We start from the raw sequence: 72,089 nt of genomic DNA on the forward strand, positions 1-72,089 counted from the left end.
AACCTAATCCTCACCCTCACCCTCAACCTCACTCTCACCCTAAACTTAACACTAACCCTAACCATCACCCTAACTCTCATCCTAAACCTAACCCTAAACCTCACCCTATCCCTCTTCCTAAGGCTAACGCTCACCCTAATCCTAACCCTAAACCTAAACCTCACCCTCACCCTCACCCTAACCCTACACCTCACCCTAACCCTAACCCTAAAGCTAACCCTAATACTATCCCTCACCTTAAACCTCACCCTAATCCTAAGCCAAACCATAACCCTCACCCTCAACCTAACCCTCACCCTAACATTTACCCTCACCCTAACCCTAACCCTAACCCTAACACTCACACTAAGCCTAACCCTCACCCTCACCCTCAGCCTCACCATAACCATCACCCGAACCTTAACCCTAAACCTTACACTAACCCAACACTCACCCGAAACCTCAACCTCACCCTAACTCTCACCCTCACCCTAAACATCACCCTAACCCTAACCATCAATCTAACCCTAACCCTCATCCTAACACTAACCCTCACCCTCATCCTAATCTTCACCCTAACCCTAACAATAAACCTTACCTAACCCATACCATCACCCTCACCCTGATCCTCAACCTCACCCTAACCCTCACCCTTACCCGAGGTCCCAAAATAATCGTAATCCTAACCCTAACCCTTACACTAACCCTCACCCTCACCCTAACACTCATCCTCAGCCTTAACCTAACCCTAAACCTATTCATAACCCTTACCCTCACCCTCAACCTCACACTAACCCTAACCCTAACCCTGACTGTCACCCTAACCCTAAAACTCACCCTAAACATCACCCTAACCCTAACCATCACCCTAGCCCTCACACTAACCCTAACCTTAACCCAAAGCCTAACCCTAACACTCACCCTCACCATAATCCTCACCCTAACACTTACCCTAACCCATACCTAACCCAAAACCTCACCGTCACACTCACCCACACCCTAACCCTCACCCTCAACCTCAGCCTAAAGCCAAACCTAACCCTCACACTCAGCGTCATACTAACCCTAAACCTAAACCTCACCCTCACCCTAACCCTAACCCTCACCCTTACTCTCACCCTAACCCTAACTCAAACCCTCACCCTCACCCTAACCCTAACCCTAACCATAACCCTAACCCTAACTCTCACCCTCACCCTAAACCTCACCATTATCCTAAACCTAGCCCTAACCCTAAACCTAACCCTCACATTTAGCCTCACCATAACCCTAACCCTAACCCTAACCCTCACCCTAACCCTAACCCTCACCCTAACCCTATCACTACCCATAACCTAAATCTCACCATCACCCTCACCTAAACTGTACCCCTCACTCTCGCCCTAACCCTCACCCTAACCTTAACCCTCAACTTCAAACTCACCCTAACCCTCACCCTCTCCCTCACCATAAACCTAAACCTAACCGTAACCCTCACCCTCACCCTAAACCTAAAGATAACCCTAACCCTCACCCTCACCCTCAACCTTACCCTTACCCTTACTCTAAACCTAACCCTCACCCTAACCGTAACCCTAAACCTTGCCTAAATCAAAAACTGACCCTCACTTGCACCCTCACCCTCACCCTTACTCTCACTCTCACCCTAACACTCACCCTAACCCTAACCCTATCCCATACCATAAACCTAACCCTCACTCTCACACTCAACCCCAGCCTAAACCTCAACCTAAACCTAACCCTAATGCTAACACTAACCCTAACAATCACCCTAACCCTAACTCTCACCCTAAACCTAACCCTCACCCTAACCCTAACACTAAACCTTACCCTCAACATAACCCCAACCCTAACACTAACCCTCACAGTAACCCTAAAACTCATCCTAAACCTAACCCTACGCCTCACCATAACTCTCACTATAACCCGAACCTGAACACTCACACTAAACCTAACCCTCATCCTAACCCTCACCCTAAACCTAAACATCACCTTAAAGCTAACCATCACCTTAACCCTCACCCTCACCCTAGTCCTCACCCTAACCCTCACCCTAACAATTACCTATCCCAAAACCTCACCCTCACCCTCACCCTCACCCTAAAATCACCCTCAACCTAGGCCTCACCCAAACCCTAAAGATAACCCTAACTCTGACACTAACCCTCACCCTCACCCCACCCTAACCCTAATCCTAACACTAACCCTCACCCTAAACCTAAAACTAACCCTAACACTCACCCTAACCCAAAAACCTCAACCTAACCCTAACCCTCACCCTCACCCTAACCTTCACAAAATCCCTAACCCTAACCCTCAAGCTAACCCTTACACTCATTCTAAACCTAACCCTAACCCTAACACTAACACTAAACCTAACCCTCAACCCTAACCCTCACCCTCACCCTAACGATAACCCTCTCCCTAACCTCACGTTAACCCTTACACTAAACCTTACCCTCAAAATAACTCTAAACCTAAACCTAACCCGAAACCTAACCCTAACCATCACCCTCACCCTCACCCTAATTTACACCCTAAACCTAACCCTAGCAATTACCTATCCCAAACCCTCATCATAAACCTCACCCACACCCTAAACCTCACCCTCACCCTAGGCCACACCGTGACCCTAAGCATACCCGTAAATCTAACAATAACCCTCTCCCTCACCCTCACTCTCAGCCTAAACCTAACCCTAGCCCTTACCCTAACCCTCACCATCACACTAACCTTCACCCAAACCTTACCCTCACCCTAACCCTCAACCTAACCCTAAACCTCACCCTAACCCTAACTCTCACCCTAACACTCACCCTCACCCTCACCCTAATCCTCAACCTATCCATAATCCTAAACCTAAACCTAACCATTACCCTAACCCTCACCCTCACCCTAACCCTTATCCTCACCCTAACCCTAACCGTAAACCTACCCATCACACTAACACTAACCCTAACCCTAAAGCTCACCCTCACTCTAACCATAACCCTAACCCTAACCCTAACCCTCATCCTAACCCTAAAACTCACCCTAACCCTAAACCTAACCCTCAACCTTTCCCTAACCCTAACCCTCACCCTCAACCTAAACATAACCTTAACCATCACCCTCACCCTCACCCTAAACCTAACCCTAACCCTCACCCTAACCCTCATCCTAACTCTAACCTTAACTCTAACCCTAACCCAAACCCTAGCCCTAACCCTCACACTAAATCTAACCCTCACCCTAAACCAAAACCTAACCCTCACCCTCACCCTCACCCTAACCCTAAACCTAAGCCTAACCCTAACCCTAACCCCAATCTTAACCCGAATGTTCACCCTAACAATCACCCTAAACCTAACACTAACACTAACACTAATCCTAAACCTCACCCTTACCTTAACCCTCACCCAAAACTTTCCCTCACCATAACCCTAACCCTAACCCGAACCCTCAAACTAACCCTAACCTTCACCCTTACCCTAACCATACCCCTCACCATAACCCTCACCCTAACAATCACACTAACGCTAACCCTCACCCGAACGATCACCCAGACCCTAACCCTCATGCTAACCGTAAACCTAACCTTTACCTAACCCAAAACCTCACCGTCACCCTCACCCTAACCCTCACCCTCACCCTCACCCTCAACCTCAGCCTAAAACTAACCCTAACTCTCACACTCACCCTCACCCTAACACTATACCTAGCCCTCACCCTAACCCTAATCCTCAACCTAACCCTAACACTAACGCTAAAACTCACCCTATCCCTCACCTTAACCCTTACCCTAAACTTAACCCTAACCCTAACAGTAATCCTAACCATCACCTTCACAATAACCCTAACTCTAATACTAACCCTCAACCTAACTCTCACCCTCACCCTCTCTCTAAGCCTAAACTTAACCCTCACCCTCACCCTAACCCTAACATTATCCCTCACCATTATCCTAAACCTAAACCTAACCCTAACTCTCACCCTTACCCTCAACCTCACCTTAACCCTAACCCAAACGCTAAACCTCATCCTAACTCTAACCCTGATGCTAAACCTAACACTAACCCTAACCTAAACCTCACCCTCACCCTTACCCTAACTCTGCCACGCACCTTCACCCTAACCCTCACACTAACATCAAACCTCACCCTTACCCTCACACTAACCCTCACCCTCACCCTCAACATAAACCCAAATCTAATTCTAAACCTCACCCTCACCTTTAACCTAACGATAACCCTAAACCTCACTCTCACCCTCACCCTAACGCTTACCCTTACTCTAACCCTAACCCAAATCCTAACCCTAACCCTCACAATCATCCTAACCCTCACCCTAAACCAAAACCTAACCCTCACTATCACCCTAAACCTAACCCTAAACCTAACCGTCACCCTCAACCTAACCCTAACCCTATCCCAAAACCGAAACTTACACTAACCCTAACCCTAACCCTAACCCTCACACTAACCCTAACTCTCACCCTAACCCTAACCTTCACCCAAAACCTAACCATCACCCGAACTCTAACCCTAAACCTTACAATAACCATAACCCTAGCCCTAAAGCTAAACCTCACCCTAACCCTAAACATCACACTGTCCCTTACCTTCACCATAAACTCTCAACATAACCCTAAACCTAACCCTAACTCACACAGTAACCCTAACACTCACCCTAACCCTAACCCTACCCCTCACCATAACCCTCACCCTAACCCTAACCTGAACCGTCACACTAACCCTAACCCTCACCTGAAACCTAACCTTCACCCTAAACCTCACCCTCAACCTAAACATCACCCTAACCCTAAGCATTAAAATAACCTTAACCCTGACCCTCACCCTAAAGCTAACCCTCACCTTAACCCTCACCCTCAACCTAATCCTCACCCTAAACCTCACCCTAAAAATTACCTATCCCAAAACCTCACCATCACCCTCACCCTCACCCTAAACCTCACCCTCATTCTAGAACTCACCGTAACCCTAACGATAACCCTAACTCTAACACGAACCCTCACCCTCACCATTAGCTTAACCTAAACCTAACCCTAATCCTAACCATAACACTCACTCTCACCACCATAACCCTAACCCTAACCCTCACCCTAACCCTAACCCTCAACCTAACCCTAAAACTCACCCTCGCCCTAACACTCACCCAAACCCTAAACCTAACCCTAACCCTAACACTAACACTAACCCTCACCATTAGCCTAAACCTGACCCTTACCCTAACCCTCATCCTAACCCTAACCTTAACTCTAACCCTCACCATCACCCTAACCCTAACCCTAACCCTAACCCTAGCCCTTACATTCACACTAACTCTAACCCTGACCCTAACCCTAACACTCACCCTCACCCTAACCCTAACCTTTATCTAACCCTCACCCTCACCCTAACACTAGCAAAAACCCTAAACCTCACCCTAACCCTAACACTCACACTAACCCTCACCGTAAACCTAACACTAATCCAAAACCTAACCCTCACTCTCACCTTCAGCCTCACCCTAACCCTAACCCTAACCCTCACCCTAACCTAACCCACACCCTAACCCTAACACTAACCCTAACACTCAAGCTAACCCTTACACTCACGCTAAACCTAACCCTAACCCTATTCATAACCCTAACACTAACCCTAACCCTCACCATAACCCTAACCCTCACCCTAACCCTAACCCTATACCTCACCCTAAACCTAACCCTAACCCTCAACTTAACCCTCACCTTAAACCTTATCCTAAACCTTACCCTCACCATAACTCTAACCCTAAACCTAACCTTAACCCTAACCCTAACAATCAACCTCACCCTCACACTAAACCTCACCCGAACCCTAACCCTAACAATTCCCTATCCCAAACCCTCATCGTAACCCTCACCCCCACCCTAAACCTCACCATCACCCTAGGCCAAACCCTAACCCTAACCATAACCCTAACTCTAACAGTAAACCACAGCCTCACGCTCACCCTCAGCCTAAACCTAACACTAACCATAAGACTAACCCACACCATCACTCTAAACCTCACCCTAACCCTAAACCTCCACCTAACCCTAACCTTCACCCTCACCCTAACACTCACCCAAACCCTAACCCTAACACTAACCCTAACCCTAAACCTCACCCTCACCCTTACCCTAAGCCTGACCCTTACCCTAACCCTCAACTTAACCCTCATCTTAACCCTAACCCTAACCCTAACCCTCACCCTCACCCTCTACCCTAACCAATACCCCAACCCTAGCCCTTACCACACAATAACTCTAACCCTCACCATAACCCTAACCCTCACCCTAACCCTAACCCTCACCCTAACCCTAACCCTATACATCACCGTAAACCTAACCCTAACCCTCAACTTAAACCTCACCTTAACCCTTACCCTAAACCTTACCCTCACCATAACTCTATCCCTAAACCTAACCCTAATCTTAACCCTAACAATCACCCTCACCCTCACACTAAACCTCACCCTAAGCCTAACCCTAACAATTCCCTATCCCAAACCCTCATCGTAACCCTCACCCTCACCCTAAACCTCACCCTCACCCTAGGCCAAACCCTAACCATGACCATAACCCTAACTATAACAGTAACCCTCACCCTCACCCTCACCGTCAGCCTAAACCTAACACTAACCATAAGACTAACAAACACCATCGCTCTAAACTTCACCCTAAACCTCACCCTAACCCTAAACCTCACCCTAACCCTAAACCTCACCCTAACCCTAAACCTCAACCTAACCCTCACCCTCACCCTAACACTCACCCAAACCCTAACCCTAACACTAACCCTAACCCTAAACCTCACCCTCACCCTTACCCTGAGCCTGACCATTACCCTAACCCTCACCCTAACCGTCATCTTAACCCTAAACCTAATCCTAACCCTCACCCTCACCCTAACCCTAACCCTAACCCTAAACCTAGCCCTTACCCTCACACTAACTCTAACCCTCACCATAACCCTAACCCGCACCCTCACCCTAACCCTAACCCTAAACCTAAGCCTCACCCTCACCCTCACCCTAACCCTAACCATAACACTAAACCTAATCCTAACCCTAACCCTCACACTAAACCTCACCCTAAACATCACACTAACCCAAATCCTAATCCTCACTCTCACCCTCAGCCTCACCCTAACCCTAACCCTCACCCTAACTCTAACTCTCACACTAACCCTAACACTTACCCTACCACTCAAGCAAAGCTTTACACTCACGCTAAACCAACCCGAACCCTAATCCTAACCCTCACCCTAACCCTAACCCTCACACTAACCCTAACCCTATACCTCACCCTAACCCTAACACTAACACTCACCCTAACCCTCACCCTAACCCTTACCCTAAACCTTACCCTCACAATAACTCTAACCCTAAACCTAACCCTAACCCTAACCATCACCCTCACCCTCACCTTAATCCTCACCCTAACCCTAACCCTAACAATTACCTATCCCAAACCCTCATTGTAACCCTCACCCTCACCCTAAACCTCACACTCACCCTAGTCCTCACCATAACCCTAACCATAACCCTAACTCTACCAGTAACCCTCACCTTCACCCTCTGCATAAACCTAACACTAACCCTAACCCTAACCGACACCATCACACGAAGCCTCACCCTAAACCTTACCATCACCATAACTGTAAACCTAACCCTAAATCCCACACTAAGCCTAAACCTCACCCTAACCCTAACCCTACCCCTCACCATAACCCACAACCTAACCCTAACCCTAACCCTCACACTAACCCTAACCCTCACCTGAAAACTCACCGTCACCCTAACCCTCACCCTCACCCTCAACATCACCCTAACCCTAACCCCTAAACCTCACCATAACCCTAAACCTAATCCTCACCCTAACCTTCAACCTAATGCTAAACCTCACTCACACTGTAACGCTCACCCTCACCCGAACACTCACTCTCACCCTATCCCTCACCCTCACCCTAAACATCACACTAAACCTAAGCATAAACCTAACCCTAAACCTCACCTTAAACCGAACTCTCACCCTCACCCTACTCACCCTCACCCTAATCCTCAACCTAACCATAACCCTAAACCTAAACTTACCCATAACACTAACCCTCAATCTCCCCGTTACCCTCACCCTAACACTTACCCTTACCCTAACCATACCCCTAACCCTAACCCTCACACTAACACTAACCCTAACCCTAAAGCTCACCCTCCCTCTCACCCTAACCGTAACCCTAACCCAACCCTCATCCTAACCCTAACCCTCACCCTAAACCTAAACCTAACCCTCACCCTAACCCTAACCATAAACCTAAAGCTCACCCTCACCCTCACCATAACCCTAAACCTAATCCTAACCCTAACCCTCACTCTCACCCTCAGCCTCACCCTAACCATAACCCTAACCCTAACCCTCACCCTAACCCTAACACTAACACTAACACTCAAGCTAACCCTTACATTCACTTTAAACCTAACCTTAACCCTAATCCTAACCCTAACACTAACCCAAACACTAACCCTAACCCTCACCATAACCCTAACCCTCACACTAACCCTAACCGTCACCCTAAACCTAACCCTTTACCTAACCCTAACCCTAACCCTCAACCTAACCCTCACCCTAACCCTTACCCTAAACCTTACCCTCACCATAACTCTAACCATCACCCTCACCATCACCCTAATCCTCACCCTAAACCTAACCCTAACAATTACCTATCCCAAACCCTCATCGTAACCCTCAACCTCACCCTAAACCTAACCCTCACCCTAGGTCTCAACATAACCCTAACCATAACCCTAACTCTAACAGTAAACCACACCCTCAACCTCAGCCTTAACCTAACACTAACCCTAACCCTAAAACTCACCATCATACTAACCCTCACCCTAAACTTTACCCTCACCATAACCCTAAACCTAACACTAAACCTCACACTAAGCCTAAACCTCACCCTAACCCTAACCCTACCCCTCACCATAACCCTCACCCTATCCCTAACCGTAACACTCACACTAACCCTAACCCTCACCCAAAATCTCACCGTCACCCTAACCCTCACCCTCACCCTCAACATCACCGTATCCCTAACCCTCACCATAACCCTAAACCTAACCATCACTCTAACCCTCACCCTCACCCGAACACTCACTCTCACCCTAAACATCACACTAAAACTAACCGTAAACCCAACCCTAAACATCACCCTAACCCTAACTCACACCCTAACCCTAACCCTCACACTAAACCTAACCCTACCCCTCACCCTCACCCTAACCTTAACCCTAACCCTCACCCTCATATTCACCTTAATCCTAAACCTAACCCTCACCCTAAACCTCATTCTAACCCTAACTCTAACCCTGACCCTCACCCTCATCCTCAACATCACCCTAACCCTAACCCTCACCCTAACTCTCAACTTAACCCTAAACCTCTCCCACACTCTAACCCTCACCCTCACCCAAACCCTCACTCTCACTCTATCGCTCACCCTCACCCTAAACATCACCCTAAATCTAACCATAAACCTAAACCTAAACCTCACCCTAACCCTAACTCTCACACTAACTAACACCCTCACCCTCACCCTAATCCGCAACCGAACTAAAACCCTAACCCTAACCATAATCATAACCATAACTCTCACCCTCCCCGTTACCCTCACCCTAAGCCTTACACTCACCCTAACCCTAACCCTAACCCAAACTGTCACATTAACACTAACTCTAACCCTAAAGCTCACCCTAACCCTCACCCTAACCCTAACCCTAGTCTTAACCCTCATCCTAACCCTAACCCTCAACCTAACCCTATATCTAACCCTCACCCTAAACCTAAATATAAACCTAAAGCTCACCCTCACCCTCACCCTAACCCTAAACCGAACCCTAACCATAATCCTAAACCTAACCCTCACCCTCACCCTAATCCTAACCGTCAACCTAACCCTAACCCTGACCCTAAACCTAACCCTCATCGTAATCCTCACGCTAAACCTAACCCTAACACTTACCTAACCCAAAACCTCACCGTCAACCTCACCCTCACCCTAACCCTCACCCTCAGCCTAAAACTAACCCTAACCCTCACACTCACCATAACCCTAACCCTAAACCTAACCCTCACCCTAACCCTAATCTTCACGCTAAAACTAACCCTAACGCTAAAACTCACCCTAACCCTCACCCTAACACTTACCCTAACCCTAACCCTAAACCTAAACCTCACCCTAACTCTCACCCTAACCCTAACCCTAATCATAACCCTGAAACTAATCCTAACCCTAACCCTCACACTAACCCTCACCCTAAACCTAACACTAACCCAAACCCTAACGCTCACTCTCACCCTCATCTTCACCCTAACCATAACCCTAACCCTCACCCTAACCCTAACCCTCACCCTAACCCTAACACTAACCCTAACACTCAAGCTAAAACTAACACTCACGGTAACCCTAACCCTCATGCTCACCCTAATCCTAAACCTAACCCTCACCTTCACCCAAACCCTAACCCTAACTCTAACCCTAACCCTAACCCTCACCCTAAACCTAACCCTAACCCTAATCCTAGCCCTTACCCTCACACTAACTCTAACCCTCACCCTAACCCTAATCCTCACCCTCACCCTAACCCTAACCCTAAACCTAACCCTCACCCTCACCCTAACCCTAACCATAAATGTAAACCTAAGCCTAACCCTAACCCTCACATTAACCCTCACCCTACACCTAACACTAACCCAAACCCTAAACCTCACGCTCATCATCAGCCTCACCCTCACCCACACGCTAACCTTCAACATTAATGTAACCCTCACCCTGAACCTAAACCTAACCCTAACCCTAACACTCACACTAACCCTAAACCTCAACCTAAACCTAACCCTAACCCTCATGCTCACCCTAACCCTAATTCTAACCCTAACCCTCACACTAAGCCACACTCTAAACCTAAATCTAACCCAAACCTTAACCCTCACCCTCACCCTCAGCCTCACCCTAAACCTAACCTTAACCCTAACCCTCACCCTAACCCTAACCCTAAACATCAACCTAAACCTAACACTCACCCTTTCCCTAAATCTAACCCTCACACTCACCTTCACCCTAACCCTAATCCTATCCCTAGTCCTAAACCTACCCCTCACCCTCACCCTTACCCAAACCCTAAATCTAACCCTAAACCACAACCACACTCTCACCCTCACCCTAACCCTAACCGTAACCCTAACTGTGACTCTAACTCTAACCCTACCACTCACCCTAAACCTCACCCTCACCCTAACCCTAAACCTAACCCTTAACTAACCCAAAAACTCACCCTCACCCTCACCCTCACCCTTACCTTCACTCTCACCCTAGCCCTCACCCTAACCCTAACCCTATCCCCTACCATAACCCTAACCCTCACCCTCAACCTCAACCTCAGCATAAACCTAAACCTAACACTAACCCTAACCCTCACACTAACCCTAACTCTCACCCTAACCCTAACCCTCACCCTAAACCTAAACCTCACTCTAACCCTAACCCTAAACCTTACCCTCACCATAATCCTAACCCTAAAGCTAACCCTCACCCTAACCCTAACCCTCACACTTACCCTAATGCTCACCCTAAACCTTACCCTCAACATAACCCTAAACCTATCCCTAACCATCACAGTAATCCTAACACTCACCCTAACCCTAACCCTAACCCTCACCATAACCTTCACCCTAACCCTAACCCGAACCATCACACTAACCCTAACCCCCACCCACCCTAACCCTCACCCTCAACCTAAACATCACCCTAAACCTAACCATTACAATAACCCTAACCCTAACCCTCATCCTAAAGCTAACCCTCACCTTAAACCTCACTCTCACCCTAATCCTCATCCTAACCCTCCCCCTAACAATTACCTAACCCAAAACCTCACACTCACCCTCACCCTCAACCTAAACCTCACCCTCACCCTTGGCCTCACTCTAAACCTAACGATAACCCTAACTCTAACACTAATCCTCACCCTCACCATCAGCCTAACCTAAACCTTACCCTAACCCTAACCCTAACCCTAACCCTCACCATCACCATAACCGTAAACCTAATCCTAATCCTAACAGTCACATTAAACCTCACCTTAAATCTAACACGAACCCAAATCCTAACCCTAACTCTCACCCTCAGCCTCACCCTAACCCTAACCTTCAGCCTAACCCTAACCCTCACCCTAACCCTAACACTGACCCTAACACTCTAGTTAACCCTTACACTCACGCTAAACCTAAACCTAACCCTAATTCTAACCCTAACACTAACCCTAACCCTCACCCTAACCCTAACTCTCACCCTAACCCTAAAACTATACGTCACCCTAAACCTAACCCTAACCCTCACCTTCACCCTAAACCTTTCCCTCACCCTCATCATAACCCTAACCATAACCCTAAACCTAATAATAACCCTAACCCTCACACTAAACCTCACCCTAAACCTAACACTGACCAAAACCCTAACCCTAACTCTCACCCTCAGCCTCAACCTAACCCTAACCCTCACCCTAACCCTAACCCTCACCGTAACCCTAACACTGACCCTAACACTCTAGTTAACACTTACACTCACGCTAAACCTAACCCTAACCCTAATTCTAACCCTAACACTAACCCTAACCCTCACCATCACCCTAACCCTCACCCTAACCCTAAACCTATACCTCCCCCTAACCCTAACCCTAACCCTCAACCTAAACCTTACCCTAACCATCAACCTCACCCTCAACCTAATGCTCACCCTAACCCTAACCCTAAGAATTACCTATCCCAAACCCTCATCGTAACCCTCACCCTCACCCTAAACCTCACCTTCACCCTAGGCCTCACCATAACCCTAACTATAACCCTAACTCTAACAGTAACCCTCACCCTCACCCTCAGCATAAACCTAACACTAACCCTAACTCTAACCCACACAATCACAATAACCCTCACCCTGAACCTTACCCTCACCATAACCCTAAACCTTACACTAAGCCTAACCCTCACCCTAACCCTAACACTACCATTCACCATAATACTCACCCTAACCCTAACCCTCACCCTCACACTAACCGTAACCCTCACCCAAAAACTCACCGTCACCCTAACCCTCACCCTCACCCTCAACATCACCGTAACCCTAACACTCACCATAACCCTAAACCAAACCCCCACCCTAACCCTCATCTTATCCCTAAACCTCACCCACATTCTAACCCTCACCCACACCTGAACACTCACTCTAAACCTACCCCTCACACTCACCCTAAACAACACACTTTACCTAACCATAAACCTAACACTAAACCTCACCCTAAACATAACCCGAACCCTAACCATAACCCTAAACCTAACCCTCACCCTCACCCTAACCCTATCCATAACCCTAAAACTAATCCTAACCCTAACCCTCACACTAAACCTCACCCTAAACCTAACACTAACCCAAACCCTAACCCTCACTCTCACCCTCAGCCTCACCCTAACCCTAACCCTCACCCTAAACCTAACACTGACCCTAACACTCAAGCTAACCCTTACACTCATGCTAAACCTAACCCTAACCCTAATCCTAACCCTAACCCTAACCCTAACCCTAACCCTATACCTCACTCTAACCCTAACCCTAACCATCACCCACACACTGACCCTAATGCTCACCCGAACTCTCACCCTCCACCCAAATTTCACCCTCACCGAAAACATCACCCTAAAACTAACCCTCACCCTAAACCTAACCCTAACCCTCACCCTCACCAACTCCCTGAACCTCAGCCTAATCCTAACCCTAACTCTAGGCCTAACCCTAAGGCTCACCCTCACAGTAACCCTAAGCCTAACCCTACCCCTCACCCTAACCCTAAGCCTAACCCTAACCCTCAACCTCACCCTAACCCTCACCCTCACCCTAACCCTAACCCTCACCCTCACCCTAACCCTAACCCTAATCCTACCCTCAACTTCCCCCTGACCCTCAGCCTAATCCTAACCCTAACCCTAATCTTAACACTAACCGTCACCCTCACCCTAACCCTAGGACTAACCCTAACCCTAACCCTCACCCTCACCCTAACCCCAACCCTAAACCTAACCCTCACCCTAACCCTAACCCGAACCCGAACCCTAACCCTCACCCTCACCCTCACACTAACTCTAATCCTAATCTTAACACTAACCCTCATGCTCTCCCTCAACCTAACCTAACCCTATCCCTAAACCTAACCCTCAACCTCACTCTGACCCTAACCCTAAATCTTAACCTCACCTTAACCCTCACCGTCACCCTAACCCTAAACCTAACCCTAAACCTCACCCACTCCCTAACGTTTACACAAACACGAAACCTCACCCTAGACCTAACCCTCAACCTCACCCTTACCATCACCCTAACTTTAACCCTAAACATAACCCTAACCCTCACCCTCACCCTCATCCTCACCCTAACCCTAAACCTAACCCTAACCTAACCCTAACCCTAACCCTCACCCTCACCCCCAACCTAACCCTTACCCTCACCTCACCCTAACCCTCACCATCACCCTAACTTTCAACTTAACTCTAAAGCTCACCCACACCCTAACCCACACCGGAACCCTCACCCTCACCCTCACCCTAACCTTCAGCCTATCCCTAAACATCACACTAACCTAACCCTAAACCTAACCCTAACCCTCACCCTAACCCGAATTCTCACCCTTACCCTCACCCTAACCCTAACCCTCACGCTAAACCTAACAGTAACCCTAACCCTAACACTCACACTCACCCTAACCCTAACCTTCACCCTCACACTAACCTTAAGCTAACCCTAATCCTCACACTAACCCTAACCCTCACTCTAACCCTCAACCTCACTCTAACCTTTACCCTAATCCTTACCTAACCCAATCCCTCACCCTCACCTTCATCCTAACCATCCCGCTGCCCCTAGACCTCAACCTAACCCTAATCCTCCACTCCCCCTCCCCCTAACCCTAAAACTAACCCTAACCATCACCCTCACCCTCAAAGTAAACCTAACCCTAACCCTCACCCTAACACTCACCCTCCCCTAAACCTCACCCTAAAGCTAAACCTAAACCTAATCCTCACCCTAACCCTCACCCTCACCTTTATACTCATGCTAACCCTAACCCTGACACTAACCCTAACCATCACCCTAACCCTAAACCTCACCCTAACCCTAACCCTCACCCTCACCCTAACCCTAACACTAACCCTCACCCTAACCCTAACCCTCACCCTCACCCTAAACAAACCCTAAACCCAACCCTCACCCTAACCGAAACCCTCACCCAAGCCCTAACATTCACTCTCACCCTAACCCTAACCCTAAACCTAACCCTCACCCTCCTGCTCACACTAACCCTCACCCTAACCCTAAACCTAATCCTAACCCTAAACCCACACCCTAATCCTCAACCTAAACCTAAATCATACCCTAACTCTAACCCTCACCCTCACCCTCAGTCTCACCCTAACCCTTACCCTAACCATAAACCTCACCCTAACCTTCACCCTCACCCTCACCCTAAACCTAACCCTCACCTAACCCTCACTGTCACTCTCACCCTCACACTCACACTCACCCTAAGGCTCACCATCACCCTAGGCCTCACCTTAACACTAACAATAATCCTAACTCTAACACTAACCTACATCCTCAACCTCACCCTCAGTCTAAACCTAATCCTAAACCTAATCCTAACCCTAACTCTCAACCTCACCCTCACGCTCAGCCTAACCCTAACCCTCACGCTAACCCTAACCTTCAACCTCACCCTAACCCTCATCCTCACCCTAAACCTAACCCTAAACCTAACCCTCATCCTAACTCTCACCATAACCCTGACCCTAACCCTAACCCTCACCATAACTGTCATCCTAACTCTAACCCTAACCTTAACCCTAAACCCTAACCCTCAATCTAACCCTAACACTAACCCTAACCCTCACCCTAACCCTTACATTCACGCTAACCCTCACCTAACCCTAACCCTAATCCTCACCCTAACCCTAACCCTCAACCTAAACCTAACCCTCACCCTAATCCTAACCATAAACCTCACCCTAACCCTAAAACTAACATTAACCCTCACCCTAACCCTAACCCTAAACCTTACGCTCACCATAACCCTAACCCTAAACCTACCCCTAACCCTAAACCTAATCCTCACCATCACCCTATCCCTCACCCTATACCTTACGCAGACCATAACCCTAAACTTAACCCTAACCTCACACTAAACCTAACCCTCACCCTAACCCTACCCCTCACCAATCCCCTCACCCTAACACTAATCCTAACCCTTATACTAACCCTAAACCTCACAGGAAATCTCACCCTCACCCTAACCGTAACCCTCAACCTAAAAATCACCCTAACCCTATCCATCACACTAACCCTAACCCTGACCTTCACCCTAACCCTAACCCTCACCCTAACCCTCACCCTCACCCTAATCCTCACCCTAAACCTAGCCTTCACCCTCACTGAACCCTAAGCCTAACCCTAATCCTAACCTTAACACTCACCCTAAACCTCACCATAAAACTAGCCCTAACCTTAACCCTAAACCTCACCCTCACTCTCAGCCTCACCCTAACCCTAACCCTAAACCTCAACCTAACCCTTAACCTCACCCTAACCCTAACCCTAACCCTAACCCTAACCTTCACGCTAACCCTAACCCACACCCTAACCTTCACCCTCACCCTCACACGAACCCTCAACCTCACCGAAACCCTCACACTCACCCTAACCACACCCTTCCCCTCGAGCTCACCCTAACCCTAACCCTGACCCTAACCCTAAACCTAACCCTCACCCTCACCCTCACCCTAACCCTAACCCTAACCCCAACCCTCACCCTAACCCTCACCCTCACCCTAACCCTCACCCTCACCCTAACCCTAACCCTAACACTAACCCAACCCTCACCCTAATCCTAACACTAAAACTAACCCTCACACTAACCCTAACCCTCATCTTAACCCTAACCCTACCCCTCACCATAACCCTCATCCTAACCCTAACCCTGACCCTAACACTCATGCTAAAGGTAACCCTAATCCTCACCGTCAGCCTAAAACTCACCGTCACCCTAACCCTCACCCTAAACCTAATCCTCACCCACACCTAACCCTCAACCTCACCTGAACACTAGCCCTCACCCTAACCCACACCCTCACCCAAAACATTACCCAAAACCTAACCCTCACCCAATCCCTAACCCAACCCTCGCCCTAACCCTAACCCTCACACTAAACCTCATCCTCCACCTAATCCACACCCTAGCAATAAAGTTAACCCTTACCTAACTGAAACCCTCCCCTTCCCCCACTTCCTCACCCTATCACTCACCCTCACCCTACTCCTCACCCTAACCCTAACCTTAAACCGATCCGTCAACCCCGTTCACCTCCCCCTCAGCCTATTCCTAACCCTAATCCTAATCCTAACCCTAACCCTTACCCCCACACTCACCCTAACACTAACCCTAAACCTAATGCTAACCCTCACCCTCACCCTCAACCTAACCCTAACCCTAGCAGTAACAATACCCCTAATCCTAAACTATTCCTAATCCTAAAACTAACCCTCACCCTAACCCTAATCTTAATCCTAAAACTCACCCTAACCCTAATCCCAACCGCAACCCTCACCCTCACCTTCACCTTGACCCTAACCCCTCAAGCTCACCATCATCCTAACCCTCACACTAACACTAACCCTCACCCCAAACCTAAACCTAACCCTCACCCTCACACTCACCCTCAGCCCAACCTAAACCCTAACCTTAATCCTAAACATCACCCTCACCCTAACCCTCACCCTCAGCCTCAGCCTCACCCTAAACATCACCCAAACCCTAACACTCACCCTAACCCTTACCCTAACCCTCACCCTAACCCTAAACCTCAGCCTAAAACTCAACCTAACCCTATCGCTAAACCTAACCCTCACCCTCATCCTAACCCTCACCCTAACTCTTATCCTTACACTAACAATAATCATAACCCTAACCCTAACCCTCACACTAAACCTAACCCTCACCCTAACCCTAACACTACCCCTCACCCTCACTCTCACCCTAAACATAACCCTAACCCTCACTCTAACCCTAATCCTAACCCTAACCCTCACCCTCACCCTAACCCTCATGGTCACTCTAACCCTCACCCTAAACATCACCGTAACCTGATCCCTCACCCTAACCCTAACCCTAAACTTCACCCTAACCCTAAACCTCACCCTAACCCTAAACCTCATCCTAACCCTCACCTTAACCCTTATCCTCACACTAATCCTAAACCTAAATCTAACCCTAATCCTTACCCTAACTCTCACCCACACCCTAACCCTTGCTCTCACCGGAAACCTCACCCTCACCAGAACCCTCACACTCACCCTAACCCTAAACCTCACCCTAACCCTTAACCGTCAACCTAACTCTCACCCTCACCCTAATCCTCACCCACAACCTAACCCTAACCCTTACCTACCGGAAAACCCTCACCCTCACCCTCACCCCAACAATCACCCTCACCCTAGCACTAACCTAAACTTAACCCTCACCCTAACCCTAACACTAAACCTCAACCTCCCCCTCAAGCAAACCCTAACCCTAACCCTAAACTTCACACTTACCCTCACGCTAAGCCTAAACCTAACACTAACCTTAAACCTCACCATTACGGTTCCCCCACCCTAACCCTAACCCTCACCCTCACGCTAACCCTCACTCTAACCCTAACCCTCACCCTAACCCTCACCCTAACTGTAACCCTCACCCTAACCCTCACACTCAATCTCACCATAACCTTCACCCTAACCCTTATCCTCACACTAACCCTAAACCTAACCCTAAACCTAACCCTCACCCTCACCCTCACCCAATCCCAATCCCAACCCCTAAACCTAATCCTAACCCTAACCCTCAACCTCAAGCTCACCCTAACTCTAACGCTAATCCTAACCCTAACCGTCACCCTCAATGCCACCCTAACTCAAATACTAACCCTAGTCCTAACACTAACTTTAATCCTAACCCTAAACATAACCGTAACCCTCACACCATGGTTCTATCACAGGCAACAGCCATCTGCATCCTAGCAGGCCTTGAAGCCAGTTACACTGTCCACAGTAACAATTCCAAATATTTTCCTTGCAATTCACGGTGGGCTGACCAGAGTTAGATTGCTCAGGATGTAAACGACAAGATAGAGCACTGAGAATTTGGGGAACTTAAAACAAAATTGTTTTATGGCGCCAAGGTTCTGAATGCTCTATACCTTTGAAAAAGAAAAGACCAGCCCCCGAAGAGAAATAGACAATATCGTTAGGTTCCTAGTAGCCCCTGGGTGCATCCAGGCATGGTACAAATCCCCTCTTGGTGTCACCATCCGCAGGTCAATCTTTTTTCCTTGCAATTTTTGGAGAGCTGTGGAGGGTTTGGGAGCACAGGATGCAAACAAGAGAGATTTCCCAGAATTTGGGGACCATAAAGAAAATTGTTTTAAGGTCTTCAAGTTCTGAGTGCTCTCAACTTTTCCCATTAGCGAGACAAGCCACTTAGGAGAAATAGAAAGCATTGTTCTGTCCCAGGTAACTGTGCTCTGAATCTTAGCAGGGCTTAATGACCCTGGCACTATCCACAGTAAACAGTCCAAACTTTGTTCTTCCAATTCTGGGAGAAGTGACCAGTGTTAGGGAGCCCAGGTACAAATGATAAGATAGAGCATTCAGAATATGAGGACCCTAGAACAGTCTTAAGGCCCCCTAGGAAGGAGGGGTCTACACCTTCCCCAAGGAAGAGACACCACTCCAATGAGAAATTCACAACACCCATCTTTCCCAAGAAGCTCTGCTCTGCATCCTAGCAATATTGAAATTGCCTCATTCTGTCTAAAATAACAGGTGACAGTTTTATTCCTTCTAATACTGATTACTGTCAAAAGTGTTTAGGAACTCAGGATGCAAAGAACAAGATAGAGCACTCAGAACCTCGGCGATTTAAAACATCATTGTTTTACAGTGACCAGGTTCTAAATGCTCTACACATTCCTCAAAGGAAAGACTGGGCACTAAATAGAGTTAGACAGTATGGGTCTATCCCAGGCCTCTTCCGTCTGCATCCTCGCAGGGCTTAAGCTCCTCACACTGTCCACATTAACCAGTCCCAATCTTTTCCTTGCAATTCTGGGATTGCTGAGCAGTGTTAGGGAGCTCAGGATGAAAACAACAAGATAGAGCTCTGAGAACTTGGGTACCTTAAAACAGAACTGTTTTTTGGCTCCTCAGCTGTGAATTCTCTCCACCTTCCATAATGAAGAGACAAGCCACCAAAGAGAAATAGAGAGCATATTTCGGTCTCTAGTAGCTCCTAGGTGAACCCTGGCATGGTTCACAACCACTCATGGTATAACAAGCCATAGGTCCAAAGTTACCTTTGAAATATTGGTAGAGCTGAGGAGGTTTGGGGTGCACAGGTTGCAAATAACAAGAAAGAGCACTCACAACTTGGGGACCTTAAAAGAATTGTTTTAAGGTCCCCAAGTTTTGAGTGTTCTACACCTTCCCCAAAGGAGAGAAAAGCCACTAAATAGAAATAGACAGCATTTTTCTCACCCAGGTAACTTTGGTATGCCTCCATCAGGGCTTAATGCCCTCACACTGTTCACAGAGCCCAGTCCAATTTGTTTCTTCCAATTCTGGGAGAGCTGACCTGTAGTAGCGAGGTCAGGATGCAATAGACAAGATGGAGCACTCAGAAATTGGTGACCTTAAAACAAATTTATGGTCCCAAAGTGAGGAGGCTCTACTCCTTTCCCAATGGAGAGACAAGCCTCCAAAGATATATGGAGAACACTGACCTTTCCCAGTAAGCCCTAATCTACATCATAAGGACACTGAAAGTTCCATATACTGTCAACAATAACAGGTCCAATTATATTCCTTGCAATTCTGGGAGAACAGAAATGTGTTTGGAAGCACAGGATGCAAACGACAAGATAGAGCAACACAGAAATTAGGCACCTTAAAACAAAACAGTTTTTCAGGGCTCAAATTCTCAATGATCTCCACCTTCCCCAAAGGAGAGACAAGCCTCTAAATAGAAATAGACCGCATCTTTCTACCCAGGTTACTCCGGTCTGCATCTTAGCATGGCTGAAAGCCCCTTATACTGTCCATCCACAGTAACCAGTCCAATTATTTTATTCCAATTCTGGGAGAGCTGACAAGTGTTAGCGAGTTCAGCATGCAAACGAAAGTTTGAGTAAAGCAGAGAAAGTCAGATAATGTGATGTTAATGAAATGAACCCTAAGATATGTATTCAAATGTTTTTTATTTGCTTTCAAGCGATTGTTTATGACACATTCATAAGGTCATTTCTTTTTTACTTTGTAAGACCCTCCCCCATTTCAGAACCACTGCTTTAACTGTATTTCATGTCGGTATAATGTGTGGAGGGGAAGGGGAATAACAATTCGTTTAAATAAGGCTAAAAGTGGACGCATTGCAAAAATGTCATGTACAAGACGTTATGTCCAAAACGAACTTTAAAACTTTGGTTTGTGTGTGGTGAGGGGTATGGGAGCGGGGAGGACTGTGGGGGAGGGAAGGAGGAGGATCGGAAAAGATGGGAAGGGGAAACAAAGGAGGAGGTTACAATACTTTATAGAAAATATACTCATTATCTTCTACATGTAATTGTAACCCCTCTCTACATTGTTTTCACAAAAAAATAAACTAACAAATAAATAAATTAATAAATTTAAAAACAAGAAAAGATGGAGCACTCAGAACATGGGGAACTTGAAACTGTTTTAAGGCTCCCAAGAAATGAGGGTTTACTCCTTTCTCAAAGAGGGAAACGCCTCCAAAAAGAAATTGACACCACCAATCTTCCCAAGAAGCTCTGGTCTGCATCCTAGCAAGACAGGGAGTGTCTCATCCTGTCTACAATCACAGGTTCTGTTTTTGTTCTTACCACTGGGAGGGCTGAAAAGTTTTTGAGATCTCAGCATGTAAACGACAAGATAGAGCACTCATAACATCGGTGAGGTAAACAATATTGTATGGTGCCCAAGTTCTGAAGGCTTTACAATTACTCCAGGGAGATAGAAGCCACTAAAGAGAAATAGACAGCATGGTTCTATCACAGGCAACAGCAGTCTGCATCCTAGCAGGGCTTGAAGCCTTTTACACTGTCCACAGTATCAAGTCCAAAATTTTTCCTTGCAATTCACCGTGGGCTGAACACTGTTAGGATGCTCGGGTTGAAAACGACAAGATGGAGCACTGAGATTGTGGGGAAATTAAAACGAAATTGTTTTATGGCACCAAGGTTCTGAATGCTCTATACATTTGCAAAAGAAAAGACCAACCCCCGAAGAGAAATAGACAACATCGTTCGGTTTCTAGCAGCCCCATTGTGCACCCTGGCATGATTCAAAGACCCTCTTGGTGTCAACATCCGCAAGACAATCTTTTTTCTTTGCAATTCTTGAAGAGATTTAGAGGGATTGGGAGCACAGGATGCAAACAACAAGAGAGATTTCTCAGAATTTGGGGACCATAAAGAAAATTGTTTTAGTGTCTCCAAGTTCTGAGTGCTCTCAACTTTTCCCATTAGCGAGAAAAGCCACTTAGGAGAAATAGAAAGCATTGTTCTGTCCCAGGCAACTGTGCTCTGAATCTTAGCAGGGCTTAATGACCCTGGCACTATCCACAGTAAACAGTCCAAATTTTGATCTTCCAATTCTGGGAGAAGTGACCAGTGTTAGGGAGCCCAGGTACAAACGATAAGATAGAGTATTCAGAATATGGGGACCCTAGAACAGTCATAAGGCCCCCAAGCAAGGAGGGCTCTACACCTTCCCAAGGAAGAGACACCACTCCAAGGAGGAATTCACAGCACCCATCTTTCCCAAGAAGCTCTGCTCTGCATCCCAGCAATAATGAAAGTGCCTCATTCTATCTACAATAACAGGTGACATTTTTATTCCTTTTAATACTGATTAAGGCCAAAAGTGTTTAGGAACTCAGGATGCAAAGAACAAGATAGAGTACTCAAAACCTCGGCGATTTAAAACATTATTTTTTTTTACGGTGACCACGTTCTAAAAGCTCTATGCATTCCCCAAAGGAAAGACAGGGCACTAAGGAGAGTTAGACAGCATCGGTCTATCCCAGGCATCTTTGGTCTGCATACTAGCAGGGCTTAAACCTCCTCACACTGTCCCCATTAACCAGTCCCAATCTTTTCCTTACAATTCTGGGATTGCTTAGCAGTGTTAGGGAGCTCAGGATGAAAACGAGAAGATAGAGCCCTTAGAACATGGGTACCTTAAAACAGAACTGTTTTTTGGCGCCTCAGCTGTGAATACTCTCCACCTTCCATAATGAAGAGACAAGCCACCAAAGAGAAATAGACAGCATATTTCGGTCTCTAGTAGGAGACAAAAGCCGCTAAATAGAAATCGACAGCGTTTTTCTCACCCAGGTAACTCTGGTCTGCATCCATCAGGGCTTAATGCCCCTCACACTGTCCACAGAGCCCAGACCAATTTGTTTCATCCAATTCTGGGAGAGCTGACCTGTGGTAGCGATCTCAGGATTCAAACGACCAGATAGAGCACTCACAAATTGGTGACCTTAAAACAGTTTTAAGGTCCCAAAGTGAGGAGGATCTACACCTTCCCCAATGGAGAGAGAAGCCTCCAAAGATATATGGACAGCACCGACCTTTCTCACTAAGCCTTAATCTACATCCTAACAAGACTGAAAGTTCCATATACTGTCAACAATAACAGGTCCAAATACATTCCTTGCAATTCTGGGAGAGCTGAAATGTGTTTGGAAGCCCAGGATGCAAACGACAAGATAGAGCAACACAGAAATTCGGCCCCTTAAAACAAAATAGTTTTTCAGGGCTCAAATTCTCAATGATCTCCACCTTCCCCAAAGGAGAGACAAGCCTCTAAATAGAAATAGACCGCATCTTTCTAACCCAGGTTACTCCGGTCTGCATCCTAGCATGGCTGAACGCCCCTTATACTGTCCATCCACAGTAACCAATTTCTTCCAATTGTGGGAGAGCTGACCAGTGTTAGCGAGTTCAGCATGCAAACGAAAGTTTGAGTAAAGCAGAGAAAGTCAGATAAGGTGATGATAATGAAATGAACCCTAAGATATGTATTCAAATGCTTTTTACTTGCTTTCAATCGATTGTTTATGACACATTCATGAGATCATTTCTTCTTTACAGTGTAAGTGCCTCCCCCATTGTAGAACCACTGTTTTCACTGTATTTCATGTTGGTATAATTTGTGAAGGGGAAAGGGAAAAACAATTCGTTTAAATAGGGCTACACGTGGACCCATTGCAAAAATGCGATGTATAAGTGGTATGTCAAAAACGAACTTCACAACTTTGGATTGTGAGTGGTAGGGAGTTTGGGAGGGGGGAGGACTGTGGGGGAAGGCAGGAGGAGGATGGGAAAAGGTGGGAAGGGAAACAAAGAGGAGGTTACAATACTTTATAAAAAATGTACTCATCATCTTGCACATGTAATTGTAACCCCGCTGTACATTGTTTTCACAAAAAAATAAATGAACAAATAAATAAATAAATAAATTTAAAAACAAAAAAATATGGAGCATTCAGAACTTGGGGATTTTGAAATAGTTTTAAGGCCGCCAACCAATGAGAGTTTACACCTTACCCAAAGGAGGGACACGCATCCTTTGAGAAATTGACAGCACCAATCTTCCCAAGAAGCTCTGGTCTGCATCCTAGCAGGAACGAAAGTGTCACATCCTTTCTAAAATCACAGGTTCCGTTTGCTTTTCTTACCACTGGGAGCGCTGAAATGTTTTTTAAGATCTCAGGATGTAAACGCCAAGATAGAGCACTCAGACCTTCGGTGAGGTAAACAATATTGTATGGTGTCCAAGTTCTGCAGGCTGTACAATTCCTCAAAGGAGATACAAGACACTAAAGAGAAATAGACTGCATCGTTTTATAAACGGCAACAGTGGTCTGCATCGTAGCAGGGCTAGGAGCCACTTACACTATCCACAGTAACAAGTCCGAATTTTTTCCTTGCAATTCATGGTGGGCTGACAAGAATAAGGATGCTGAAGATGTAAACGACAAGATAGAGCCATGAGAATGTGGGGAACCTAAAACAAAATTGATTTATGGCGCCAAGGTTCTGAATGCTCTATACCTTCGAAAAAGAAAAGACCAGCCCCCGAAGAGAAATAGACAACATTGTTCAGTTTCTAGCAGCCCCTGTGTGCATCCTGGCATGATTCAAATCCCCTCATGGTGTCAACATCCGCAGGTCAATCTTTTTTTCCTTGCAATTTTTTGAGAGCTGTGGAGTGTTTGGGAGCACAGGATGCAAACAATAAGAAAGAGTTCTCAGAATTTGGGGACCATAAAGAAAATTGTTTTAAGGTCTCCAAGTTCTGAGTGCTCTCAACTTTTCCCATTAGCGAGACAAGCCACTTAGGAGAAATAGAAAGCATTGTTCTGTCCCAGGCAACTGTGCTCTGAATCTTAGCAGGGCTTAATGACCCTCGCACTATCCACAGTAAACAGTCCAAACTTTGTTCTTCCAATTCTTGGAGAAGTGACCAGTGTTAGGGAGCTCAGGTACAAACGATAAGATAGAGTACTCAGAATATGGGGACCCTAGAACCGTCTGAAGGCCCCCAAGGAAGGAGGGCTCTACACCTTTCTCAAGGAAGAGACACCGCTCCAATGAGAAATTCACAGCACCCATCTTTCCCAAGAAGCTCTGCTCTGCATCCTAGCAATATGGAAAGTGCCTCATTCTGTCTACAATAACAGTTGACATTTTTTTCCTTTTAATTCTGAGAAAGGTCAAAAGTGTTTAGGAACTCAGGATGCAAAGAACAAGATAGAGCACTCAGAACCTCGGCGATATAAAACATTATTGTTTTACGGTGACCAGCTTCTAAATGCTCTACAAATTCCCCAAAGCTTGAAAGTGATGGCACTGAGGAGAGTTAGAAAGCATAGGTCTATCTCTGGCATCTTCGGTCTTGTCCTAGCAGGGCTTAAACCTCCTTTCACTGTCCCCATTAACAAGTCCCAATTTTTTCCTTGCAATTCTGGGATTACAGAGCAGTGTTAGGGAGCTCAGGATGAAAATGATAAGACAAAGTCCTGAGAACCTGGGTACCTTAAAACAAACGTATTTTTTCGCACCTCAGTAGTGAATACTCTCCACCTTCCTTAATGTAGTGAAAAGCTACCAAAGAGTAATAGCATATTTCGGTCTCTAGTAGCTCTTATGTGCATCCTGGCATGATTCACATCCCTTTTCGGTATCAGCAGCCATAGGTGAAACTTTTCTTTGAAATTTTGGAAGAGCTGAGGAGGTTTTGGGAGCACAGGATGCAAATAACAAGAAAGAGCACTCACAACTTGTAGACCTTAAAACAATTGCTTTAAGGTCCCCAAGTTGTGAGTGCTCTACACCTTCCCAAAAGGAGAGGGAAGCCGCTAAATCGAAATAGATTGCATTTTTCTCGCCCAGGCAAAGCTGGTCTGCATCCATCAGGGCTTAATGCCCCTCACACTGTCCACGGAGCCCAGTCCAATTTGTTTCATCCAAATCTGGTAGAGCTGACTTGTGTTACTGTGCTTACGATACAAACGACAAGACAGAACACTGAGTAATTGGTGACCTAAAAGCAGATTTAAGGTCCCAAAGTGAGGAGGCTCTACTCCTTCCCCAATGGAGAGAGAAGCCTCCAAAGATATATGGAAAGCATCGATCTTTCCCACTAAGCCCTTTTTTACAGCCTAGCAAGACGAGAAGTTCCATACACTGTCAACAATAACAGGTCCAATTATATTCCTTGCAATTCTGGGAGAGCTGAAATGTGTTTGGAAGCACAGGATGCAAATGACAATTTAGAGTAACACAGAAATTCGGCGCATTAAAACAAAATTGTTTTTCAGGGCTCAAATTCTCAATGATCTACATCTTCCCCAAAGGAGATACAAGCCTCTAAATAGAAATAGATCGCATCTTTCTAACCCAGGTTTCTCCGGTCTGCATCTTAGCATGGCTGAACGCCCCTTATACTGTCCATCCACAGTAACCTGTCCAATTATTTTCTTCCAATTCTGGGAGAGCTGACCAGTGTTAGCGAGTTCTGCATGCAAACGAAAGTTTGAGTAAAGCAGAGAAAGTCAGATAATGTGATGTTAATGAAATGAACCCTAAGATATGTATTCAAATGTTTTTTTATTTGCTTTCAAGCGATTGTTTATGACATATTCATGAGGTCATTTCTTTTTTACTTTGTAATTCCCTCCCCCATTATATAACCACTGCTTTCACTATATTCCATATCGGTATAGTTTGTGGAGAGGATGGGGAAAACATTCTTTTAAATAGGGATACAGGTGGACCCATTGCAAAAACGCGATGTACAAGGCGTTATGTCCAAATCGAACATTACAAGTTTGGTTTGTGAGTGGTGGGGGGTATGGGAGCGGGGAGGATTGTTGGGGAAGGCAGGAGGAGAATGGGAAAAGATGGGAAGGGGAAACAAAGAAGGACGATAGGATACATTGTAAAACATGAACGCATTATCTTGCACATTTAATTGTAAACCCTCTGTTAATTTTTTTCACAAAAAAATAAATGAACAAATAAATAAATAAATGAACTTAAAACCAAGAAAATATGGAGCACTCAGAACTTGTGGTCATTGAAAGAGTTTGAAGGCCCCAAGCAATGAGGGTTTACTCCTTCCCCAAAGGAGGGACACGCCTCCATAGAGAAATCTACCCAAGAAGCTCTGCTCTGCTTTCTAGCAAGACAGAAAGTGTCTCATCCTGTCTACAATCACAGGTTCCGTTTTTTTCCTTACCACTGGGATGGCTGAAATGTTTTTGAGATCTCACGATGTAAACGACAAGATAGAACACTCAGGCCTTGGGTGAGGTAAACAATATTGTATGGTGCCCAAGTTCTGAAGGCTCTACAATTCCTCAAAGGAGATACAAGCCACTAAAGAGAGTTAGACAGCATGGTTCTATCACAGGCAACAGTGTTCTGCATCCTAGCAGGGCTTGAAACCCCTTAAACTGTCCACAGTAACAAGTCCGAATTTTTTCCTTGCCATTCAGGATGGGCTGACCAGTGTTAGGATGCTCAGGATGAAAACGACACGATAGAGCACTGAGAATGTGGGGAACTTAAACAAAATTGTTTTATGGCGCCAAGTTTCGGAATGCTCTATATCTTCGAAAAAGAAAAGACCAGCCCTCAAATTGAAATAGACAGCATTTCACAAAAAAAGTAAATGAACAAATAAATAAATTAATACATTTTAAAACAAGGAAATATGGAGCACTCAGAACTTGGAGACCTTGAAACAGTTTTAAGGCCCCCAAGCAATGAGGGTTTACTCCTTCCCCAAAGGAAGGAAACGTCTCCATAGACCAATTGACAGCACCAATCTTACGAGGAAGCTCTGGTCTGCATCCTAGCAAGAGAGAATGTGTCTCATCCTGTCTACAATCACAGGTTCTGTTTTTTTCCTTACCACTGGGAGGGCTGAAAATTTTTTGTCATCTCAGGATGTAAAGGACATATAGAGCACTCAGACCTTTGATGACTAAACAATATTGTGTGGTGCCCAAATTCTGAAGGCTCTGCAATTCCTCAAAGGAGATACAAGCCACTAAAGAGAAATAGACAGCATATTTCTTCACAGACAACAACGGTCTGCATCCTAGCAGGGCTTGAAGCCCCTTACACTGTCCACTGTAACAAGTCCGAATTTTTTACTTGCAATTCAGGGTGGGCTGACCAGAGTTAATATGCTGAGGATGAAAAAGATAAGATAGAGTACTAAGAATGTGGGAACATAAAAGAAAATTATTTTATGGCGCCTGGGCTCTGAATGCTCTATACCTTCAGAAAAGAAAAGACCAGCCCCCGAAAAGAAATAGACAACATCGTTTGGTTTCTAGCAGCCCCTGTGTGCATCCTGGCATGGTTCAAAGCCCCTCTTGGTGTCACCATCCGCAGGTCAATCTTTTTTCCTTGCAATTTTGGGAGAGCTGTGGAGGGTTTGGGAGCACAGAATGCAAACAACAAGAGCGAGTTCTCAGAATTTGGGGACCATAAAGAAATGTTTTTAAAGTCTACAAGTTCTAAGTCTTCTCAACTTTTCCCAAAAGCGAGACAAGCCACTTTGGAGAAATAGAAAACATTGTTCTGTCCCAGGAAATTGTGCTCTGAATTTTAGCAGGTCTTAATGACCCTTGCACTATCCACAGTAAACATTCCAAACTTTGTGCTTCCAATTCTGGGAGAAGTGACCAGTGTTAGGGAGCCCAGGTACAAACGATAAGATAGGGTACTCAGAATATGGGGACCCTAGAACAGTCTTAATTCTCCCAGGGAAGGAGAGTTCTACAACTTCCCCAAGGAAGAGACACCCCTCCCTAGAGAAATTCACAGCACCCATTTTTCCCAAGAAGCTCTGCTCTGCATCCAAGCAATATTGAAAGTGCCTAATTCTGTCTACAATAACATGTGAATTTTTATCCTTTTAATTCTGAGAGAGGTCAAAAGTGTTTAGGAACTCAGGATGCAAAGAACAAGATAGAGCACTCAGAAACTCCGTGATTTAAATCATTATTTTTTACGGTGACCAGGTTCTAAATGCTCTACACATTCCCCAAAGGAAAGACAGGGCACTAAGGAGAGTTAGATAGCATCGGTCTATCCCAGGCATATTCGGACTCTACACCTTCCCCAAAGGAAAGAGAGGGCACTAAGGAGAGTTAGAAACCATCGATCTATCCCAGGCATCTTCGGACTCTACACCTTCCCCAAAGGAGAGAAAAGCAGATAAATAGAAATAGACTGCATTTCTCTCACCGAGGCAACTCTGGTCTTCATCCATCAGGGCTTAATGCCCCTCACACTTTCCACAGATCACAGTCCAATTCGTTTCATCCAATTTTGGGAGAGCTGATCTGTGTTAGCGAGCTTAGGATGCAAACGACAAGATAGAACACTCAGAATTTGGGGACCTTAAAACATTTTTAAGGCCCCAAAGTGAGGAGGCTCTACTCCTTCCCCAATGGAGAGACAAGCCTCCAAAGATATATGGACAGCACCGATCTTTCCCAATGAGCCCTAATCTGCATCCTAGCAAGACTGAAAGTTCCATATACTGTCAAAAATAACAGGTCCAATTATACTCCTTGCAATTCTGGGAGAGCTGAATAGTGTTTGGAAGCACACGTTGCAAACGACATATCTTGTCATATGTTGCTCTACCTGAGCAACACAGAAATTCGGTGCCTTAAAAAAATTGATTTTCAGGGCTTAAATTCTCAATGATATACACCTTCCCCAAAGTCAAGACAAAACTCTTAATTGAAATAGACCCCATTTTTCTAACCCAGGATACTCCGGTCTGCATCCTCACATGACTGAAAGCCACTTATACTTTCAATCCACAGTAACCAGTCCAATTTTTTTTTCCAATTCTGGGAGAACTGACCAGTGTTTGCGAGTTCAGCATGCAAACGAAAGTTTGAGTAAAGCAGAGAAAGTCAGATAAGGTGATATTAATGAAATGAACCCTAAGATATGTATTCAAAAGCTTTTATTTGCTTTCAAGAGACAATTTATGACACATTCATAAGATCATTTCTTTTTTACTTTGTAGGTCCCTCCCCCATTGTATAACCACTGCTTTCTCTGTACTCCATGTTGGTAAAATTTGTGGAGGGGACGAGAAAACAATTGGTTTAAATAGGGACACAGTTGGAACCATACAAAAATGCGATGTACAAGTACTTATTTCCAAAACGAACTTTACAACTTTGGTTTGTGAGTGGTGGGGGGTATGGGAGCAGGGAGGACTGTGGAGGAGGGCAGGAAGAGGATGGGAAAAGATAGGAAAGGGAAACAAAGGAGGATGGTACAGAGCAAAAAAATGTACTCATTATCTTGCCCATGTAATTGTAACCGCTTTGTACACAGTTTTACAAAGAAAATACATGAACAAATGAATAAATAAATAAATTTAAAAACAAGAAAAGATAGAGCACTCAGAACTTGGGGACCTTGAAACAGTTTGAAGGCCCCCAAGCAATGAGGGTTTACTCCTTCCCCAAAGGAGGGACATGCCTCCATAGAGAAATTGACAGTATATTTTAGATATGAGACCCTTGTCCGTTGTATGGCTAGTAAAGATCTTCTCCCAATCGGTGGGCTTTCTATTGATCTTGCCAGCTATGTCATTTGCCCTGCAGAAGCTCTTCAATCTTATGCAATCCCATTTGTCCAACCTTTCTTTGATTTGTTGTGCTTCCGGGTCTCTATTCAGAAAATTTCGACCTGAGCCAAGGAGACCTAGGGTTTCTCCTATTCCATCCTGTAATGTTTTAAGAGTGTCTGCTTTGAATTCAAGGTCTTTGATCAGTTTGGAGTTGATTCTGGTGCAGGGTGATATATAAGGATCTAGCTTTAGTTTTCTACATGTAGTTAACCAATTTTGCCAGCACCATTTACTGAAGAGGCTGTCTTTCTTCCATTCTATTGTTTTAGCTTCCTTATCGAAGATTAGATGGCTATAGGTCTGTAGGTTCATTTCTGGGATTTCAATTCTATTCCATTGGTCCTGAGGTCTGTTCTTATGCCAATACCAAGCTGTTTTGATTACTATGGCTTTGTAGTAGAGTTTGAAATTTGGTATTGATATTCCTCCAGCAGTGTTCTTTCCGTTGAGGAGCATTTTTGCTATTCGGGGTCTTTTATTGTTCCATATGAATTTTTGGATTGCCTCCTCTATTTCCTTGAAGAATGAGGGTGGAATTTTGATAGGTATTGCGTTGAATTTGTAGATAGCCTTGGGAAGTATTGCCATTTTCACGATGTTAATCTTGCCAATCCAGGAGCATGGGAGGTTTTGCCATTTTTTAAGTTCTGTGTTGATTTCTTTTTTCAAGATTTTAAAGTTTTCATCATAGAGGTCCTTCACTTCTTTGGTTAAGTTAATTCCTAGGTATTTTATTTTTTGTGGGGCTATTACAAATGGAGTTGCTTTCCTAATTTCAGCCACACTTTTCTCATTGTTGGCATATAGAAAAGCCATTGATTTTTGGGGGTTAATTTTATAACCTGCTACTTTGCCAAAGTTTTGAATCAGCTTGAGTAATTTGGGAGTGGAGTCTATAGGATTCTTTAAATACAAGATCATGTCATCTGCAAAGAGGGAGAGTTTTATTTCTTCTTTCCCTATTTGGATCCCCTTTATGTCTGCATCTTGTCTTATTGCTGTAGCTAGGCATTCTAATACTAGATTGAAGAGAAGTGGAGAGAGTGGGCATCCTTGTCTTGTTCCTGAGTTAAGAGGAAATGGCTTTAGTTTTGGAACTCAAAAAATTAAACCACCCAACAACAAATCCTCAAAGAAACAACTGCCCAATAAATAAGTGGGCGAAAGACTTAAAGAGAAGCTTCTCTGAAGAAGAAAGAAGGATGGCCAATAGACACATGAAGAAATGTTCAACATCCCTAGCCATAAAAGAAATGCAAATCAAAATAACATTGAGATATCACCTCACTCCAGTTAGAACAGCAAAAATCAAGAACTCTAACAACAACAGATGCTGGAGGGGATGTGGACAGAAAGGAACCTTACTTCATTGTTGGTGGGAATGTAAACTTGTTCAACCACTTTGGAAAGTAGTATGGAGGTTCCTCAAAAGACTTCACATAGATCTCCCCTATGATCCAGCAATCCCACTTTTGGGCATTTACCCAAATGTTTCCAAACAAGACCACACTAAAGCTACCAGCACAACTATGTTTATTGCAGCATTATTTACCATAGCTAAGACATGGAACCAACCCAGATGCCCCTCAGTAGATGAATGGATCAAGAAAATGTGGTATATATACACAATGGAATTCTATGCCTCCATCAGAAATAATGACATTTCCCCATTTGTTAGGAAATGGAAAGGTTTGGAAAAAATTATATTAAGTGAAGTAAGCCAGGCCCAAAGAAGCATAGGTCCCATGGTTTCCCTTATTTGCAATATAAAGTATAGGTATGAGTCAAGCGGAAAAGGTCAGATAATGTGATGTTAGGAAAACGAACCCTTAAATATGTATTTTAATGTTTTCGTTTCTTTCATGCATGTGTTTCTAACGCATTTATAAGATTATTTCTTTGTTGCTTTGTATGTCCCTCCCCCACAGTGTAACCACCGCTTTCACTATATTTGATGTCAGTATAACATGTGGAGGAGATGGGGACAAACAAGTCGTTTAAGGATTCAGGTGGACCTGTTGCAACAATGAGAAGTACAAAATGTCATGTCAAAACCAGCTTTACAATGTCGGTGTGGGGGGGGAGGGGGGTATAATTGGGTGGGTGAGGGGGAAGGCAGGGAAGGGAGGTGAAGGGTAAACAAAGGAGGAGGCTGCAATGCTTGGTAAGAAATGTATGCATTATCCTGCCCATGTAATTGTAGCCCCTCTGTACAGTGTGTTCTCAAATAAAATAAAATAAAATTTAAAAAAAAAGAAATTGACAACACTAATCTTACGAAGAAGCTTTGGTCTGCATTCTAGCAAGTCAGAAATTGTCACATCATGTCTACAATCACAGGTTCATTTTTTTTCCTTACCAATGGGAGGGCTGAAAAAATTTTCAGATCTCAGGATTTAAACGACAAGATGGAGCACTCAGAACTTCGGTGAGGTAAACAATATTGTATGGTGCCCAAGTTCTAAAGGCTCTACAATTCCTCAAAGGAGATACGAGCAACTAAGAGAAATAGAGAGCATGGTTCTATCACAGGCAACAGGGTCTGCATCCTAGCAGAGCTTGAAGCCCCTTACACTGTCCACAGTGAAAAGTCTGAATTTTTTCTTTGCAATTTAGGGTGGGCTGACCAGTGTTAGGATGCTCAGAATGAAAACGACAAGATAGAGCAATGAGAATGTGGGGACCTTAAAACAAAACTGTTTCATGGTGCCTGGGTTCTGAATGCTCTATACCTTCGAAAAAGAAAAGACCAGCCCCCGAAAAGAAATAGACCACATCGTTCGGTTTCTAGCAGCCTCTGAGTGCATCCTGGAATGGTTCAAAGCCCTCCTTGGTGTCACCATCCGCAAGACAATCTTTTTTCCTTGCAATTTTGGGAGAGCTGTGGAGGGTTTGGGAGCACAGCAAGCAAACAACAAGAGAGAGTTCTCACAATTTGGGGACCATAAAGAAAATTGTTTTAAGGTCTTCAAGTTCTGAGTGCTCTCAACTTTTCCCAAAAGCGAGACAAGCCACTTAGGAGAAATAGAAAGCATTGTTCTGTCCCAGGCAACTGTGCTCTGAATCTTAGCAGGGCTTAATGAACCTGGCACTATCCACAGTAAACAGTCCAAATTTTGTTCTTCCAATTCTGGGAGAAGTGACCAGTGTTAGGGAGCCCAGGTACAAACGATAAGATAGAGTATTCAGAATATGGGGACCCTAAAACAGTCGTAAGGTCCCCAAGGAAGGAGGGGTCTACACTTTCCCCAAGGAAGAGACACTACTCCAAGGAGGAATTCACAGCACCCATCTTTCCCAACAAGCTCTGCTCTGCATCCCAGCAATAATGAAAGTGCCTCATTCTATCTACAATAACAGGTGACATTTTTATTCCTTTTAATACTGATTAAGGCCAAAAGTGTTTAGGAACTCAGGATGCAAAGAACAAGATAGAGTACTCAAAACCTCGGCGATTTAAAACATTATTTTTTTTTACGGTGACCACGTTCTAAAAGCTCTACGCATTCCCCAAAGGAAAGACAGGGCACTAAGGAGAGTTAGACAGCATCGGTCTATCCCAGGCATCTTCGATCTGCATCCTAGCAGGGCTTAAACCTCCTCACACTGTCTCCATTTACCAGTCCCAATTTTTTCCTTGCAATTCTGGGATTGCTGAGCAGTGTTAGGGAGCTCAGGAAGAAAAGGACAAGATAGAGCCCTGAGAACTTGGGTACCTTAAAACAGAACTGTTTTTTGGCGCCTCAGTTATGAATACTCTCCACCTTCCATAATGAAGAGATAAGCCACCAAAGAGAAATAGACAGCATATTTCAGTCTCTAGTAGCTCCAATGTGCATCCTGGCATGGTTCACAGCCCCTCTCGGTATCACCAGACATAGGTCAAATTTTTGTTTGAAATACTGGGAGAGCTGAGGAGCTTTTGGGAGGACAGGATAAAAATAACAAGAAAGAGCATTCACAAAAATTTTGAGTTCTCTACAAATTCCCAAAAGGAGAGAAAAGCCACTAAATAGAAACAGAATGCATTTATCTCACTCAGCGAACTCTGATCTGCATCCATCAGCGCTTAATGCCCCTCACACTGTCCACAGAGCCCAGTCCAATTTGTTTCATCCAATTCTGGGAGAGCTGCCTGTGTTAGCGAGCTCAGGATGCAAATACAAGATAGAGCACTCAGTAATTGGTGATCTAAAAACAGATTAAAGGATTCCAAAGTGTGGAGGCTCCTTCCCCAATGGAGAGACAAGCCTCCAAAGATATATGGACAGCAACGACCTTTCACACTAAGCCCTAATTTACATCCTACCAAGACTGAAAGTTCCATATACTGTCAACAATAACAGGTCCAATTATATTCCTTGCAATTCTGGGAGAGCTGAAATGTGTTTGGAAGCCCAGGATGCAAACGACTAGATAGAGCAACACAGAAATTCGGCGCCTTAAAACAAAATATTTTTCGGGGCTCAAATTCTCAATTATCTACACCTTCCCCAAAGAAGAGACAAGATTCTAAATAGAAATAGACCGCATCTTTCTAACGCAGGTTACTCCGGTGTGCATCCTAGCATGGCTGAAAGCACATTATACTGTCCATCCACAGTAACCAGTCCAATTTTTTTCTTCCAATTGTGGGAGAGCTGACCAGTGTTAGCGAGTTCAGCATGCAAACGAAAGTTTGAATAAGCAGAGAAAGTCAGATACGGTGATGTTAATGAAATGAACCCTAAGATATCTATTCAAAAGATTTTATTTGCTTTCAAGTGATTGTTTATGACACATTCATAAGATCATTTCTATTTTACTTTGTAAGTCCCTCCTCCATTGTATAACCACTGCTTTCACTGTCTTTCATGTCGGTATAATTTGTGGAAGGGAAGGGGAAAAACAATACGTTTAAATAGGGGTACAGGTGGAGCCATTGCAAAAATGTGATGTACAAGTCATTATGTCCAAACGAACTTTACAACTTTTGTTTGTGAGTGGTGGAGGTATGGGAGCGGGGAGGACAGTGGGGGATGACAGGAGGAGGATGGGTAAAGATGGGAAGGGGAAACAAAGGCAGACGTTACAATATTTTATAAAAAATGTACTCATTATCGTGCACATGTAATTGTAATCCCTCTCTACATTGTTTTCACAAAAAATAAATGAACAAATAACTAAATAAATAAATTTAAAAACAAGAAAAGATGCAGCACTCAGAACTTGGGGACCTTGAAACAATTTGAAGGCCGTCAAGCAATGAGGGTTCACTCCCTCCTGAAAGGAAGGACACGCCTCCACAGAGAAATTGACAGCACTAATCTTCCCAAGATGCTCTGCTCTGCATCCTAGCAATATTGAAAGTGCCTCATTCTGTCTACAATAACAGATGACATTTTTTTCCTCTTAATTCTGAGAGAGTTCAAAAGCATTTAGGAACTCAGGATGCAAAGAATAAGATAGACCACTCAGAACCTCGGCGATTTAAAACATTATTGTTTCACGGTGACAAGGTTCTAAATGCGCTACAAATTCCCCAAAGGAAATTCAGGAAACTAAGGGGAGTTAGTCAGCATTGGTCTATCCCAGGCATCTTCGGTCTGCATCCTAGCAGGGCTTAAACCTCCTCACAGTCCTCATTAACCAGTCCCAATTTTTTCTTTCAATTCTGGGATTGCTGTGAAGTGTTAGGGAGATCAGGATGAAAATGACAAGATAGAGCCCTGAGAACTTGGGTACCTTAAAACAGAAGTGTTTTTTGGCACCTCAATTGTGAATACTCTCCACCTTCCATATTGTAGAGACAAGCCACCAATGAGAAATAGACCGCATATTTCTGTCTCTAGTAGCTCCTATGTGCATGCTGGCATGGATCCCAGCCCCTCTGGTATCACCAGCCATAGGTCAAAAGTTTTCTTTGAAATATTGGGAGAGTTAAGGAGGTTTTGTGAGCACAGGATGCAAATAACAAGAAAGAGCTTCAAGAGCTTTAAGGTACCCTAGTTGTGAATGCTCTACACCTTCCCCAAAGGAGAGAGAAAAGCCGCTAAATAGAAATAGACTGAATTTTTCTTGCTCAGGCAACTCTGGTCTACATCCATGAGGGCTTAGTGCCCCTCACACTGTCCACAGAGCCCAGTCCAATTTGTTTCATCCAATTCTGGGAGGGCTGACCTGTCTTAGCGAGGTCAGGATTCAAATGACAAGATAGAGCACTCAGAAATTGGTGACCTTAAAACAGTTTTAATGTCCCAAAATATGGAGGCTCTACTCTTTCCCCAATGGAGAGACAAGCCTTCAAAGGTATATGGACAACACCGACCTTTCCCACATAGCCCAAATCTACATCCTAGCAAGACTGAAAGTTCCATATACTGTCAACAATAACAGGTCCAATTATATTTCTTGCAATTCTGGGAGAGCTGAAAAGTCTTTGGAAGCACAGGATGCAAACGACAAGATAGAGCAACACAGAAATTCCGTGCCTTAAAACAAACTTGTGTTTCAGGCCTCAAATTCTCAATGATCTACACCTTCCCCAAAGGGGAGACAAGCCTTGAAATAGAAATAGAACACATCTTTCTAACCCAGGTTACTCTGATCTGCATCCTAGCATGGTTGAATCCCTTTATACTGTCCATCCACAGTAAGTAGTCCGTTTTTTTTTCTTCCAATTCTGGGAGAGCTGACCAGTGTTAGCGAGTTCAGCATGCAAACGAAAGTTTGAGTAAAGCAGAAAAAGTCAGATGAAGTGATGTTAATGAAATGAACCCTAAGATATGTATTCAAAAGTTTTTTATATTCTTTCAAGCGATTGTTTATGACACATTCATAAGATCATTTCTTTTTTACTTTGTAAGTCCCTCTCCCACTGTGTATTCACTGCTTTCACTGTATTTCATGCCTATATAATTTGTGGAGTGGAAGGGGAAAAACAATTCTTTTAAATAGGGATACAGGTGGATCCATTGCAAAATGTGATGTACAAGTCGTTATGTCCAAAATGAACTTTACAACTTTGGTTTGTGCATGGTGGGGGGTATGGGAGCACGGAGGTCTGTGGGGTAGTGCAGGAGGAGGATGGGTAAAGATGGGAAGGGGAAACAAAAGAGGACGTTACAATACTTTATAAAAAATGTACTCATTAATTTGCACAGGTAATTGCAACCCCTCCGTACATGGTTTCCACAAAAAAAAATGACCAAATAAGTAAATAATTAAATTTGAAAACAAGAAAAGATGGAGCACTCAGAACTTGGGGACCTTTATGCAGTTTGAAGGCCCCCAAGCAATGTGGGTTTACTCTTTCCCCAAAGGATGGACACCCCTGTATAGAGAAATTGACAGGTCCAATCTTCCCAAGAACCTCTGGTCTGCATCCTAGCAATACAGAAAGTGTCTCATCCTGTCTACAATCACAAGTTCCATTTCTTTTTCCTTACCACTGGGAGGGATGAAATGTTTTTGAGGTCTCAGGATGTAAACGACAAGATAGAGCACTCAGACCGTTGGTGAGGTAAACAATAAAGTATGGTGCCCAAGTTCTGAAGGCTCTACAATTACTCAAAGGAGATACAAGCCACTAAAGAGAAAGAGACAGCATGCTTCTATCACAGGCAACAGCGGTCTGCATCCTCGCAGGGTTTGAAGCCCCTTACATGGTCCACAGTAACAAGTCCGAATTTTTTCCTTGCAATTCAGGGTGGGCTGACTAGTGTTCGGATGCTCAGGATGAAAACGACAAGATAGAGCACTGAGAATGTGGGGAACTTAAAACAAAATTGTTTAATGGCGCCAAGATTCTGAATGCTCTATACCTTCGAAAAAGAAAAGACCAGCCCCCGAAGAGAAATAGACAACATCGTTCGGTTTCTAGCAGCCGCTGTGTGCATTTTGGCATGGTTTAAAGCCCCTCTTGGTGTCACCATTTGCAGGTCAAACTTTTTCCCTTGCAATTTTGGGAGAGCTGTGGAGGGTTTGGGAGCTCAGGATACAAACAACAAGAGAGAGTTTTCAGAATTTGTGGACCATAAAGAAAATAGTTTTAAGGTCTTCAAGTTTTGAGTGCTCTCAACATTTCCCAAAAGCGAGACAAGCCTCTTAGGAGAAGTACAAAATATTTTTCTGTCCCAGGCAACTGTGCTCTGAAGTTTAGCAGGGCTTTATGACCATTGCACTATCCACAGTAAACAGTCCAAACTTTGTTCTCCCAATTCTGGCAGAAGTGACCAGTGTTAGGGAGCCCAGGTACAAACTATAAGATAGAGTACTCAGAATATGGGAACCCTAGAACAGTTTTAATGCCCCCAGGGAAGAAGGGCTCTACACCTTCCCCAGGGAAGAGACAGTCCTCCAAAGAGAAATTCACAGCACCCATCTTTCACAAGAAGTTCTACTCTGAATCCTACCAATATAGCAAGTGCCTCATTCTGTCTACAATAAAAGGTGAATTTTTTTCCCTTTTATTTTGAGAGAGGTTAAAAGTGTTTAGGAATTCAGGATGCAAAGAACAAGATAGAGCACTCAGAACCTCGGCAATTTAAAACATTATTGTTTTCCGGTGATTTGTTTCTAAATCCTCTACACATTCCCCAAAGGAAACACAGGGCACTAAGGGGAGTTAGACAGCATTGATCTATACCAGGCATCTTCAGTCTGCATCCTAGGCAGGCTGAAACCTCCTCACACTATCCCCATTAACCAGTCCGAATTTTTTCCTTGCAATTCTGGGATTGCTGAGCAGTCTTTGGGAGCTCAGGATGATAACGACAAGATAGAGCCCTGAGAATTTGGGTTCATTAAAACAGAAGTGTTTTTTGGCACCTCAATTTTGAATACTCTCCACCTACCATAATGTAGAGACAAGCCACCAAAGAGAAATAGACAACATATTTCGGTCTCTAGTAGCTCCTATGTGCATACTGGCATGGTTCACAGCCCCTCTCGGTATCACCAGCCATAGGTCAAAAGTTTGCTTTGAAATATTGGGAGAGCTGAGGAGGTTTTGGGAGCACAGGATGCACAAAACAAGAGAGAGTTCTCAGAATATAGGGACCATAAAGAAAAATTTTTCAGGTCTCCACGTTCTGAGTGCTCTCAACTTTTCCCAAAAGCGAGAATAGCCACTTACTTAGGAGAAATAGAAAGCATTGTTCTGTCCCAGGCAACTGTGCTCTGAATGTTAACAGCGCTTAAGGACCCTTGCACTATCCACAGTAAACAGTCCAAACTTTGTTCTTCCAATTCTGGGGGAAGTGACCAGTATTAGGGAGCCCATTTACAAACTATAAGATAGAGTACTCAGAATATGGGGACCCTAGAACAGTCTTAAGGCCCCCAGGAAAGAGGGCTCTACACCTTCCCCAAGGAAGGGACACCCCTCCAAATAGAAATTCACAGCACCCATCTTTCCTCACAAGCTCTACTCTGTATCCTAGCAATATTGAAAATTCCTCCTTCTGTCTCCAATAACAGGTGAATTTTTTTTTCCTTTTAATTATGAGTGTGGTCAAAAGTGTTTAGGAACTCAGGATGCAAAGAACAAGATAGAGCACTCAGAAACTCCGCGATTTGAATCATCATTTTTTTACAGGGACCAGGTTCTAAATGCTCTACATATTCCCCAAAGGAAAGACAGGGCAGTAAGGAGAGTGAGACAGCATCCGTCTATTCTAGCCCCGAAGATGGTGGAGGAGAAGCTGGAGTCTAAGTAAGCTCTCGCCTAGAAAGCAGTTTTAGAGTTCCAGTGAACAGTCCTAAGTCAGAGAATTACACCAAGTGAATCATCACAGGACAGAGAATTTGGCCAGAGATGGAAACCCAGGCAAGGAGACTCTTCTGAGCCCTTGCCAGCAGCCACCGCTGCGGGGGCAGCTGTGGCGGTGGTGGGCGAGCCCAGCTGCCATACCTGAGCAACAGAGAGTCCAGAACGAAGGAGCCAGATGCAGCAGAGGAGCGGATTCTACTCAACACCAGCAAGAATAGACAAGGAGCGGACATCTTCATCCTGCAGTTTGCAGACCAGAGACGACCAAGGAACCAAGACTCGGCATGAGTAGAAGCCTGACGTCCTCACTCCTTTTCAGGGAGCAGAGGAGGGAAGGCCACCCCTCCCCTGCCCCAGCACCGATGATCTCCATCTTGGATACCGACAAAGCTCGGAGGACCTGCTAGCTCCAGCTCAGGCCTTGGAATAAAATGAGTAATTTAGCAGGTCACAAGAACTTAATGGCGGCGTGACCTGCCAGACTCAGCTCCACCCAGGGAAAAGTCACCCAGCTCAGGCGCCAGCCCGAGGAGTTGGTTTCTTCACTGGGTAATCAGAGCCAGAGGCTGCCCCTCCGTCTAGCAGCCTCAACAAGCAATTGAAAATCAGTAAACAGAAACCCTGAGAATGGCTCCAGGCTGGGCTCTGTGAGGTTTTCACAAACCAGCCTCGGAAAAGCTACCAGAACCTAGCCTCAGCACTGCATCCCCCTCTTTTGTGATTCTCAAAGCAGATATGTCTCCCAATGAACTAGGAGGAGGATCGCCAAATCCTGGGTAAAGCAGAACATTTTACTGCCTGTTCGAACAAACTGACTTAAGAAACCAACCAAGCCACAGGACCACAAGCAGACCAGAGACTCCAACAAGAGGCTGGTTATGGACACAAGGGAGATACAGGATTTTTCCCACTCCTCCCCCCCAAAAAAAAATCAAAGAAATTTTTCGGTTTTTTTGTTTTTTGTTTCTTTGTTTTTTTTTTTTTCCTTTTTTCTCTTCTTCGTCTTCTTCTTCTTCTTTTTTTAGTTTTTATTTTTGGTACCTTATATAAAAAGAATTTTTTTTCTTTTCTAAAACTTTTTTCAATGTTTAATCTTTGCCTTTTTTGATAAAAAAATATTTTCCAGAAAGTTTCTTTTCCTCTTATAATTTTTATTTGGGGGATACGGGAGTGTGCATTTTTGCTTTCTTTTTTGGTCTTCTTTCTCTTTGTTTTTCTTTTCTGTTTTTAAATTATCTTTTTGTTTTTTGTTTAGCTCTACTGAACTTCTCATCTTTTTCTTCTTCCTTTCTTATATTTTTCACCTTATCCTCTCTTTCGTTCTTCTTTAAGTGACTAAATTCTTGTCCTGCACACCCTCAGATAAACCTGTAGTTGACTATTAGACCCTATCCCCCATTGTGTAAACACTTAATCCACAAATTTATTACACAAGTCAAAACCTCTAAGAGGTAAATTCCCTAATAGCAGTACTACCTCTTTATACCTATATAATATTTCGAGCATTTTTATTTTTAAGTTTTTCACATCTACTATATATCCCTCCCCTTCTCTCAATAAATTCACGTTCTTATCTAAATAGATTGTTATCGATTCTACATAATTTTATTAATTTCTACCTTTCTATTTTTTCTGGTCTCTTTTCTTTTCCCGTTCCCTTTCTTATTTTTTCTCTCTCTCTCTACTTTCATCCTACCCAACCTATTACCTGCTTTGAGATTAAGACTTAGTTAACTCCCCCAGAGCCTCCCCACATCAATCTATTATTATTTTTTTTACCCACATCTCTCCCTAACCCTAATAATTTCGGGTCTTCCAAATTCTTCTTTGCGGTTCTTAGCCCATTAACGTATAGTTGTTTGATGTTGAATAGATGTATCTGTTGAACTAGATTGTATCTGTATACTATTGACTGTGCAAATTCAGACTTGGGTGGATGCTTGCCTTAAGATAGTGTTCTAGCACAAAACTGGTACTATTTTCATATCAAATGGGCAGAGTAAGCCGGAAAAACACAAGAAAAATGGCAAATCCGGGTATCTCAATTCCCAATCCTGATAATCAGGGGACAGAACAGATAATGAATAATCCAGAGGAGAATTCCCAAATAGCTCTACAAACACTGCTGGCAAACATGATAAATCAAAAGATTGAAAGCATACAAAGGTCTCTGTATGAGCTTGATAGGAAGAGAGAGGAGGCATTTCAAAAGTTTATACAGGAATATCATAAGCATAGGGAAGCTACTCAAAAGCTGATACAGGATTTGAATGAGCAGCTTGAGAATACTCAAAAAGAGAGATAGGAATGGCGTGAACAGGCTGAGAACACTCAAAGAGAACTACAGGAATCCCCAAAACAGGAGGAAGCTTATCAAAGAGTAATACAGGAATTGAGAGGGAAGGAAGAGAATACACAAAGATCACTAAAGGCATTCATGGAATCCATTAACAAAGAGCTGAAGGAAGTCAGGGAGACCACAAAGGGAATGCTGAATGGAACCCAACAGAAGGAATGGGAGTCCAAGGAAACCATAACCAATCAACTAAGTGATCTGAGAATAAACATTGAACATCAAATTAAGGAAGTAAAGAAGTTCATACAAGATCTAAAACAAAGCTTCAACAAAGAACTTGAAGCTAGAAAAGCTGACCAATTAGAAGGAAAAGAGATACAAAACAAAGTAGAAAGTCTTGACAGCAGGTTAGACCATGCAGAAGATCGAATCTCAAGGATTGAAGACAGCCTAGATATTATAGAGAAAGAACATACAAACATCCAAGACAAGTACAAGAAATATGATAGATCTATCCAACACTTGGAAGACACCATCAGAAGGCCTAATCTAAGGATAATGGGTGTAGAGGAGCACCTAGAAACAGAAGTCAATGGCCTAGGAAATTTGTTTAACAGGATCCTAGTAGAGAACTTCCCAAACATCCAAAAAGATAGGCCTATTCAGATACAAGAACCTGTTAGAACTCCGAACAGACCAGACCAGAATAGGACATCCCACCGTCACATTATACTCCACACAGAATCAACTCAGACCAAGGAAAAGATCCTTAAACTGTCAAGGAGAAAAGATTAATCACTTATAAAGGAAAACCAATAAGAATCACCTCAGAATTCTCAGCAGAGACAATCAAAGCAAGAAGAGCCTGGAACGATGTATGCCATGCCCTAAAAACAAACAACTATCAACCAAGAATACTGTACCCAGCTAAACTCTCCTTCATAACTGAAGGCCAAATAAAAATATTCCATAGCAAAGAAAAATTGAAACAATACATCTCCAACAAACCAGCCCTACAAAAGATTATAGAAAACCAACAAGACCACAGTAAAGGTCAAGAAATTGCACCCAAACTGAGAATCCAAGAACCATAGGAAGAACCCAGTTTTCGCAACCCCAAAGAAGGTGGATGATATGGCAGGAACTCTCAAATACCTCTCAGTCCTTTATCTTAACGCTAACGGAATGAACTCTCCAATTAAGCGACATAGACTGTCTAGTTGGATTAAAAAACAAGACCCTTCTATCTGCTGCCTTCAGGAGTCACATCTTGCCCGTAAAAACAAACACATTTTCAATGTTAAAGGTTGGAACAAAATCTACCAAACAAACAGCCCCCATAAACAGGCGGGAGTTGCAATCCTAATATCAGATAAAATAGACTTCAAATTAAAACTCGTGAGAAGAGATAAAGAAAGTCGCTACATACTAATTAAGGGATCTCTCTTTCAGGAGGATATTACAATTCTAAATATCTCCTCGCCAAACAATGGAGCACCCAAATTTATCAAAGAAACACTACTTTCCCTCACATCCCATATAACTCCAAAGACATTAATTGTTGGGGATTTTAACACACCACTCTCCCCACTAGATAGATCAACTCGGCAAAAACGCAAAAGAGAACCTACAGATCTAAACAGCTGCATAGATCAACTAGATTTAACAGATATCTACAGAACAGTTCACACAGCAGCATCAGAATACACGTTTTTCTCAGCATCACACGGAACATTTTCTAAAATAGACCACATTTTTGGCCACAAAGCAAACTTGTCCAAATTCAGAAACATTGAAGTTATACCTTGCATTCGCTCTGACCACATGGGAATAAAATCAGAACTCAACACCAAAAGCCCCCTAAGAACGTCTGGTATCACATGGAGGCTGAACAACACACTGCTGAATTACGAGTGGGTCATGGAAGAGATTAGAAAGGAAATTCAAATGTTCATGCTATTCAACAAAAATGAACACACAAATTACCAGCTCCTCTGGGACACAGCAAAAGCAGTACTCAGAGGCAAGTTTATAGCTCTGAGCTCCTACATCAACAAATTGGAGAGATCTGAAACCAACAATCTAATGACACATCTAAACCTCCTTGAAAAAGAACAGCAATATAAACCCCAATCCAATAGACCGATAGAAATAATTAAAATTAAGTCAGAATCCAAAAAAAACTATACAAAGAATCAACAAAACAAAGAGTTGGTTCTTCGAAAAAATTAACAAAATTGACAGACCCTTAGCAAATCTTATCAGAAAAAGAAGAGAACACACCCAAATAAATAAACTCAGAGACGAGAATGGAAACATCACCACGTAAACAACCAAGATTCAAAATATTATAAGGGAATACTTCTCAAAACTTTATGCTAATAAGTTTGAGAACTTGACAGAAATGGACCTTTTCCTAGCAAATATTGACATGCCAAAACTAAACCAAGATGAGTTAAACCAGCTTAACAGGCCCATATCAAGTGTTGAAATAGATACAGCAATAAGAGAACTTCCTGCTAAGAAAACTCCAGGACCAGATGGTTTTACAACAGAATTCTACAAGGCCTTCAAAGCAGAGCTCACACCAATTCTCCTCCAACTTTTCAATGAAATTGAAAGAGAAAGTTCACTACCGAATACATTCTATGAAGCCATCATAACCCTCATCCCAAAACCAGGCAGGGACTCATCAAAGAAAGAGAACTATAGACCCATTTCTTTGATTAACCTTGACGCAAAACTTCTCAACAAAATATTGGCCAACTGACTTCAACAATTCATCCAAAAAATCATACACCATGATCAAACAGGATTCATTTCAGGGATGCAAATCTGGTTTAATATACGCAAATCAATAAATATTATTCGTCACATCAGAGGAGCAAGAATAAAAACCACATGGTTATCTCAATAGATGCAGAAAAAGCATTCAACACGATCCAACACCCCTTTATGATGAAGGTTTTGGAAAAATTAGGAATCCATGGAACATTCCTCAATACAATAAAGGCTGTATATGACAAACCTACCGCCAGCATTATACTAATGGTGAAAAACTAAAGCCATTTCCTCTTAACTCAGGAACAAGACAAGGATGCCCACTCTCTCCACTTCTCTTCAATCTAGTATTAGAATGCCTAGCTACAGCAATAAGACAAGATGCAGACATAAAGGGGATCCAAATAGGGAAAGAAGAAATAAACCTCTCCCTCTTTGCAGACGACATGATCTTATATTTAAAGTATCCCACAGACTCCACTCCCAAATTACTCAAGCCGATTCAAAACTTTGGCAAAGTAGCAGGGTATAAAATTAACCCGCCAAAATCAATGGCCTTTCTGTATGCCAACAATGAGAAAAGTGTGGCTGAAATTAGGAAAGCAACTCCATTTGTAATAGCCCCACAAAAAATAAAATACCTAGGAATTAACCAAAGAAGAGAAGGACCTCTATGATGAAAACTTTAAAATCTTGAAAAAGGAAATCAACACAGAACTTAAAAAATGGCAAAACCTCCCATGCTTCTGGATTGGAAAGATTAACATCGTGAAAATGGCAATACTTCCCAAGGCTATCTACAAATTCAACGAGATACCTATCAAAATTCCAACCTAATTATTCAAGGAAATAGCAGAGGCAATCCAAAAATTCATATGGAACAATAAAAGACCCCAAATAGCAAAAAAACTCCACAACGGAAAGAACACTGCTGGAGGAATATCAATACCAAATTTCAAACTAAACTATGAAGCCATAGTAATCAAAACAGCTTGGTATTGGCATAAGAACAGACCTCAGGACCAATGGAATAGAATTGAAAACCTAGAAATGAACCTACAGACCTATAGCCATCAAATCTTCGAAGAGGGAGCTAAAACAATAGAATGGAACAAAGACAGCCTCTTCAGTAAATGGTGCTGGCAAAATTGGTTAACTACATGTAGAAAACTAAAGCTAGATCCTTATATATCACCCTGCACCAGAATCAACTCCAAACGGATCAAAGACCTCCAAGTCAAAGCAGACATTCTGAAAACATTACAGGATGGAATAGGAGAAACCCTAGGTCTCCTTGGCTCAGGCCGAAATTTTCTGAATAGGGACCCGGAAACACAACAAATCAAAGAAAGACTGGACAAATGGGATTGCATAAAGTTGCAGAGCTTCTGCATGGCAAAGGACATAACTAGCAAGATCAATAGAAAGCCCACCGATTGGGAGACAATCTTTACTAGCCACACAAAGGACAAGGGTCTCGTATCTAAAATATACTTTGAACTCAAAAAATTAAATCCACCAACAACAAATCCTCAAAGAAACAACTGCCCAATAAACAAGTGGGCTAAAGACTTAAAGAGAAACTTCTCTGAAGAAGAAAGAAGGATGGCCAATAGACACATGAAGAAATGCTCAACATCCCTAGCCATAAAAGAAATGCAAATCAAAACAACATTGAGATACCCCCTCACTCCAGTTAGAACGGCAAAAATCAAGAACTCTAACAACAACAGATGCTGGAGGGGATGTGGATAGAAGGGAACCTTCCTGCATTGTTGGTGGGAATGTAATCTTGTTCAACCACTTTGGAAAGCAGTATGGAGGTTCCTCAAAAGACTCCACATAGAACTCCCCTATGATCCAGCAATCCCACTCTTAGGCATTTACCTAAATGTTTACAAACAAGACCACACTAATGCTACCAGCACAACTATGTTTATTGCAGCATTATTTACCATAGCCAAGATGTGGAACCAACCCAGATGCTCCTCAGTAGATGAATGGATCAAGAAAATGTGGCATATATACACAATGGAATTCTATGAATCCATCAGAAAGAATGAAATTGCCCCATTTGTTAGGAAATGGCAAGACTTGGAAAAAATTATATTAAACGAAGTAAGCCAGGCCCAAAGAAACATAGGCCCCATGGTTTCCCTTATTTGCAATATCTGGTATATGTATGAGTCAAGCAGAAAAGGTCAGATAATGTGATGTTAGGAAAATACAGCCTTAGATATGTATTTTAATTTTTTTTTCTTTCATGCATGTGTTTCTAACGCATTTATAAGATTATTTCTTTGTTGTTTTGTATGTCCCTCCCCCACAGTATAATCTCTGCTTTCACTATTTTTGATATCAGTATAACGTGTGGAGGAGATGGGGATAAACAAGTCGTTTAAGGATACAGGTGGAACTGTTGCAACAATGAGAAGTACAAGTTGTCATGTCGAAAACGAGCTTTACAATGTTGGTGCGGGGCGGGGGGAAGGATTGGGACTGGGGGGGGCAGGGAAGGGATGTGAAGGATAAACAAAGGAGGAGGCTGCAATGCTTGGTAAGAAATGTACGCATTATCCTGCCCATGTAATTGTAACCAATCTATACAATATGTTCAAAAATAAAATAAAATAAATAAAAAAAAACGAACAACATAGAGCACTCAGAACCTCGGAGATTTAAAACATTATTGTTTTAGGGTGACCAGGTTCTAAATGCTCTACACATTCCCCAAAGAAAAGACAGGGCACTAAGGAGAGTTAGACAGCATCGGTCTATCCCAGGCATCTTTGGTCTGCATACTAGCAGGGCTTAAACCTCCTCACACTGTCCCCAATAAACAGTCCCAATCTTTTTTTGCCATTCTTGGATTGCTGAGCACTGTTACAGAGCTCAGTATGAAAAGGACCTGATGGAGTCTTGAGAAATTGTGAAACTGAAAACAGAACTGTTTTTTGGCACCTCCGTTGTGAATATCCCCACCGTCCATAATGAAGAGACAAGCCACCAAAGAGAAATAGACAGCATAATTCGGTCTCTAGTAGCTCCTATGTGCATCCTGCCATGGTTCACAGCCCCTCGCGGTATCACCAGCCATAGGTCAAAAGTTTCCTTTGAAATATTGGGAGAGCTGAGGAGGTTTTTGGAGCACAGGATGCAAATAACAAGAAAGAGCACTGACAACATGGGGGACCATAAAACGATTGTTTTAAGGTCCCCAGGTTGTGAGTGCTCTACAGCTTCCCCAAAGGACAGAAAAGCCTCTAAATAGAAATAGACTGCATTTTTCTCGCCCAGGCAACTCTGGTCTGCATCCATCAGGGCTTAATGCCCCTCACACTGTCCACAGAGCCCATTCCAATTTGTTTCATCCAATTCTGTGAGAGCTGACCAGTGTTAGCGAGTTCAGCATGCAAAAGAAAGTTTGAGTAAAGCAGAGAAAGTCAGATAAGGTGATGTTAATGAAATGAACCCTAAGATATGTATTCAAATGTTTTTTACGTGCTTTCAAGCGATTGTTTTGGACAAATTCATAAGATCATTTCTTTTATACTTTTTAAGTCCCTTCTCCATTGTATAATCACTGCTTTCACTGTATTTCATGTCGGTATAATTTGTGGAGAGGAAGGGGAAAAACAATTCGTTTAAATAACGGTACAGGTGGTCCCATTGCAAAAATGCGATGGTCAAGTCGTTATGTCCAAAACGAAGTTTACCACTTTGGTTTGTGAGTGGTGGGTGGTATGGGAGCGGGGAGGACTGTGGGAAAGGGCAGGAGGAGAATGGGAAAAGATGGGAAGGGGAAACAAAGGAGGAGGTTACAATACTTTATTAAAAATGTACTCAATATCTTGCACATGTAAATGTAACCCCTCGGTACATTGTTTTCACAAAAAATAAACGAACAAATAAATAAATAAATAAATTTAAAAACAAGAAAAGGTGCAGCACTCAGAACTTGGGGACCTTGAAACAGGTTGAAGTCCCCTAAGCAATGAGGGTTTACTCCTTCCCAAAAGCAGGGACACTCCTCCATACAGAAATTGACAGCACTAATCTTCCCAAGAAGCTCTAGTCTGAATCCTAGAAAGACAGAAAGTGTCTCACATTGTCTCCAATCACAGGTTCCGTTTTTTCCCTTACGACTGAGAGGGCTGAAATGTTTTTGAGATCTCATGATGTAAACGACAATATAGAGCACTCAGAACTTCGTTGAGGTAAGCAATATTGTATGGTGCCCAAGTTCTGAAGGCTCTACAATTCCTCAAAGCAGATACAAGACAATAAAGATAAATAGACCGCATGGTTCTATCACAGGCAACAGCGGTCTGCATCCTAGCAGGGCTTGAATCCCCTTACACTGTCCACAGTAACAAGTCCGAGCTTTTTCCTTGCAATTCAGGTGGATTGACCAGTGTTAGGATGCTCAGGATGAAAACGACAAGATAGAGCACTGAGAATGTGGGGAACTTAAAACAAAATTGTTTTATGGCTCCAAGGTTCTGAATGCTCTATACCTTCGAAAAAGAAAAGACCAGCCCCCGAAGAGAAATAGACAACATCGTTCGGTTTCTAGCAGCCTCTGTGTGCATTCTGGCATGGTTTAAAGCCCCTCTTGGTGTCACCATTTGCAGGTCAAACTTTTTTCCTTGCAATTTTGGGAGAGCTGTGGAGGGTTTGGGAGCACAGCAAGCAAACAACAAGAGAGAGTTCTCACAATTTGGGGACCATAAAGAAAATAGTTTTAAGGTCTTCAAGTTTTGAGTGCTCTCAACATTTCCCAAAAGCGAGACAAGCCTCGTAGGAGAAATACAAAACATTGTTCTGTCCCAGGCAACTGTGCTCTGAATCTTAGCAGGGCTTTATGACCCTTGCACTATCCACAGTAAACAGACCAAACTTTGTTCTTCCAATTCTGGGAGAAGTGACCAGTGTTAGGAACCCCAGGTACAAACGAAAAGATAGAGTACTCAGTATATGGGGACCCTAGAACAGTCTTAATGCCCCAGGGAAGAAGGTCTCTACAACTTCCCCAGGGAAGAGACAATCCTCCAAATAGAAATTCACATCACCCATCTTTCACAAGAAGCTCTGCTCTGCATCCTACCAATATAGCAAGTGCCTCATTCTGTCTACAATAAAAGGTGAATTTTTTCCCTTTTATTTTGAGAGAGGTTAAAAGTGTTTGGGAACTCAGGATGCAAAGAACAAGATAGAGCACTCAGAACCTTGGCAATTTAAAACATTATTGTTTTCTGGTGACCAGTTTCTAAATGCTCTACACATTCCCCAAAGAAAGACAGGGCACTAAGGGGAGTTAGACAGCATTGATCAATCGCAGGCGTCTTTGGTCTGCATCCTAGGCAGGCTGAAACCTCCTCACACTGTCCCCATTAACCAGTCCGAATTTTTTCCTTGCAATTCTGGGATTGCTGAGCAGTGTTAAGGAGCTCAGGATGATAATGACAAGATAGAGCCCTGAGAATTTGGGTATATTAAAACAGAAGTGTTTTTTGGCACCTCAGTTGTGAATACTTTCCACCTTCCATAATGTAGAGACAAGCCACCAAAGAGAAATAGACAGCATATTTCAGTCTCTAGTAGCTCCTATGTGCATACTGGCATGGTTCACAGCCCCTCTCGGTATCACCAGACATAGGTCAAAAGTTTTCTTTGAAATATTGAGAGAGCTGAGGAGGTTTTGGGAGCACAGCAAGCAAACAACAAGAGAGAGTTCTCACAATTTGGGGACCATAAAGAAAATTGTTTTAAGGTCTTCAAGTTCTGAGTGCTCTCAACTTTTCCCAAAAGCGAGACAAGCCACTTAGGAGAAATAGAAAGCATTGTTCTGTCCCAGGCAACTGTGCTCTGAATGTTAGCAGGGCTTAAGGACGCTTGCACTATCCACAGTAAAGAGTCCATACTTTGTTCTTCCAATTCTGGGGGAAGTGACCAGTGTTAGGGAGCCCAGGTACAAACTATAAGATAGAGTACTCAGAATAGGTGGACCCTAGCACAGTCTTAAGGCCCCCAAGGAAGGAGGGCTCTACACCTTCCCCAGGGAAGGGACACCCCTCCAAAGAGAAATTCACAGCATCCATCTTTCCCAAGAAGCTCTGCTCTGCATCCTACCAATTTAGCAGTGCCTCATTCTGTCTACAATAAAAGGTGAATTCTTTTTCCCTTTAATTCAGGGAGAGGTTAAAATTGTTTAGAACCTCAGGATGCAAAGAACAAGATAGAGCACTCAGAACCTCGGCGATTTAAAACATTACTGTTTTACTGTGACCAGGTTCTAAATGCTCTACGCATTCCCCAAAGGAAAGACATGGCACTAAGGAGAGCTAGACACCATCATTCTATCCCAGGCATCTTCCGTCTGCATCATCGCAGGGCTTAAACCTCCTCACAGTGTCCCCATTAACCAGTCCCAATTTTTTCCTTGCAATTCTGGGATTGCTGAGCAGTCTTTGGGAGCTCAGGATGAAAACGACAAGATTGAGTTCTGAGAACTGTTTTTTGGCGCCTCAGTTGTGAATACTCTCCACCTTCCATAATGAAGAGACAAGCCACCAAAGAGAAATAGACAGCATATTACGGTCTCTAGTAGCTCCTATGTACACCCTGGCATTGTTCACAGCCCCTCTCGGTATGACCAGGCATAGGTCCAAATTTTTCTTTGAAATATTTTCTTTGAAAAATTTGGGAGCACAGGTTGCAAATAGCAAAAAAGAGCACTCACATCTTGGGGACCCTAAAACAATTGTTTTAGGGTCCCCAAGTTGAGAGTGTTCTACACTTTCCCCAAAGGAGCGTAAAGATGCTAGATAGAAATAGACTGCATTTTTCTCGCCCAGGCAACTCTGGTCTGGAGCCATAATGTCTTAATGACCCTCACACTGTCCACAGAGCCAAGTCCAATTTGTTTCATCCAATTCTGGGAGAGCTGACCTGTGTGAGCGAGCTCAGGATGCAAACGACAAGATAGAGCATTCAGAAATTGGTGACGTTAAAACAGTTTTAAGCTCCCAAAGTGAGGAGGCTCAACTCCTTCCCCAATGGAGAGAGAAGCCTCCAAAGATATATGGACAGCACCGACCTTTCATACTAAGCCCTAATTTACATCCTAGCAAGACTGATAGTTCCCTACACTGTCAAAAATAACAGGTCCAATTATATTCCTTGCAATTCTGGGAGAGCTGAAAAGTATTTGGAAGCACAGGATGCAAACGACAAGATAGAGCAACACAGACATTTGACACCTTGAAACAGAATTGTTTTTCAGGGATCAAATTCTCAATGATCTACACCTTCCCCAAAGGAGAGACAAGCCTCTAAATAGAAATAGACCGCATCTTTCTAACCCAGGTTACTCCGTTCTGTATCCTAGCATGGTGAATGCCCCTTATACTTTCCATCCACAGTAACCAGTCCAATTTTTTTCTTCCAATTCTGGGATAGGTGACCAGTGTTAGCGAGTTTAGCATGCAAACGAAATTTTGAGTAAAGCAGAGAAACTCAGATAAGGTGATGTAAATGAAATGAACCCTAAGATATATATTCAAATGTTTTTTATTTGCTTTCAAGCAATTGTTTATGACACATTCATATGATAATTTATTTTTTATTTTGTAAGTCCCTCCGCCACTGTATTACCACTGGAATTCATTGTATTTCATGTCGGTATAATTTGTGGAGGGGAAGGGGATAAAATTCCTTTAAGTAGGGATACAGGTGGACCCATTGCAAAAATGCGTTGTACATTTCGTTATGTCCAAAACGAACTTTACAACTTTGGTTTGTGAGTGGTGTGGGGTATGGGAGCGGGGAGGACTATAAGGAAGGGCAGGAGGAGGATGGGAAAAGTTGGGAAGGGGAAAGAGAGGAAGACGTTACAATACTCTATAAAAACTGTACTCATTTATTTGCACAGGTAATCGCAACCCCTCTATACATGGTTTCCCGAAAAAAATAAATGAACAAATAAATAAATAAATAAATTTAAAAACAAGACAAGATGGAGCACTCAGAACTTGGGGACCTTGAAACACTTTTAGGGCCCCCAAGCAATGAGGGTTTGCTCCTTCCCCAAAGAGGGACACGCCTCCATAGAGAAATTGACCTCACCAATCTTCCCAAGAAGCTCTGGTCTGCATCCTAGCAAGACAGGGAGTGTCTTATCCTGTCTACAATCACAGGTTCCGTTTTTTTTCTTTACCACTGTTAGGGATGAAAAGTTTTTGAGATCTCAGGATGTAAACGACAAGATAGAGCACTCAGACCTTCGGTGAGGTAAACAATATTGTATGGTGCCCAAGTTCTGAAGGTTCTACAATTACTCAAAGGAGATACAAGCCACTAAAGAGTAAGAGACAGCAAGGTTCTATCACAGTCAACAGTGGTCTGCATCCTAGCAGGTCTTGAAGCCCCTTACACTGTCCACAGTGAAAAGTCTGAATTTTTTTCCTTGCAATTCAGGGTGGGCTGACCAGTGTTAGGATGCTCAGGATGTAAATGACAAGAGACAGCAATGAGGTTATGGGGAACTTAAAACAAATTTTTTTCATGGCGCCAATGTTCTGAATACTCTATACCTTCGAAAAAGAAAAGACCAGCCGCCGAACAGAAATAGACAACATTGTTCGGTTTCTAACAGTCCCTGTGTGCATACTGGCATGGTTCAAAGCCCCTCTTGGTGTCTCCATACGCAGTTCAATCTTTTTTCCTTGCAATTTTGGGAGAGCTGTGAATGGTTTGGGAACACAGAAGGCAAACAACAAGAGAGAGTTCTCAGAATTTGGGGACCATAAAGAAAATTTTTTTAAGGTCTCCATGTTCTGAGTGTTCTCAACATTTCCCAAAAGCGACACAAGTCACTTAGGAGAAATAGAAAGCATTCTTCTGTCCCAGGCAACTGTGCTCTGAATTTTGGCATTGCTTAATGACCCTTGCACTATCCACAGTAAACAGTCCAAAATTTGTTCTTCCACGTCTGAGAGAAGTGACCAGTGTTAGGGAGCCTAGGTACAAATGATAAGATAGAGTCCTCTGAATATGGGGACCCTGGAACAGTCTTAAGGCCCCCAAGGAAGGAGGGCTCGACACTTTCCCCAAGGAAGAGACTCCCCTCCAAAGAGAAATTCACAGCACCCATCTTTCACAAGAAGCTCTGCTCTGCATCCTAGCAATATTGAAAGTGCCTCATTCTGTCTACAATAACAGGTGAATTTTTTTTCCTTTAAATTCTGATAGAGGTCAAAAGTGTTTAGGAACTCAGGATGCAAAGAACAAGATAGAGCACTCAGAACCTCGGCAATTTAAAACAGTATTGTTTTACGGTTACCAGGTTCTAAATGCTCTACACATTCCCCAAAGGAAAGACAGGGCACTAAGGAGAGTTAGACAGCATTGGTCTATCCCAGTCATCTTCGGTCTCCATCCTAGCACGGCTTAAACCTCCTCACACTATACCCAATAAACAGTCCCAAAATTTTCCTTGCTATTCTGGGATTGCTGAGCAGTGTTAGGGAGCTCAGGATGAAAACGACAAGATAGAGCCCTGAGTACTTGGGTACCTTAAAACAGAACTTTTTTTGGCGCCTCTGTTGTGAATACTCTCCACCTTCCATAATGAAGAGACAAGCCACCAAAGAGAAATAGACAGCATATTTCGGTCTCTACTAGCTCCTATGTGCATCCTGGCATGGTTCACAGCTCCTCTCGGTATCACCAGCCATAGGTCAAAAGTATTCTTTGAAATATTGGGAGAACTGAGGAAGTTTTGGGAGCACAGGATGCAAATAACAAGAAAGAGCACTCACAACTTGGGGACCTTAAAACAATTTTTTAAGATCCCCAAGTGTTTTAAAGTCCCTAAGTTTTGGGGGAGGGCAAGAGTAGAATGGGAAAAAATGGGAAGGGGAAACAAATGAGGACGTTACAATACTTTATAAAAAATGTACTCATTATCTTGCACATGTAATTGTAACCCCTCTGTACATTGTTTTCACAAAGAAAATAAATGAACAAATAAATAAATAAATAAATTTAAAAACAAGATAAGATGGAGCACTCAGAACTTGAAACAGTTTGAATGGCCCCAAGCAATGAGGGTTTACTCTTTCCCCAAAGAGGGACATGCATCCACAAAGAAATTGACAGCACCAATCTTCCCAAGAAGCTCTGGTCTGCATTCTAGCAAGACAGAAAATGTCTCATCCTGTCTACAATCAGAGGTTGTGTTTTTTTCCTTACCACTGGGAGGGCTGAAAATATTTTGAGATCTCAGGATGTAAATGACAAGATAGAGCACTCAGACCTTCGGTGAGGTAAACAGTATTGTATGGTGCCCAAGTTCTGAAAGCTCTACAATTCCTCAAAGGAGATGCATACCAGTATGCCTCTCCATTGTGGTCTGCATAAGGAGCCCAGCCTAGCCTGAGGTAGCAGTAGTGGTTAACACCTGACTTTGTGGTGTGGTGCCTGGCTTACATAAGTGGCCCAGCTGATCCTGAGGCAGTGCCAGCAGCTAGGGCAGTGGCAACAGCTGTGGCAGCAGCAGAGGCATCAACAGCAGCAGCGAACAAATCCGGACCCATAGTGGGGTGCAGGGCTTCTCCATACTGGTTTTCATAATCAGCCCAGCCAAGCCAATGGTGGCAAAGCGTTTAAACAACCCCAGACTTGAGGCAGGGTGTGGTGCTGAACAACTCCAGAAAAGCCTCATGAACTTTCCTGCCTGGACTGGCTTTGAACCTGAATACACAGATCTGAGCCTCATGAATAGTTAGAATTACAGGCATTCAAACCAGCAAGGTCTTATTTTTGTCAACCCCCCTAATTTTTTCTGAAATAGATCATTTCTTAGTTCATACAAGGAATTTAAACAAATACAAGAGAATCGACATAATACCCTGTATTCTACCTGACTGTAGTGGAATCAAACTAGTTCTCAATAATAAGGCATAAAGTAGAAAAAAACTTAAACACGTGGAAATTAAACATAACTCAGTTGACCAATACATGGATCACAGAAGAAATTAAAGAAGAAATTAAAAACTTCCTACAATTCAACGAAAATGAAACATCACAACGAAATCTATGGGACACAGTAAAAGCTGTCCTGAGGAGCAAATTTATTGCTCTCAGTGCACACATCAAGAAAACAAAGACCCGATTGGGAAAGTGGCTCAGTGGTAGAATACTTGCCTTGCATGCATGAGGCCCTGTGTTCGATTCCTCAGCACCACATAAGCAAAAAGAAAAAAAGCCAGAAGTAGCACTGTGGTTCAAGTGGTAGAGTGGAAGCCTTGAGCTGAAGAGCTGAGGGACAGCGCCCAGGCTCCATTACCAGACCCCACCCTCCAAAAAAAAAAAGAAAACAAAGACCAAGTAAACAATCTCATGATGCAACTAAAACTGCTAGAGAAACGAAAAATTTGAACCTAAATTTGCTAGACAGAAAGAGATAACTGAAATAAGAGCTGAAATTAATGAGGTAGAGACTAAGAAAATTATAAATAAAATTAATAAAATAAAAAGTTTTTTTAAAAGTCAATAAAACTGAGGGACCACTGGCAAGAGTAACTAACAAAATAAGAGAGGAGACCCAAATCAATAATATCAGAGATATCCCAGGAAAATTACAACAGACATCCAAGATATCCAAACAATCATGAAGAAGTAATTCCAGACTCTAATCACAAAGGAAGGAAAACCTAGCAGAGAGGGATAAATTTCTACAAAAATTCAAATTTCTATTCTGCCCTTTCCTTTTCAGCCATGCTTCTCTACCATGTATTGTGGGGGCAGCAGTTCGGTAAACAAACATCTTTTCCTGCCTGAATAGCATGTGGTGTTCTCCTCATTGGCTTCCTAATGAAACCTACCTATTTAATATACCTTACATATGGTGCCATGATTCAGATGGGGTTTTTGAGTCCGAAATGTTAGAATTTCCCAACCACCACTTTTCTGTGAACCAAACTGCCTTGAGACTTTTAACCAATACCATTGCTGGCCTTCACATCCACATCCACATTACTTGTCCAGTCTGGTGAGTGAAACTACTCTCTATGGCTCTCTGTTGGTCAATCTCTCTGCAGTTGTGGCACCATGACAGATAGCTCGTATGGCCTTTAGCCGAAAGGCTGGTCACCTATGAAGCTAAAGAATCTAGGTTTGTGGGGCTTGGCCATTTCTCTCTAGAGGGCTCTGTGGAAAGTCGGGATGCTGCTTCTGCCTGGTCAGCTCTTCTTCATTCACCAGACTGATTCTCCTACACATTTACTGGGGTGCTGTGAGTCATGCCCGAGCCGTGAAACCCCTTTAATATACCCCCTGTGCTCTCTGGATAGCCAGATCACCTAATGTTTTAATGCAATTCTCAGATTTAGTCAATTATTGCCTCTGCAATGGTACATGGTTAGAAGTCTGTTTACTTTCAGGTTCTCTATGCTCTCTGCTATTCATGTCCAACTTTCTATATCTCTCACTTTTTTTCTACAACTTTTTGGATTGTGTCCTGAAGAATGCAATATGGGCTGGGTTCCAGGGACCCCCTCTGGGTTCCCTCTCAAAGGCTTGCCAAACTAAGCTTGATTTTTTGTTTAGGCTTTCTTTGCTTTTTTTTCAGAAATTCGCCATCTTGAGTTCCCCATTTTGGCCACATGATGGATTAAGGGTTTGGCCCCATCCAACCCTTACCGCTCCACCAAGCATACTACTCCTCCAACCACCTATTCTAATGTGCCTTGCTAACAAGTTGCTCTTTTCACAGACTCTGGTAACTGAGGCCCAACCATCTGATGTGCTTTGTTAGCCAAGATGTCTAAAAAATATTGTCAAAAAATTTAGGTTTTGCATTTTGCCTTTTTTGTTTGTGTTGTGTTCTAATACTGACAAGATGATTCTAAAATATAGGGCCTATGTGTCCTAAGATTCTCTCATCTAATGAGTTTTTTCATTGCAGAATATTTGGTCAATTCTTGATAAGGACCAGGTAAGCTCTACTTATTCTATTTGATCTCCTTGTTACTTTAGTTGGAAATAACAAAGGGCTTTTGTGGCAAAGATTGCAATTCAAAGCCAGGCCGGGCTGAAAAATCTCTCAGACTCCATTTCCCATTTAACCTGCAATCAGCAAGGCAGGAAGCATTTGCTCAAGCCTCTTATCTCTAACCAGCAAACACTGCAAGTGGTACTATAACTCAAAGTGGTAGCCTCAAAGTGGTAGCCTTGAGCAGAAGTGCTCAGGGACAGTGCCCAGGTCTTGAGTTCAAACCTCCTTGAATACCAACTGGGACAAACCATCCTAGTAACAAGTACCTAGATTCAGCCAGTCTGGGGAATAAGGAAAAATGGAAAGGAGTAAGAGGAGATATTATCACATCATCCATTTTATGCCTGCCCTTTGAAAATTAACCAGAGCCGGGAGATCAATAGAAGTAATAAGACTGCCCATCTAATGTCAATACCTGTCTAACTTTCAACTGGAAAGGAATTTATATTCTTGCCTTTGTTACTTGACTTATCCTCTACCTAGTCACCAGATGTCAGAAATAGCTAGCAACATTTATACCAACATTTTCAGCCCCAAGGCCTTCCTCTTGTTATTTATTTAGTCTATAGTATTTTTTCAGTCCCTCAATGCCTGAGTTTTCTCCAGACTTCATCCAAGAGACTTGCCTCCTCTAGACATCATCTAAGCACTCAATGCCCAAGTGACAGCTGTTTCCTGCTACCTTCTACTAGAGGGGAACATATCTCAGCCTTTTACCCCTACTGTTGACACCCGTGAAAACAGGAAGTAGCCAGAGAGAATCTTCGCCCTTTTTCATAATTATCAAAAGGCTGGAATATAAGGTCTGAACAGGGACACCTTCCTCCCTCTTGGCTAAGTTTCAGCCCAGTATCTGTTACATAGGTAACTGGCAGAGCTGGAAGCAGTCACTTTCCCCTCCTGCTAGGTCACATCCTGGGCCACCTATAGTCACGTGCCTCCCATCTGATCATATGAGGGTACCAGACCCTGAGGTCACATCTGGATCCACTGTGGCTACACCTTTCCCAAACCTGGCCACACCTTCTCCTGTCCATAGCCTAGATAAGTCCTGGCCCAGAGGTGGGTCACAACTTCCTTTTCAGCCATGCTTCTCCACCATGCATGGTGGGGGCAGCAGTTCGGTAAATAAATTCTTTTCCTGCCTGAAAAAAGAATTGCCCAGACAGAACCAAGAAGAAATAAATCAATTAAACATGTCAATAACCTACAAAGAGATAATAGAAGTAATCAGAAGTCTTCCAACTGTAAAAGCCCAGGACCTGATGGATTCACTATAGAATTCTATATGGCCTTTAAAGAGGAACTAATTCCCATACTCCTCAAGCTCTTCAGAGAAATAGAAACAGAGGGAGTAATCCCAAACTCATTCTATGAAGCCAATATCACCTTCATACCCAAAACAGGCAAAGACTCAACAAAAAAAGAACTATACACCAATCTCTTTTATTAAGACAGATGCAAAGCTCCTCAATAAAATTGCAGACAACAGAATCCAGAAACCTCACCAAAAATTCATACATTGTAACCAAGTATGCTCCATCCCAGAGATGCAGGGATGGTTTAACATACGTAAGTCAATAAATGTAATCCATCGCATCAACAGGTCCAAGGTCAAGAACCACATGAATATCAACATTGATGCTGAAAAGGTTTTTGATGAAATTCAGCAGATCAAAGGCCAATATTATACTTAATGGGGAAAAAATGCAACCAATTCCCCTAAAAACAGGAAAAAGGCAAGGATGCCCAATCTCTCCACTCTTCAATATAATTGTGGAATTCTTAGCCAGAGCAATAAGGCAAGAAGAATATATTAAAGGGATCCACACAGGAGAGGAAGAAGACAAACTATTTTTTTTTCAGATGGCATTATTTTATAAATTAATGATCCCTAAAGCTCAGCCCTAAACTCTCAGAGCTTATAAACCAATTTGGCAAAGTAGCAGGATACAAAATTAACCCACAAAAATCAGTCGCCTTTCTGCACACCAACTATATACAAGCAGAAATGGAAATCAAGGAAACAACCTTATTCACAATAAAAAAAGTATCTAGGAATTAAATAACCAAAGATGTAAAGGGTCTATTTCATGGAAAGTGTAAAAGCCTTAAAAAATGAATCATAGAGTGTGAAGACTCAGTGTTTATGTTGAGGGGGCAGAATGATACAGGCTCCAGTCTCAGGATTATCTGAGGACTGTGTTTGGGATTCGGAAAGCTCTTGGCATGCCAGGCTAGAGAGGGAAAATGTTCTCTCTCCCTATCTCAAAACACATATCACAGACTCCTGGGAGCTCAGGAAGTAGCTCTTCTGCTTGCTTAAGCATAGATGAACAGCTGGTCAAGCATTTTCCTGAGACTGGTGAAGTGGTTTGAGCTTGCTCTAAAATAGTTTAGATAATAATATACCAAAGCGTTGTCTCATAGGTCTAGTAAAAATGTATCTGTTGAAATTTTGTGTGAATGTCTTCTGACCAAATCTTGGCAAAGATCATGCTTGCTTGTCTTTAAATACCTACTAACAATAAAGCACAGCATGCAGTGGCAATTGCTGTTTGCACTCTTCATCCCCTGTGTCCTGGTGATTTCCTGACCCTTACCCAGGGATCCCAATGAATTAGACGTTGACAATTGGCACCCAAACAGGGACCCTGCATTGTTGAATTCAGGAAGGGATATTCAGGTAAGTACTTTTAATTACAGGGTGATGGGACAAGTTAAGTCTACTCTGTACTTTCATATGCTTAAACATTTACTTGCTGCCTAGGGTTTAAATATTTCTTCTTTTGACATAGAAATGTGTATTAATGTAGTTAGGGAATGGAATCCTTGGTTCCCCAATAAAGGAATATTAGATGTTGCTAATTGGAAACGAGTAAAGAATAATGTAGAAAGAGCTGTTGGAGAAGGGGAAGAGATTAGATTTTGGTCCATTTGGGCTATTTTACATACCCTTTTTAAAGCTTTGAATGAGGAAACATTAATAGCAGACTTAAAGAAAGAGGCTACCCCTTCTATTGTAGATTTACAATTGGACTCTTAGGTTAAGGACGCAATAGATAAGGATGCATTGCAATTAACAGAGAAAAAAACTAGAGGTAAAAATGGGCTGAAAAGGAACAAACTGAAAGTGAAAATAAAATGTCTGAGCAAATGGAATTGATTTTATCAAAATTACAACACATGGAGTTGGAAATTAGCAGAGTGAAAGGAGAACCTGAGAAAGTGAAAGTAAAGCAGCCTTCAGCTCCTCCACTGGCTGATACAATTTTTACATCGTCACTCCCTCACAAAACAGAGGACTCAGACAGTGAGTTTGATGAAGAAATGCCTATTTTTTCTTATCCTGTAATTCGACCACCCCCTATGAATGGTATTGCTCAACCAGCCAGATATGAAGGTGTTGCTGTTTATGATATTGGTAAACTTAAAAAGGCAACGACTTTGTATGGACCTCAGTATCATTAGGTTAAGGAATTGCTTAATGGGCTTGCTCGACATTGCAATAATTTTCTCCCGAGGATTGGAAGATGCTTTGTAGAGCCTTGCTTAAGAAACCTAAATACCTACAATGGCAAATGTGGTTTAATGAGGTATGTACAGAAAGGTCTAGACAAAATGCACAGAGCAGTAATCCACGCCTACAGGTCATAACCTTTCCCATGTTGAGTATAACAGAACAGTATGTGGATGCTGGTATGCAAGTGAACTCTCCGAAAGAGATCCATGAGCAGTTACAAGACATAGCATGGGAAAGGATTCGGCTGGTAGAAGAGCATTATGGCTCTTGGACTAAAGTAATTAAAAAAACTAATAAACCCTGTGTTAAATTTTTATCACAATTAAAATAGCACCTAAAAAATACAAAAAGATACAGTGGTTAAATATTTAGGATATGTTATTTCTAGACAAACAGTGACACCTCAAAAATATCTTTATGACGTGATCAATTACATACGTTAAATGATTTTCAAAAGATATTAGGCGATATTAATTGGATGCGACCAGCCTTAGAAATTCCTACTTATCAATTACATAATTTGTTTTAATTGTTACAAGGGGAGCCTGATTTACCTAGCAAAAAACTTTAACTAAGGAGGCTAAAAATAAATTACAATTTGTAGAGCAAAAAATAAAAAAGAAATGTTTTTACATCGAGTAACTCTGAATCAACACATAAATTTATATATTTTGGATACATGGAAATACCCAACAGGAATTATAGGACAAAATGAGCTACCATTAGAATGTATTTATACATGGCATAGATTTACAAAGAATATTATGCATTATGAACAACAGTTGACAATTATTATTCAACAGGCCAGGAAACTGGTATTTACCCTATCGGGGTATGAGTTATTTAAAATTATTTTTCCTTTGTCAAAAGACCAAGTAAAATATTTGTTAAACATGTCTGAAATGCTACAAATAGCATTAGTAAATTTTAGTGGGCGGGCAATTTTCCTATCATTTTCCCAAAGGTAGGTTGTGGGATTGCTTGCATAAACAACAATTTGTCATTAATGATATAATTACCAAGGCCCCTATTCTCACTGCTCTTACCGGTTTTACAGATGGCTCCAAAACAAAAAGTGCTTATTGTGCAACAAATAAATATTGGGTACAAACAACTACTTTAGCATCAGTTCAACAAAATGAACTTTTGCTATTATTAAGGTGTTGCAAGATTTTGTGGGAGATATTAATATTGTTACTGATTCTGCCTATGCTGTAGTAGATGTGACTAATATAGTCACTGCTATTACATATTCATCTAAACCCCAGCTAAATCAGTTATTTAAACAATTACAAGCATTACTGAAACAACGTAAAGCCAAAGTGTTTGTAACTCATATTAAGGGTCATTCTTTGTTACCTGGGTACCTTGTATATGGCAATAATCAGGTTTATAAATTAGTTAGTTTTGCTTCTGCTGAACAGGATCATGCTCATTTACATACAAATGCTGGCCATTCACATATGCATTATAAAATACCTTATTCTCAAGCTAAACAAATTATTAAAAGGTGACCTATCTGCAGACCAATGCATTTGAGAGTTGTACCTGCTAGAGTAAATACTCGAGGATTATCACCTAACGAGCTCTGACAAATGGATATAACCCATGTGCAAGCCTTTGACTGTTTTTTGTTTGTACATGTTACAAGAGATACTTATTCCAAATTTGTTTGGGCTTCTGCCCTTATAGGAGAAACTGTTAACCATGTAATAGAATACTTCTTGGAAAGTTTTGACATTATGGGAGTGCTTGCCAAAATAAAGACTGATAATGGACCAGCCTAAAAATATCAAATTTAAAAGATTTTGAGAACTTTATGATGTGGTACATATTACAGGAATAGAATATAAACCCCAAGGACAAACTATTATTAAACGAGTTCTGGCACACTAAAACAACAAATTAAAAAATTAAAAAGGAGGAAAAGGCTGGATGAAGGTATGAATAATTTGTGATTTTCCATGCAAAAACCTAAAATAATTTTACATCAAGCTCTTTTTGTTTTTAACTTTTTAAACTTACCACAAGGAGATATTTTAACGAGAGCTGAGCGCCATTTTGAACAAATATCAAAAAAAACTTATTTAAATGCTCCCACATGGATTAAGATTACATTGAAAGCAGAATGGCAACTAGGAACATTATTACATAAGGGGCGAGGATAGAGTTTTGTGTCTACACAGGATGGCAAACAATACTGTCTTCCTGCACAATGGATACAGACGCGGCCCAGTGAGGACAGCCCCATATCCTGCAAGGAATCGGCCACCAGTTGAGGAAGAATAAATCCCCACTGCCCACCTGGGGGCAGGTTTAAAAGTTGACTGGAGAAGGGCAAAGGATGTTACAACGCACTGATAATCCTTTCACAGCTGAGAACTTGTTCTGGCCATGTGTGCCCTGCTTACTGTAAATCCTGTCAATGCTAATCTAATGTAAGTTATTGGGCCTTTGTTCCTAACCCTCCTTTATTGGAACCTGTTGTTTGGGGAGACATGGATATAACCGTCTATACTGTCCCTGCTGTTTTATCTCCTCCTTGGAATAATTTGACATTTTACAATAAGGATGATGATAGCTTTTTAAATTTTACTTACTATACTCATTCCTTGCCTGTTTTTCTGGAGCCTCCTCCATGTTTAGTTGTGAATTGGCAACATTGGGTTTTACCTGGGAAACACACTTCCAATTCTAAAACACAGCTGCAGCGATTAACTATTTAGTCCATTAATAGTAGCTGGGAAAGCGTCACCTTTGATGGCGAGTTATCCTTACCTATGTGCACTGATTTTACTTATATTGATTTAAAATATCAGTCTTTTGTGTGGCAAGAATGTAGAGGAGCATTTGGAAAAATGTTCAATAATTGTATTAATTGGGGAACTTTTGGGCAATTTATTAACACATGTTCAGAATGGAATATTACCAGATGTGATTTATCAAATATTACTAGGATGCCGGATGCCATTAATGGATCGCTTACTGGAGCTCGATTGATGGCCTGGGAAGATGGGGGCATTACAGATGCTCGATGGGCTTTCATGTCTGTACCCACTGCTGATCAAACTCATCTTTGGAAGGTCGCAGCAGCGCTGAAACCCGTGATGCTACCAAATGGATTGTTTTCGGGGATGGCGAACTCTGCATCCACTTATAATTTTACTTTGTACAAATCTTATAATGTAACTGCTTGTGTACCTCTGCCTTATGTATTTTTAGTGGGAAATTTTACATTTTACCCTACTATTTTTTGTTTTAATTGTTGCCTGTATTCTTGTGTTAATTCCTCTCTTAATTTTAATGACAGTGATAGTATTATGATTTTCCACAAAGAACTCATATTTGGCTACCTGTTAAATTAGGAAGAGAATGGTCCCAAAATCCCTTGGATAGTGTTGTTATTGAATTTTTTACCAAACTACTAAAATGTACAAAACGTATGATTGGAGCCATTATAGCTGTGATTTTAAGCCAAATTGCTATTACCAGTGTTGCTGGGGTGTCTGGAATTGACCTACACACTTTCTTACAAACTAAACACTTTGTGAAAGAATGGCACCGGGATTCACATAAATTGTGTGTCTTACAGGCAAAAATTGATGCTCAATTTAAAACACAGATTAATATTCTTAAACATTCAGTGGGATGGTTAAGAAAAAGTTATTGGTTTTGGAAAAGCAGTTATTGTTAAAATGTGATTGGAATTCTACTACCTTTTGCATTACTAATGTAAAATATAATAAATCTATACATGATTGAAATGGACTACAGCAGTATTTATCTGGAAATTCTACTGCTCGTCAATTGATTGCTCAGTTACAATTTAATGTACATGATATTTTTGGTAAACAATTTGCCAATGATGATGCTTCTAATATTGCTGATACATTTATTAAACAGTTGGAAGGGTTGTGTGTGAAAGAAATACTACAAAGCATTTCACATACTGCTAGTGGTATGGGAATTATCATTGTTATTATTCTGTTTGCACTTGTGCTGTTATATTTGATTTTTATGAAACCAATGCAAGCTTCTATCATAACCCTGTGGAAAGCTTTACTTTTAAAACAAAAGAAAAAAGAAGGAAATTGTGAAGACTCAGGGTCCAAGTTGAGGGGGCAGAATGATACAGGCTCCAGCCCCAGGATTATCTGAGGACTGTGTTTGGGTTAGGAAAGCTCTTGGCATGCCGAGCTAGAGAGGGAAAATTTTCTCTCTTCCTATCTCAAAACACATGTCACAGACTCATGGAAGCTGAGGAAATAGCTTTTCTGCTTGCTTAAGCATAGATGAACAGCAGGTCAAGCATTTTGCTGAGATTGGAGAAGTGGTTTGAGCTTGCTCCAAAATAGTTTAGATAATAATAAACCAAGACATTTTCTCATAGGTCAAGTAAAAATGAATCTCTTGAAATTTTTGTGTGAATGTCTTCTGACCAAATCTTGGCAAAGATCATACTTGCTTGTCTTTAAATAACCACTAACTATAAAGCACAGCATGCAGTGGCAATTGCTGTTTGCACTCTACATCTCCTGTGTCCTAGTGCTTTTGTGACCCTTACCCAGGGACCCCAACACACTAGACCTTGACAATAGAGGATACCAGGAATCGAAAGATTTCCCATATTCCTGGATAGGCAGATAGTGAAAATGACCATACTGCCAAAATTAATAAACACATTCAATACTATTTCCAGTAAAAGTCAAGCGACCTACTTTTCTCAAATAGAAAAAATAGTCCAAAAATTCATATGGAACAACAAAAGACCTAGCAAAGCCAAAACAATTTTAGGCAAAAGAAAGAATTCAGGAGAGATCATGATACAGGACTTCAAGCTATACAATAGAGCTATATTTACAAAGACAGCTTTGGCACAAAAAGAGACCCAAAAATAAATGAGACAGGTTAGAGTACCCAGAAATATAGCCACATATGGACAGTCAGTTCATAATTGACAAAGGAGCCAAAGACATAAAGTGGAAGAAGCACAACCTCTTCAACTACTGGTGTTGGGAAAACTGGCCACATGCAGAAAACTAAAAGTGGATCCTAGCCTATCACAATGCACTAACATCAACTCAAAATGAATTAAAGATCTTAACATCAAGCCTGAAAATCTGAAACTACTGCAGGACTGAGTATGAGAGACACTGGATCCTATAGGCATAGTCAGGAACTCCCAGAACAGATTTCCAGGGACACTACAAATTTGAGAATGACTCGATAGGACTACGTTGAAATAAATAGTTTCTATACAGATAAAAAAATAGCAACCAGGGGAGTTCCGGGAAGATGGGGGAGGAGAAGCTGGAATCTGAACAAGCTCTCGCATAGAAAGCAGTTTTAGAGTTCCAGTGAACAGTCCTAAGCCAGAGAATCACACCAAGTGTGCCATCACAGAACAGAGAGTTAGACAAGAGAGGGGAAGCCAAGGAGACACATCTGAGCGCCTGCCAGCAGCTGCCGCTGCGGCGGCAGGGTCGCGGCAGCGACCACCAGCGCGGGGTCATACCTGAGACACAGAGAGTCTGGGACGAAGGAGCCAGACACAGCGGACGAGCGGATTCTACACAACACCAACAAGAACCGACAAAGAACGGACATCTTCATCCTGCAGTTTGCAGACCAGAGACAACCCAGGATCCAAGACTCGGGGTGAGTACAAGCCCGATGTCCTCACTCCTTCTCAGGGAGCAGAGGAGGGAAGGCCACCCCTCCCCCCCCAGCACCGGTGATCTCCATCTTGGATACCGACAAAGCTCGGAGGAGCTGCTAGCTCCAGCTCAGGCCTTGGAATAAAACGAGTCATTTAGCAGGTCACAAGAACTTAACGGCAAAGTGACCTGCCAGACTCAGCTCCATTCAGGGAAAAGTCACCCAGCTCAGGCGCCAGCCATTGGAGTGGCTTTCCCCACTGGGTAACCAGAGCCAGAGGCTGCCCCTCCCTCTAGCAGCCACCACAATCAATTGAAAAACAGAAACCCTGAGAATGGCTCCAGGCTGGGCGCTGTGAGTTTTATCACAAAATAGCCCCAGGAAAAGCTACTGTTTGTTGAAAGGCCTCAACTCTACCCAGAACCTAGCCTCATCACTGCATCATCCTCTTTTGTGATTCTCAAAGCTGATCACCCTCACAGAAAACTAACCTGGGAGGGGGATCTCAAAATCTTGGGTAAAGCAGAGCATTTTTCTGCCTCTTCCAACAAATCCACTTAAGAAACCATTCAAGCCACAGGACCTCAAGCTAACCAGAGACTCCAACAAGAGGCTGGCTACAGACAAAAGGGAGATACAGGATTCTTCCCACCCCTCCCCCCCCAAAAAAAAATCAAAGGACTTTTTTTTTTCTTTTTTTTTCTTTTTTTTTATTCTTTTCTTTTTTTTTGTTGGTTTTTTGTTTTTTGTTACCTTATGTATATATAAAAAATTTTTCTCTTCTAAAACTTTTATTAATATTTAATTTTTGCCTCTTCTGAAAAAATAATTGTTTTCCAGTAACTTTTTTTTTCCTCTTATAATTTTTATTTTAGGAATATGTGAATGAGCGTTTTCCTTTCTTTTCTTGTCTTCTTTCTCTTTTTCTTTCTTTCTTAATTATCTTTTTGTTTTTTTGTCTAGCTCTACTGAACTTCTGATCTTTTCTTCTCCCTTTCCCATCCTTAAAGTTTTTCATATCTCCTCTATGTCCCTCCCTTTCTCTCAATATATTCACATTCCTCTCTAAATAGATGGTCTTTCAATCTCTATAATAACATTAATTTACGTTTCTATTTTTTTTCTGGTCTCTTTTCATTCCCCTTTCTGTCTCTTCCTTTTATCTCTCTCTCTACTTGCATCCTACCCAACCCATTTCCTGCATTGTTATTAGGACATAGTTAACTCTCCCTGTGCATCCCCACACCAATCTATTCCTATTTTTTACCCACATCTCTCCCTAATCCTAATAATTTCTGGTTTTCCAAATTCTTTTCTGCGGTTCGAAGTCCTTTAACATATAGTTGTTTGATGTTGAATAGATGTATCTGTTGAACAAGATTGTAACTGTAGACTATTGACTGTACAAAAGCAAACTTTGGTTGATGGTTGCCTTAAGATAATGTTCTAGCACAAAACTGGTGCTATCTTCATCTCAAATGGGCAGAGTACGCCATAAAAACACAAGAAAAATGGCAAATTCGGGTATCTCAATTCCCAATCCTGATAATCAGGGATTAGAACAGATAAAGAATAATCCAGAGGAGAGTTCCCAAATAGCTCTATAAACACTACTAGCAAACATGATAAATGAGTAGTTTGGCAATGTACAAAGGAATCTGTATGAGCGTGATAGGGAGAGAGAGGAGGCATCCCAGAAGTTTATACAGGAATATCATAAGTGTGAGGAAGCTACTCAAAAACTGATACAGGATTTACATGAACAACTTGAGAATACTCAAAGAGAAAGGGAAGAATGGCGTGAGCAGGCTGAGAACACTCAAAGAGAACTGCAGGAATAACACGAACGGGAAGAAAGAGAACTGCCGGAATCCCACAGACAGGAGGAAGCTAATCAAAGAGTAATTCAGGAATTGAGAGACCAGGTAAGAATACACAAAGATCACTAAAGGCATTCATGGAATCCATTAACAAAGAGCTGAAGGAAGTCAAGGAGACCACAAAAGGAATGCTGAATGGAACCCAACAGAAGGAATGGGAGTCCAAAGAAACCATAACCAATCAACTAAGTGATTTGAGAACAAACACTGAACACCAAATTAAGGAAGTAAAGAAATTCATAAAAGACCTAAAACAGAGCTTCAACAAAGAACTTGAAGCCATCAAAGCTGACCAATTAGAAGGAAAAGAGATAAAAAACAAATAGAGAGTCTTGACAACAGGTTAGACCATGCAGAAGATCGAATCTCAGGGATTGAAGACAGCCTAGATATTATAGAGAAAGAACATACAACCATTCAAGACAAGTCCAAGAAATATGATAGGTCTATCCAACACCTGGAAGACACCATCAGAAGGCCCAATCTAAGGAAAATGGGTGTAGAGGAGCAACTAGAAACAGAAGTTAATGGTCTAGGAAATTTGTTTAACAGGATCCTAGCAGAGAACTTCCCAAACATACAAAAAGATAGGCCTATCCAGATACAAGAAGCTTTTAGATCCCCAAATAGACCAGACAAGAATAGGACATCCCACCGTCACATTATACTCCACACAGGATCAACTCAGACCAAGGAAAAGATCCTTAAAGCTTTCAAGGAGGAAAGGGTAATCCCTATAAAGGGAAACCAATTAGAATTACCTCAGATTTCTCAGCAGAGACAATCAAAGCGAGAAGAGCCTGGAATGACCTATGCCATGCCCTAAAAACAAACAACTATCAACCAAGAATACTGTACCCAGCTAAACTCTCCTTCATAACTGAAGGCCAAATAAAAACCTTCCATAGCAAAGAAAAATTGAAACAATACATCGCCACCAAACAAGCCCTACAAAAGATTCTTAAATATGTCCTACATATAGAAAACCAACAAGACCGCAACAAAGGCCAAGAAACTGCACCCAAACTGAAAATCCAAGAACCATAGGAAGAACCCAGTTTTCACAGCCCCCAAGAAGGTGGATAACATGGCAGGAACTCCCAAATACCTCTCAGTCCTATCTCTTAACGTTAACGGACTGAACTCTCCAATTATGCAACATAGACTGTCTAGTTGGATTAAAAAACAAGACCCTTCAATCTGCTCCTGGAGGAGTCACATCTGGCCCATAAAAACAAACACATTTTCAATGTTAACGGCTGGAACAAAATCTACCAAGCAAACGGCCCTCATAAACAGGCGGGAGTTGCAATCGTAATGTCAGATAAAATAGACTTCATATTAAAATTCGTGAGAAGAGAAAGAAGGTCGCTGCATACTAATTAAAGGATCTCTCCTTCAGGAGGATATTACAATTCTAAATATCTATTCGCCAAACAATGGAGCACCCAAATTTATCCAAGAAACACTACTTTCCCTCAAATCCCATATAGATCCAAAGACATTAATTGTTGGGGATTTTAACACACCACTCTCCCCATTAGATAGATCAACTCGGCAAAAACTCAACAGAGAAACCACAGATCTAAACAGCTGCATAAATCAACTAGACTTAACAGACATTTACTGAACATTTCACCCAGCAGCATCAGAATAAACGTTCTTCTCAGCAGCACATGGAACGTTTTCTAAAATAGACCACATATTAGGCCACAACGCAAACTTGTCCAAATTCAGAAACATTGAAGTTATACCTTG

This window comes from Dipodomys merriami, unplaced genomic scaffold (assembly GCF_024711535.1).
Source record: "Dipodomys merriami isolate MVZ:Mamm:240054 unplaced genomic scaffold, mDipMer1.0.p SCAF_47, whole genome shotgun sequence".
Lineage (NCBI taxonomy): Eukaryota > Metazoa > Chordata > Mammalia > Rodentia > Heteromyidae > Dipodomys > Dipodomys merriami.